This window comes from Salvia miltiorrhiza, chromosome 4 (genome assembly GCF_028751815.1).
Source record: "Salvia miltiorrhiza cultivar Shanhuang (shh) chromosome 4, IMPLAD_Smil_shh, whole genome shotgun sequence".
In the NCBI taxonomy this organism is placed as follows: Eukaryota; Viridiplantae; Streptophyta; class Magnoliopsida; order Lamiales; family Lamiaceae; genus Salvia; species Salvia miltiorrhiza.
Window position 1 is genome coordinate 20,832,183 of NC_080390.1, and position 72,089 is coordinate 20,904,271.

Genomic DNA, 72,089 nt, shown 5'->3' on the forward strand with positions numbered 1-72,089 from the left:
GGGATAATCTCTTCAACTAGAACGCGTAGCAACATTTAGCTTCTTTATAGAATTTCTCTAAGTCTTATTTCAATTTGACTTAGATTTCAGCTTAATGCATTTTAGCTAGGAACTTCCTGATCTTTCAGTTAGTTTGGTCATCATTGGGGGTTTTGTATCATTGGGTTTTGCATCTTCGAAATCGAGAATTTTCCCAACACTTATATTTTATTAGCTGGTACACATTTATGCCATTGTTAAGCATACATACTCTTCATTGTCTTCATCAGACTTAGTAAGTTTAGTTTATAACTCTTGATTAAATAGAACTCAAATTAAGTTGATAGGATAGTCCAAGAAATTTTTATAAAGTGAGTATTAACCACCACATTCCGCACATATGTTGTCATCAGTCAAACTGATTACCCAATGAGTAATTGGTTAGATTGATAATTGAGCAATCTGTGTGAACAAACTTATTTGAAAACTGGTCAATCTACTTAGAATCGTTATCAGCTGACTCATTTATCAGCAGAATCAGTTCGTTAGACATATCTCTAAGAAGCGAAAAAAAAATTACAATTGGTGTATCCCCCCATATAGGGCTGTAACTGAACCAAGCCGCTCGCGAACTATTCGGGGCGCAGCTCGAAAAAAGCTCGCGGTGGATAGTAGTTGATAATAATTGATATTGTTATGAGTGGAGTTTGGGTGTCAATATTGTTGTAAATAGAGTTTGCGGACTCTACTACTATAAATAGAAGTGACAATGATATTATGGACGGACCAAAATGACAAAAGTGACAATAATATTGTGGACAGATGAAGTACATTATATATTTATAAGAATATATTAACTCATTAGATATTACACTAAATATATATATATATATATATATATATATATATATAGGGGAGGGCTAGAATAAAAACACTCTTAAGTGTATAAAATATAAATGATTTTCAGCCATTAGATCATCAAGATCTACGGTTGATTCGTAACCCTTTTGGATGAATTCGTGGTCCTGGGTTCGAATCTCAAAGGTAGCAAAAATTTATTTTTCACAATTCGTAACCATGTTGGATGAATTCGTAACCCTGTTGGATAAAATTCGTACATTAAAAAACGTTTATATTTATATTTTAAGAAGTGTTTTTACTGTAGCCCTTAAGTTCTATTGAGAAGCTGGAAATGAGACTAATGAATATATCAATAAATTAATTGAATATACCAATATAACTGATGAACATATGAATCTATTTAATTTGTTAAAAAAACACGCCACCGCTAGCTTTCGAACCCCAAACCAAACGAGCGTTCATAAAAATTAATTGACAAGTTCATCAAAATGTACTAACTTGTTCACATCTATTTAGATTGCTTCTCACTTCTCAACACACTTATGTTTCTCAATTGAACCTCATATATATATGTAGATCTCATGCTACCTTTGTCTTAATTTTTCATTCTTAAAATCAAATCTATTTATAATCATTCAATAAAAAACGTGAAAAATCATTTTTTAGTAATTAAATTAATCTTTCATCATTACATTAAAAAAATATACTCCCTCCGTCCCTAAAATAACTTCCTCTTTTTTTATTTTGGGACGTCCCCCAAATAACTTTCTCTTTCTTTCTTTCCATTTTTGGAAACCTACCCCACCACTAATAATACTTTATTTATTCTTACTTTTCACTTTTCACCACTCTCAATACTAATTATAACACTTTTCACAACTTCCAATAATAATTATATCATTTTTTCTCCACTATCAATACACTTTACAACTTTTTATTAAAACTTGTGCCGTCCCCAAAGAAGAAGGCATTTCAGGGACGGGGGGAGTATTTGTGGTTTCGCTTCACTTTTCTCCTAAAAGAAGAAGAATTAGATCCCAAAAATACTGCTCCCTTCATCCACGATAAGTGTGGTCTTTTTGCTATTTTCGTTTGTCCACAATAAGTGTGATATTTCCATTTTACGACATGTACCCTTATATTTTTCTCTATTAACACACGATATTTACAAAAAATCATCTCATAAATCATTTATTAATTACCTAACAAATCAACTCGAGGCCATTTCTCAAGTTTATACACATCTTCCAGTATTTTCTTAAACATGTGCCCTCTCATCCGCACCACACTTATCGTGGACGGAGGGAGTATAACAATATATTAATTCATTATATAAATTAAAAACCTATCTTCGATTTTATATTAACAATGAAAATAATAAATTTTAATTTTTTATATTAATTAACAACTACTACTCTCATTCCATTATAAGTGACACAAAACTTTTGGTCATGCAAATTAAAGAAAATATGTAAATTTGTTAGAGGTGGTAGATCCTACATTTTTTCAAGGATTAATATTTTATCATTTATGGAACATGTCACTTATGATTTATGAAACATCTCACTTATAGTAGAACAGTCTAAAATGGAATAAATGTCACTTTTTGATTTTTAGTGGGACAAAGAGAGTATATTGTAAAATTTAATACAATCATTCAGTTTTAATATATATATATATATATATATATATATATATATATGGAAAGAATTGCTTTTTTCAATAATTTATTAATATGAAATTTATAGATTGCATGCAATATTCACACACTCTCTGCTAAAGAAAATAGATTGCGTGCAATATGACTTACTAATGTATTTAATTAGACCGACCATCAATAACACGTAAAATATATGATATTAAAATAATGTATATTATACAATCTGATGGGTGATGACCCCTACGTCCCTAACAAATAAGGCCCAAGACTAGCCTCAATGAAGATAATAAATTACAACCCAATCGCTACAAAAAGTATTATACCTTTCAACCAAACAAAGCTGATACACAGTCGAGAAGAGAGAGGCTAAGAATGAACAAAATGAGTAGGAGACGTAGAAGTTACATTCTTCTTTTACGTAAATACTCACGAGTGAGTGAATAATTAACAAATCATAAACAAATTAATCAGGAATTACAAAGTAAATTACATGAAGCAAGTTTTTCATCCATATTCCTGAGCTATCCTATAATAGTATCTTACAACTCATGAATTAATGGATCATGGAATAGCAAATGTGCATGCAAATGTTAAAAAGTTACAGCTAAGCATTTCCTACCCGTGAACTATAACTTTTTTTATGTTGCCAATTTCAGGCAAAGGTAACTATCTCATCCCTTGATTCACCTCTCTATTCCTTCTCCTCCTCCCGGAACGCCCCAAAAGGACTCTACCTTGACGACGTAGGCGGCCAACCAAAGACGTACCGCCGTTCCCGTCGTTTTCATTTCCGACATCATCATCATTTTCACTATCTTGATCAGAAAACTCTAAATCATCTATTGGGTTATCACGATGCAATCTCATAGAACCTCTATCAAGTGCACCACCGTTGGTGGAGTCTCTCTCTTGTCGTCTAGCACCTCTGTTCGATCCCACATTGCCTGCAGAACCAAAGGCCTGCAGAAAGAGAAACATAGACATCAAATTCCGATTAACGCCAACTTCCATGCCCTCATTCCGTTCCATAGCATTTATATCAAAACCCTCCTCTTCATCTGAATCAAACTCATAATGACCTCCTTCTATCACATAATCACCAAAAAACACTGCCCCCGGCATTGATGATCTTATGGTACTCATCACATCTTCCCTCTCTCGCTCACGCTCCATCCTCCTCCACTTCTGCTCTAGAGTCGGATCCACTTCTCTTGGCTTCGCAGAAGGGTGGTCCGCCCTCACATGTTTCCGCAACTCTTTGAATGTTCCCATAAATGTACAATTTTCCTGCATGCAACTTCGTTTCTTGGCATTGAGTTGCTCTCGTGCAGGCTCCACAACAGTCCATCCCTTCACCTGGCCCCTGCAAAGTGGACATGCAAGCTCTGCAGTATCACCATTGTCTGCAGACTGACCCGAAAACGGACCAATAACTTGACTATCAAGTGAATCGTGAACCGGATGGCTGTCAGGTGGAGTTGCTTTTGCATAGGCCTTCTTGTATTGGTCAAGGCAGTTTGAATAGCGAAAACTGGTCCCGCACATGTAAGGACGGCATCCTTTGTCATGGGAGGAACACAAGAGAAGAACAGCATTGTGAGGACACTCCATGCACACTGAGCATGTAGCATCTTCCCAGTCTTTCTTGATTGCCTTGGAGCAAGTGTCCTCCTTTTCTTTGTAAGATGGTAGGGGGTATGGTGTTGGCCTGCACTGCCGTGAAGCGATCCGGCGCCGACCTCTTGTACCTTTTGCCATGTCCTAAACAACACCCACATAACATAGAACTCTTAACAAACAAGACAAAATTCTCAAAAGCAGCCATTATTAAGACAAAGACAGCTGAGCATAAAACATTGGAAATACAGCAGGTCATGTATAAACATAATCAATTCAACTCAAAATACATGGATATCGTTAAAGCTATCACTGAATAATAGTTTATTCTTTTTTCTTTTCTTTTTTTGATAAATTAACAGTATCAAATAAAGAAATTTAAAGGTCGCGCCACAGGGGACTCGAACCCAAGACCTTTGGCCTTAGGCATTAACCCCTTACTGCTTGGCCAACACACGCACACAAAATAATACTACTAGAATTTTAACATGCAGAAGAAGATGACCAGGCCACCAATCAGAGTCCAGGATAATTGAAGCTAAACGTAAATTATGAGATAAGAGAAAATGAAATTCTAGTACTACCATGCTCAATACATCTTAAAAGTGCCATTACCTTGGCTCACTCACAACAAGAATAAGCACACAAATGAAAAAATTGTAGGTGAAGCAATTGCAAATCAAAACTGTATAAAGAAAAGAGCAAAATGTAAACTATGAAAATATCCAACCAACATAACATGTCAATTATGGAAAGGCAAATCAATCACAAAAGTATCACTTCTCCCATAATCAAAACAAGCAAAAGACAATTCCCTATAACTTCCAACTCAACATCAGTTAGCAAAATAAATTAAAGTATCACTTCTTCCAAAATCAAAACAACCAAAAGACAGTTTCCTATAACTTCAAACTCAACATCAGTGTGCAAAATAAAGTATAGAAAATGCATGCATGTCAAAGAAGTCTTGAAATAAAATATCCTTCATAACCAACTCTAACTTGATCAGCCTTCACATGACTAATGGACCAAAATTTGAAGATCACAAAAGTATAACTTGTAAATGCATTAGTTGAAGGAAGGAATGATATCACCACCAACGGCCATTGCTGTAATAAGTTAAAACTATGAAATCGAAACTTTTCAAACACTAGAACCATTTTCCCAACAGCATAAGCACAAAATTCAGGACTCAATTTCATCCGACCAGATCTCACACTATTGAAATTCCCATTTCTTTAAGAACAACATCAGAGCCCAATACTTGCTAAACAGAATTACCAGTTCAACTGATAAAACAGTAAATAGAGGAGCAACCCGAACATTGCACAAAATTCTAAACCAGAATTCAGCCACAAAAGAGGAGAACAAACCCACCTCGTTATCCACAAAGCAAATCTGGATCCTAGTTGAAGAATTATTGGCGGAGACCAAAATGCACACATCCACTATATTTATATACGCTCAGAAACAAAATTCGATATTTAGAAAATAAAGTATCACTATATCAATCAAGATTCAGATGCACATATACATACACATACACACACACATACACACACACATACACACACGCTGACGTTATTCTATGTAAGAGAGATTCGGATAACATGCCAAGTATACCCCAAAAACACGAAACAACGTGCCACAAGCGCGGAATCACGCGAGGCGACAGATAAGGCTATTGAATTTTTTTAAAAAATCCTTAATTTCACAGAAGCTCAGCTCAATCGACCGAAAAATCGATCGCCCATCAATAAATTATTAGAAAAACCAGCAAAAAGGAATATTATATCAGTTAATGATAAAGGCACCAAAGCACATGCGCCTCGCCGATTTAACCATTAATTAACATCTCAGATTCCCCAATTAATCATGCCTACAGGGAAAATTACGCTGCGAAAAAGAAAATTGATAAATTATGAAGAAATGCTTACCGTATAATTTGGTGGGTTTCTTCGAATTTTAGGAGAAAAAGAAATGTCGATAGAAAAAGTGATTAGGGCTTAAAGAGAGAGAAAGTGGAGTAGATGAAAATGGAAATCGGAGAGATCGAGGGGAAATCAGAGAGCGGGCATTTTCTCAAAATTTCCAATTACTGCTAAAAAATGTGAAGCACCGAAACAAGTAATTACAGAAATGGGCTGAAAACATCTGAAGTCTTCAAATGTAATAAGGCTCTGTTTGGCTAACTTCAAACACAAATGGGTGGTTGTGTCTCTCACTAAACTAGTAACTGATTCCCAACTTCTACTTTTTTTTAGGGGATTCCCAAATTCTACTTTATTCAAATCAATTTTATTAATAGTTTTGTAATTTTTGCCTGCAAAAATAATTACTGATTTTAAATTTTATTTTTAACTTCAGACGTAGAAAATCATATTAATATGACTTAATAGCGGAAATATGAATCATATGATCATATTATATTTTCTTTTTCCTTTTTTTAAAGATGAGCAATAATAATTGCACATTTTTCCCTGTGATTATTGTTAGGGATGTCAATCAGGCCAACCCACTCGGTTTCGGGTCAGCCCATTCGATTTCGGGTTATTTTCGATTCGGGCTAGTCGGTTTTTTTATTTTTCGGGCTAAATTTTTTTGACCCTAACCCTAACCCACTCGGTTTCAGGCTAGCCCGTTCGGGCCCGCAAGTATTACGATTTTTTTATATGTTTAATTTTTGTATAAATAATCATATTATTGTAATAAAAATATATCATATTTTTTAAATCAAGACATTTCACTTTATTTTAGATACAAAAAATAGTGTTATTTTAACATAAGTTTACATAATATCTAACATTAATTTCGTTTCTGATAAAAATTGTATATAGATTTAACATAAATGACTATCTTTCTTTGACTTTTATATCATAGATGTTTGTTATTAACCGTTGGAAAAAATCAAAACATATTCTACAACCTTCAAAATGTTATTATCGAATTAAAAAGTAAAGTATTAAAGTTTAAAAATCAATTATTAAGAATATGTTCAGTTAATCGGGCCAACCCACTCGGTTTTCGGGCCAACCCTATCGGGCTCGGGCTATTTTCGGTTCGGGCCATTCGGGCTAATTTTTTTTCGGACTAAAAATTTTCAGCCCTAACCCACCTTTTTTATCTGTCTATTCGGGTCGACCCGTCGGTTTCGAGCTTTTTTGACATCCCTAATTATTGTTATCATTATAAGCCAATAAAAAAACTAATAAAAATCTTAGGAGATCAAAATTCAATCACTATTAGAGAAAATGGAGAATATTATTAATTTTATTTAAAATCAAAAGATTTTTTTTTTTTTTTGAGTATTTTGAACAACTGGAGAAATCCAAAAGAGCGCTAGAAGGTCTGATTTCATCTTGGGCGTATGCGTCTTGGACAAAAAATTACTCCATAAGAATACTTTTAATTTCATATATAACAGTACCTAGTATACAAGAAAATAATAAAAAGAATTATTTTTTACAAAGAATGAAAAAAAGAGAAACAATACATTAATAAATTACGCATTCTAAGTTTTCGCGAAAATAAAACCATTCAAATTATAAAATAATCATATTAAAATAAGAGTGTGTTCCATTTGATCGTAAATTTATCATGAAAATTGAGATATAACTATTTTTATCTATTTAAATCACTTTTTTTTTTTTTTTCATTTTCTACATAAGAGAATTTCCGCCGGATAAACCAATCAAAATTAAGGTACGATCCCACGCCTTAAACTTTTATGCCATTTTGATTCTTTGAAGGCCCCACTTTTTTTTCTTATTAACTTTAAAGATTACAAAATATTAAAATATTATCATATTAGTACAATAAATATTTATAATAATATTATTAGGAATTAAAGTGAAAATTAGAAATCAGCAGTCTGTAAAAAAAATTCATAGGAGTAACATTTTGAGAAAATTAATATATACTATATACTCCTTTAGTCAATAAAAATAAGTTTCATTTTCTTTTGTTTATAAAAAAAAAATGCCTGAACATTTTTTTTCCAGAAATATTTCACTAATAATTACCCCATTTGTTCCTAAAAAATTTGCCTCATTTGTTTTGTAGTGTGTCTCAAAAAAATTTGTCCCAATCTATTTCTTTTACATGACTACACCATCAACTTTACAATTACAATTCTTTAAACATTATTTTAGTATATGATTTCACCATCAAATAACATTTTATCAACTTTTATTAAAATTCGTATCGTTCTTCTTGCGACGAATTTTTGAGCAATGGAGTGAATATCTTTTTCATGAGATCTTTTCTTCATTTATTAAATAAATAATTTTTTTTAATTTGTGGGGGACTCCTATTTTTGATAAATTAATCATTAAATAAATAAAATTTAAAAATTACTACATCACAGTAAACTTAAATCCAAAATCTTTAACTTATATATTAACTAAAATCCAAAATCTTTAACTTACATATTAACTATTTTACTGTTAAACATTAACCTTCTTGAGAACTTGTTATGGTGGAAAGAGGGAATATATGATTTTTCATTTTCCACAAAGAAGAGCGCAGCTAGGAGAAAAAGGCTTTGCTTGGAAGTTGGAAACGCTTCGCTGAAGCAAGAGACACACAGAGAGATTCGTGAAGTCATTTGTACGCTACTCTCTCTCCACTACTGTCCACGAAACTTTAATTTGATGTGGCGGTTCACGCGCAGAGAGAGAAGACTCATAAACGCACGCGCCTCTTATTGTGCTGAACACTCCCTAATTTGATGAGAAAATGTTGAGCACGCTCCTAGCTTGAGCGTGGAATTTTGATTTATTTGATATATTTCAATTATATCTATATATATATATATATATATATATAGGGTTGGGTTCAATGAAAAAGGCCTAAATGTAAGAAAGAAGAGAGAAGTAATCTCATCCGTTGATCTTATCTAATCTAACGGACATGGTTTATTCACGCCATGTTCAACAGATTTTTTCGTTGAACATTCGTGAACATATACAATATTTTTGGGGGTTCTGGGTTTCGACCCCCCATATGTTCAACGAAAAAATCTGTTGAACATGGCGTGAATAAATCATGTCCGTTAGATTAGATAAGATCAACGAATTAGATTACTTCTCTCTTCTTTCTTACATTTAGGCCTTCTTCATTGAACTTTAGCCTATATATATATATATATATATATATATATATATACATATATTTACTTTTACTCTGAGACCCATAAAAAATACTCCCTCCGTCCACGAAAAAGAGTCCCATTTCGGACTCGGCACGGGTTTTAAGAAAGTTGTTAAAGTAGGTGTAAGTGGAGAGAGAATAAATTTATAGGGGTAATGTTAATAATAATTTTTAAATGCTTAATCTATCCTAATTTCGCACGCCTCTCTCTCTCTTTTTCCTAATACCTTACGCCTCTCACTCTTTTTCTTCTTTCACAAAATTTCGCACACAGAAGCACACCTCTCTTTCTCTCCCTCTCTAATCTGGCACCGTCGTCCTGCTCCCCCCTTCCCTTCAACTCTCTCTTCTTCTTCCTCCCTGAGACGCACACACCCATCCCACCTCTCTCTCGCACACACAAAAAAAAATAGACAGCCGATTCCTCTTCTTCAATCTCCGTCGCGGCCTCGCTGAAAATCCGGCGAGCTGGAGCGGCACCGTGACTCTGGCGCTGATCCGCTTCATCGGCTCAATTGTCCATCCTTCTTCCCCTTTGCAAAGAAAATAAACTCTAAAAGGCGAGCCCTAACTTTCTTCTTCCCTTCTCTGTTCTCGCTGAACCCGTACCAGATCGAGCCCTAGCTTTCTCCATTATAAATCGCTTCCGCCGCTGAAGGATCGGCGAGTGATCGCCGCCTCTCTCTCTACCTTTCTTATTGACGCTCAACTCAAACACAAATCACATAACAGATAAGATCCCCAATCTGCCTTCCTAAATTTCTCTTAGAAATCACTGCCTCCTCCCTCTCACTTTCCGGCGACGTCGCTTAGCCACGAAGGCCACCCCTCTTCAGCCGGAACTCTAGGAGGGCGCTGCCGCCGTTGCTGCAGCTGGAATTTTTGTGGAAGATGTTGTTGGTGGTTGAAACTGATTTTCTTTTTTGGCTTTGTGATTTTCGATTGAAGGTTTTCGGCCATGGTTTTTGGCTTTGTGATTTTCGATTTGAGAATGTATAGAGGATTTTCGATTATTTGTTGTGAGTGGAGCGGTGGCCGGCGACCGGCGTTTCGCACAGAGTGAAGGTGGTGATGATGAGGCAGGGTCTCGCTCAAGAAGGGTTGCTCGAAAATAGGGGAGAGATTTAACAAATTAGGATTATTAGTTAATTAAGGAATTAAGTGAGTTATTTTTAATTATTAAGAAATAAATTAGGATGTCTAAAATTTATTGTGGTGGGTCCATCAATTGCAAATAAACTAAATATAGGAGTAAAGTAAGGGTAAAGTTGTCAAAAAAGTGAAACAGGACTTTTTTTTGTGGACAAAAAAAAGAGGGGAAACATGACTCTTTTTCGTGGACGGATGGAGTATATAGTATCGGACGACATAGATTTTAAAAAATATTATTACAAAGTGTAATTTAAGTGGACTTACATTTCTACATTGTTTGTAATATTTAGTGAGACAATTAATATTATAAATAAAGTATGCATAATTTTTTGGGGCGGACGAAAAAAGAAAACCATGCATATTTTTATGGGACGAATGTAGTACAATTTACAATTGATGTATTTAAAACTTTTCACGTTTCCTCTATTTCACTTTTCCTTTTTTGCTCTACTAATTTTTTAATAAATATATGTAACAGCCCGACTAGGGGTGAGCATAAACCGAACTGGACCGAAAAAATCGACCGAACTGATCATTTTTGGTTCGGTTCCATTCTTGGATTTTTGGGTCGGTTTAAGGTTCGGTTTGCCAATGTATAAACCGATCAAATATCGGTTCGATTTTGATTTTTCGTCCATAGTTCGGTCGAGAACCGAATCGAACCGATATATATATATATATATATATATTATTTAAATTATTATTTACTCCATATTTAATATATTTAGTATACTAAAATTTGAAAACCCTAGATCTAGGGGGTGTATTCGTTGTGGATTTCCACAGACTTTAAAAAGTCCATGGAATTTAAATTCTATGAAATTCACATAGATTCCAGACGACTTTCAAAGAATTCGTGGTTGGATTTCACCTCGATTTTCACTGATTTTGAAGACTTTACTGGATAATTTTGGAATTGAATTCCATGAAACCAGCGCCCGCGGAGAACCAGCGCCCGCTAGAAAAGACCCAGCGACCGTTGAGTTACTGCGAGCGCTGGAAACCCAGCGACCGCTGGGTTCCAGCGAGCGCTCGAACTTTCGCCAGCAGAGACTCCTCAGACAAGTGTTTCCACAACGGCTTCGACACCGGATGCTCGACAAACTCGTAGGTTCCGAACCCTTCCATCCCACCCCTCCCTGCTCCGATTGTTGCCTTTCGCCGGAAGCTGCGCCGCGAGCGTCGCCGATCGCACCTCTTGCCGGAAGCTCCAGACGCGCAGAATCCACTCCATTTCAGAGTCTAGAGGATCCAGTCTCCAGACGCCGCCGCAGCAGCAGCGCCGGCTCCGGCCTCTTCTCCAGTCGTAGCCTACATCTGTTTGCTGCAAAGAAAAGAGAAAGGGACCTGCATGCGTCAATTTCCAGCCCAACTTCCCAATTATTACAAAACCCGGCCCGCGGCGCCTTCTCAAATTATACTGAAGGAGGTAAAATAATTGTTCATTCAAGAAGCCAATTTTTCTTATTGCCAATTTTTTAATTAGGGTTTATCCAACGACCTCTTTCTGCTGGTTCCTTTCTGGGTTCTTGTAGTGCTAATTTCTTTGTTCGGTATGCATTTCTTTCTGATTTTATCCAGTTCTTGGCTTTCTTTGTTGTTTTGTTATTTTTTTTAATTGACTCATGTTTAAACTTGGTGAAATGGAATTCAATTGCGAGTGCAGTAGTGATTATGTGCTTCTGTATCTGAAGCACTGTGATTATTTACGTGATAGAAGGGTATTCTGCTTAGAAGAACTTTTCTTGGTTTGAACGATTGCTGAGTTCCAACGCTCGCTGGCTTCTTGGCCGCGGGCGCTGGAACTCAGCGCTCGCTTAAAACTTCATGGATTTCAATTCTCGTGGTTCTTGGCCGGATTTCGTCGTGTGTTTTTTTTGGATGAAATCCATGAAAGTCATTCCAGATTTTAAGTCAATGGAATAACGAATACACCTAGATTTGTATGGATTTTAAAAAGTCTTGAACGAATACACCCAAATTTATATGGACTTTTAAAAGTCTTGAACGAATACACCCAGACTTTTAAAATCCATAGAAATCCATCAAATTCCACAACGAATACACTCCCCCTAAAGAATTCTTCTAAACCTGATTTCTGCACACCCGTCTTCAAATTCCAATCCACAGATCCACACACCAATTGTGCGTCTGCGGCGCCACGCTGGTGCCACCTCCCTCTCCTCGGCTTCTCCTTGGCCGTTGCGTCACCGACGACGCCGCCCTCCTCGCAGCAGCAGCAGATCGGCGACACCGCGTGCTGTAAAGGCAGCATCCCCAACTCGGCGACTCCTCCCCTGCTCCCCCCACGGACGCAGCCAATAGATCGGCGTCCAGCACCAGCAACATTTCTAATTCCTTTATGCGATTAATTCCTCTATGGATCTGAATCTTTTTTGTTTCTTGAACTTTGTTTGTATTCTATAATCTCCCGTAACTTCTTGCTACGCTTTCCTTCTTTGATTAATTCCTCTATGGATCTGCTTTGGTTAATTCTTTCTTGCTGGAACTAATGTATAATGTATTCAATTTATTAAAATTTAAAATCAACAATTATTTCACGATATGATTTTTGTTCCACTGGGAATGAGCAATTGATTGTTTGTTTATGTAATTAGCAAAGATTAGTGACATTTACGGTCTTCATTTTATGTAAATGAGATTTGCAGTCTTCATATTGATAATTTAGGGATTTCAAGCGGTTCGGTTCGGAAACCGAATGAAACCGATCGATTTTCATTGGTTCAGTTTTAGTCGGTTTTACAGGTTTAGGTTGGTAGGTTCGGTTCCGAAGATAACACTTTCGGTTCGATTTCGATTTAGATAAATTGGGTCGGTTCGGTTTTGAACCGATGCACAGCCCTAAGCCCGACTCCAAACTTAACGGTTGTCCCCACAGACCAACACTTGTCATTTCTAGCGTGCTTTATCCTCGCTCACACGCTCCCCAAGAAACTTTCCAGGGGATCACCCATCTCGAAATTGCTCCAAGCCAAGCACGCTTAACCTTGGAGTTTCTTCCACATGGGCACCAAAAAAGGAGATGCATTTTGTTGATATGAGTAGCTCATTCAAATCCGCTAAACTCTCCTTGAATATGTGGTCCCATTCCAACATATTCTTGGAATTCCTATCGTTCGGGTGTGTTTCGGTTCATCTCATTCCAACATATTCTTGGAATTCCTATCGTTCGGGTGTGTCTGGACAAAATGTGACTTTATGCCCCGGCTTGCGGCAAAAATAACAAATTCCTCTTCGATACAATCATTCTCCGGTGTGATACTTGTTAGGGTGCATTCTCTTTGTCTGCAAATTTATCGTACGAAGATGAGGGATAGGAAAGATGGAGATTTTCACCAACATTTTAATGATCCCCGCTGGTGAAACAAGAAACCAACACCTAGACTAAAGAGCAGTAAACGTAGACTATACCTAGTATGATTGAACGGAGGAGACAAAGAAAACAGTCGGAATGCAGGAACTCAAGAGAAAAACTAATGTTGTCTTTTAGAATGAGAGATAACGTAAGTTACAATGCACGAGCTCAGGGCTTATTTATAGATTACATGGGAGGGCAAAATAGTAAAATCAATGCCCACGCATGCGCCTTGCGTGGTCGAGGGTATGATGGTAAATTCGCCTTTACGCGGGAGATTTCACCGCGCTTTTGTTGATTCCTTCTGGCGAAAGTGACTTCTCTGGTGATCGAGACTCCTCTGGTGAAAGTGATTCTTCTGGCGAGAACGATTCCTCTGACGAAAGTGGCTCCTCTGGCGAAGGTAGTTCCTCTGGCAAAGGTGGCTCCTCTGGCGGGTATGATTCCTCTGGCGAGGACGGTTCCTCTGTGATCACTATTTTATTAGCAACAAAAATACCGCAACTAACACGGTGTAATCGTAGTATAAACAGCAATCGGATATCGTATCCACAGGGACTGTAAAACGAAATCACTCTATCTATTTCCTACACAAACTCTCACAGTATGCAAGTGAAACGATTATGAAGGTGAATTAAGAACTAAGATTAATTAAATAAAACTAAAGAGCATGTAAACTATGATAATTAACTCAAATAAAAGGAAAGCTCTGACCCTAGGGATGTATTTTCACCAATCAACTACATGCATTCAACTTATTGATTCAATTACCAATTTTAATCCAACCCTGATGAAAGATCACTATATTATTCACAAGCGTCTCTAACGACCACCTATGAACGTAGATTAATTAATCCCTTTTCGCATTCAAGACTCCAAGGAATAAATTAACTCCAAATAGCACATAAAGAATAGCTTCCTATAGCTTCACCTGTCGCATTCAAGACTCAAGGCTAACACTATATCATGCATTCCTGAATCGGCTGAACAATTATCGCATTCAAGACTCAAACTGAACAGCTAGACATGTAAATTATTGATCAGATAATTCACAAGAGATTAAGCACCAGGAATCATGAATCATAAGTTAGAGGGCAAATTGATATCAATAAATCAAAAACACATAATCAATCAGCTATATACAAACCCTAGGTTCAGATAAAAGAACTAGCCAGACATAATAAAAGAAAGCAAAAATATAATTAATGAGAACGCAATTGAAAGAACTGAATTAAATAAAACTCTGAATAAAACAATTGTAGCGGTTTGAATCTTCAATCTTGTGGAAATCCAATCCAAGCTGTAAAAACTGGAAAGCAATAATAATCTAAAGCTATGAAACTGAGAAAATAAAAGTTTTGGACTGAAAAAGGAACCCAAAATAGGTCAAAAGAAGACCTATTTATAGTGTCAGGGTAAAATACAGTGTTTGAAACCCAGAAGAACTCTAAAAATCGAAAAATCTCGCAAAACCGCCTATATCGGCGACCAAACTCGGCGATCGCCGAATTGGTCGCCGTTTTTGGTCTGAAAATCGGCCAAATTCGGCGCCCGCCGAATTTAACGCTCGTAGTGCAAATTTGAAACAGGAATTTCGGCGACCAACTCGGCGGTCGCCGTTTAGGTCGCCGAATGTTGACTGCTGCGCGCGACGTTTTTGTTTCGGCCATAACTTTCTCGTCCGATCTCCGATTTATGATCCGTTTGCGCTCACGAACTCGTATCGAGACGATCTACAACTTCTATTTCAGCATAGGTTTCCAAATTCGAACTCAATAAACCTGTAAATTCCTTCAAAGTTCGAGTAAGAATCATGTTTCACAAGATAAAGCAATTTAAGCACAAAACAATCATCCAACACTCAATTTCCTATAAAATTAACATCATATGAACATTAAAAACCATGGAAATATGAGTGTTATCAACTCCCCCAAACTTAAGCCATTGTTCGTCCTCGAATAATGGGAAGAATAAAATCAATAACACGAATGGGTAAGAAATCTAGCTCATCAATGCCTCCGAAAGATAACGAATGATAGAATTCTCAAATCCTCAATAATTAAGCACAAAATTCACCAATAAACACAACCTATAGCAAAATCAACCTTGACATTCCAAACAATTGAATCTCACAAGGTATGTGTATCACTCAACTCTCAATTTGATGGAACGGGACGTGTATACTCTCATCGAATTCAATGCAATATAGATCACTTACCATTAGCTTGCCAATCGTCTACAATCTCCATCGCTAAAAGTGTGCCAGGACTAAGATCAAAAAGGTCTTTTTCTTTGGGTTATAATGTAGGGACATTGGTTAAGGTAGGGAAATATAGGCTAAGTGACTCAAATAAATCAAGAACACCATATGACTTCACTAATCAAGTATGGAATAAATTCCATCTTCCACCCAACTATATCACCATAATCAACACTACTCAAGGGATTTAATCATCACCATACAAAACTAAACACTCTTTTATGCTCTCCATTTATTTCCAACAAACAAAGTCGATTTTCTAACAAATTTCTCAATAAACACTCGACTTTACACTTTTTTTTTTCTTTTTTTTCTTTTTTTTTTCTTTTTCTTGAACAATTTTTTTTTTCTTTTCTTTCCACAACTTTTCTAGAGCTCATAAGAGTAAATAGTATCATAATATCATCCCTTCTTTTTCATGAACCACTATGATATTCACCACACAAAGATTCCCATATACTTCATCACCCCCTATCATCCGGCTAAAGAATAAAAGCTAAATAGGCTCAAAGTGGATAACAAAGGATAAATTTTTTTCGTTAAGGACAGTGTTTGGGAAAATAATGAGGCTAACAAAAGATGGCCTAAAATCATCTCCTAATCTTGGGCACAACAGCAACCTCGACACAGAAACCATGGCAAGTTCTAGAAGATCACCACATGCATGACAAAACTCACAACAAAGAATAAACTGTGTATTATAAACAGTTATGGCTCAAAATCTCACAGGTTTATTCAACGTCTAAAAGTCAAGGTCAAAATCACTCTAGAATTATGCAAATTAGTTCCAATTATGCTTAAATCATCAAAGAAAATCAAATTCAATTTTTTTTTTCACAGAAATCATCATTGGCATCTCACCAGAAATCTAATGGAGTAATAACTAACTCAAAAATAAAACAAACACACACCACCAACCAAGCAGGATAAAACAATAAAGCCAACAAAAAGATAAAAGTGATACACATATCTATTCTCACCCCCCTCCCCCAAACTTATTACAGAACATAAGTTCGAAAATAAGTTTGGAGGGATGATGATATGTGTGTCACTACTCACAGAAAAATACATGCTCCATGGTGGTGGTATGAACAAGGCGCGAGTTCCCGCATCTTCCAAGCTCAACACTGCACTAAACAAAGAAAACAAAGAAACAAAAAGAAACTAAACGAAAGGAAAACAAAACAAAGAAAAAGGTTGGGTTACCTCCCAACAAGTGCTTAATTTAACGTCTAGAGCTCGACGATACCTCAAAAACTCATGGAGGTCGGAAACAACATTCTAACCATTGGAAGGTTTTTCTACTCTTGGGTGCCCTCTCCACCAAAACACTTCTCTTGGCTCGGACATCCTCCACAAGCATTGCCCCTTTTTCATTCTTATTCCGAAAAATCCGGAATTTCACTTTCTTCTTCTTGGGGGTATGGGTTTTCAAAGACCCCCCATCATGCTCCAAAAACAAACACATCTCAAAAGTTAGAACTTCTTTTGGTTTTGGAGTTTTTTTCTTGGCTTCATACTTGGGCAGCTCATTCTTCTCAACCTCTTCATCCTCCGAATTTGCTAGAAAACTGTCAGCCAAATTAATCACTTCATTCTGGGGAACTTTCTTTGGTGGAGGTTTCTTGAAAATCACAGTTTCCCCATAGGCTCCCAATGTCATCGTCCCCCTTTGCATATCTAGCTTTGCTCCACATGTGGCAAGGAAAGGTCTTCCTAACAGCAAAGGCATCTTTGGATCCTCCGGAATATCCAACACTACAAAGTCGACTGGGAAGAAAAAATCACTCACTTTCACAAGCACATCTTCCGCTACTCCTAGAGGTTTAGAGCAAGACTTATCAATAAGCTGAATTGTCTTGTTAGTTGGCTTCAAATCCCCCAGTTGCAACTTCCTATACACTTTGAGAGGCATGACATTTATGCTTGCTCCGGTGTCACACATCACTTCCTCAAACAGTGACTTTCCAATCTTCACAGGAATATTGAAGCTGCCTGGATCTTCTCTCTTTGGAGCCAACTGATACTCCTTCACTGCGAGCACCTCCTCAAATTCATTGAATGCTCTCTTCTTTTCCATCACAGCCTTCACAATTTGCACCTCATTTGGCTTGTTTCTCAAGATCTCCACGGAAGGAATATTCACAGCCAACTTCTTAAATGTCTCCAAAAACTTCTCATCCATCTTCGGCTTTGCCAGTCTATTCGGGAAGGGTGCTACAGGCTTGTACTCTGGCCTGGGAAACGTAGGAGTAGGAATTGGCTTCTTAACAGCAGAGGTATTCGACGATACCTTAGAAGTATGCGGCGAATCGCACACAATCGTCTCCAGGTCATCCTCCTCCATAATCTCTACATTTTTTTCCTTTCCATTCTTGCCGTCCCGCTGCTCTGTATGATCCCGCTGCTCTTCATCCTCAACTGAATTATCAACCACCCGTATGGAATGACATTGCTGATTTTGCTGAGGCTGTTGATGTTGGCTCTTCGGATTGAACTGAGTGTTGCTAGGAAACTTTCCTGGTGTGTGCTGCGCAGCTGCTTGGTTGGCCATCTGACCAACTTGAGTCTCCAACATCTGCACTTGTTTAGACAATGATGAAACATGATTTCCTATTTGACTCACTTGGGTCTCCATGTTGGTCTTCCACGCACCTACATTCGTTTCCAAACCACCTATCTTTCCCAACACCTGCTTCATCATGTCTTCCATCGAATCTTTCTTTGGCTCATTGATAACTCCTCCGCTAGACACAGAAAATCCAGGTGGAGGCTGCAAAGCATTGTTCGGATTGCCGTAAGAAAGGTTAGGATGCGGGCGTGCTCCTGGCTGGAACTGCTGCTGACCCTGTTGAAATTGTTGATTTCTGCCATACATTCCTGGTTGTCCTTGCTGGAAATTCCCATAATTTCTGCCATTCACAAAATTGACATCTTCCATGCTTGACGGGTCTATCACAGCTTGCTCATGACGTCCAACATTCAACGCACCAATTTTTGTAGTCAGCTCTGCCAGCTGTGTAGCCATCGCTGCCTGTTGAGTAACCATTGCTGCCATAGGATCAGAACTGGAAGCAGCTGCCACCCTCTTCAATTGTACTCTTTCTACTGGCCATTGGTAGCTTGTAGCAGCCATACTCTCTATGATGTTCCAAGCCTCTGAACTGCCTTTCTGAAGCAGAGAACCTCCTGCAGCTGTGTCCAAATGCATTCTTGTACGCTCTCCACAAGCATTGTAGAACATGATAATGAGCGTGCCTTCATCAAATCCGTGGCTTGGGCACTTTCTGAGCTTCTCCTGATACCGCTCCCAAGTCTCCGCTAGCTTTTCTCCATCGTACTGTTGAAACTGCACGATGTCCATCTTCAACTTCAACGTAAGGCCAGGTGGATGAAACTTGCGTAGGAATGCATGAGCCAAATCCTCCCACACGATATTCTCTCCCAGCTGCAGCGTATGATACCACGACTTCGCCTTATCTCGCAGTGAGAAGGGAAAAAGACGAAGACGGATAATGTCATCAGGGACACCATTCATCTTCACCGTGCTACACAGCTCCAGGAAATGCGCCAGGTGCGCATTAGGGTCTTCAATCGCTTGTCCACCATATTGGCTCTGTTGGACCATCGTGATCAAACTCATTTTCAGCTCAAAGTTGTTAACGTTCACTCGTGGGGGCTCCTGGTACACATACTGTGGTATGAACGCTTCATTGATGGCTGGTTGTTTCTGAGCCTCTCTTGTCTCCTGTGCATCAAGCAGCTTCTTCAACTGCTCTTGCAAAGCTCGAATTTGGATTTGCTCTGGAGTAGCCATCGTTTCTGTCTCAACTTGATCGTTCTGCTTGTTTAGGTTGCGCAAGGTTTTATTGATTTCAGGGTCAAACTCAAATAGAAGATTTCCGTGAGATCGTGTGTTCATATGCAACCTACAGAAACATCAAAAAGATCAGAAAAGAAAAATAAAAACAAAAAAAAACTTGCAGTACTATAAAGTCCTATTGGAAATATTAAAGCAAAATCTAAACAGTCCCCGGCAACGGCGCCAAAAAGTTGATATCTATTTTATTAGCAACAAAAATACCGCAACTAACACGGTGTAATCGTAGTATAAACAGCAATCGGATATCGTATCCACAGGGACTGTAAAACGAAATCACTCTATCTATTTCCTACACAAACTCTCACAGTATGCAAGTGAAACGATTATGAAGGTGAATTAAGAACTAAGATTAATTAAATAAAACTAAAGAGCATGTAAACTATGATAATTAACTCAAATAAAAGGAAAGCTCTGACCCTAGGGATGTATTTTCACCAATCAACTACATGCATTCAACTTATTGATTCAAATACCAATTTTAATCCAACCCTGATGAAAGATCACTATATTATTCACAAGCGTCTCTAACGACCACCTATGAACGTAGATTAATTAATCCCTTTTCGCATTCAAGACTCCAAGGAATAAATTAACTCCAAATAGCACATAAAGAATAGCTTCCTATAGCTTCACCTGTCGCATTCAAGACTCAAGGCTAACACTATATCATGCATTCCTGAATCGGCTGAACAATTATCGCATTCAAGACTCAAACTGAACAGCTAGACATGTAAATTATTGATCAGATAATTCACAAGAGATTAAGCACCAGGAATCATGAATCATAAGTTAGAGGGCAAATTGATATCAATAAATCAAAAACACATAATCAATCAGCTATATACAAACCCTAGGTTCAGATAAAAGAACTAGCCAGACATAATAAAAGAAAGCAAAAATATAATTAATGAGAACGCAATTGAAAGAACTGAATTAAATAAAACTCTGAATAAAACAATTGTAGCGGTTTGAATCTTCAATCTTGTGGAAATCCAATCCAAGCTGTAAAAACTGGAAAGCAATAATAATCTAAAGCTATGAAACTGAGAAAATAAAAGTTTTGGACTGAAAAAGGAACCCAAAATAGGTCAAAAGAAGACCTATTTATAGTGTCAGGGTAAAATACAGTGTTTGAAACCCAGAAGAACTCTAAAAATCGAAAAATCTCGCAAAACCGCCTATATCGGCGACCAAACTCGGCGATCGCCGAATTGGTCGCCGTTTTTGGTCTGAAAATCGGCCAAATTCGGCGCCCGCCGAATTTAACGCTCGTAGTGCAAATTTGAAACAGGAATTTCGGCGACCAACTCGGCGGTCGCCGTTTAGGTCGCCGAATTTTGACTGCTGCGCGCGACGTTTTTGTTTCGGCCATAACTTTCTCGTCCGATCTCCGATTTATGATCCGTTTGCGCTCACGAACTCGTATCGAGACGATCTACAACTTCTATTTCAGCATAGGTTTCCAAATTCGAACTCAATAAACCTGTAAATTCCTTCAAAGTTCGAGTAAGAATCATGTTTCACAAGATAAAGCAATTTAAGCACAAAACAATCATCCAACACTCAATTTCCTATAAAATTAACATCATATGAACATTAAAAACCATGGAAATATGAGTGTTATCACTCTGGCGAGGACGGTTCCTCTGGCGGGTATGCTTCCTCTGGCGAGGATGATTCCTCTGAAGGGTACGATTCCTCTGGTCGAGGATGATTCTTCTGGCGAAAGCTACCTCGCTGCTTCCCGTGATTCCATTGGTGAAAGCATTCCTCTGCTCTACATATATTACTCCTCATCAACTACTCCCCCCTCTAGTCTGGTTGAACCGGGTATTCTTCGTGTTCAACCAGCGAAGTAATGTTAAAACCAGCGCTGTGCTGTTTTCCTTGATCCCTGCAAATCATGAAGACATAAAACTTCTTAATATTGTAAGAAAGCAAAGGTAAGCCCTGTAAACTTTTTCTTTGGAATTTTTGCTACTCCCCCCTCTGGTCTGACTAGTTCATTCTGGAATGGTGCAACTAGTCAGAGGATTCGCCCGCGTAGATGACGTCACCAGCATTAAATGCCTGCTCTTTCTACAGTGCTTTTTCCGTATCCCAAGGTTACTTTTTCAGCCTTCGCGTCCTTTCGCCTCCCCGTAGAAATTCTCGATCGTCGATTGCTTTTTTAGGGCCATGTGTCGTTCATCCCGTATAGTGGTAGTTGCCCGCGTACGTTACTTAGTCAGTTTTGAATTTTTATCCCTTCATCTTCTTCATTTTGTTTCTGCACTTACTCGTTTTTTCTCTCGATTCCGGCGATTTTCTTCTTACTGTTCCGGCGATTTTCCTGCGACCCCACCGTTCCAGCCCTTTCCGTCGACCTTAAGGAACTCCTGACTGTAGGTAAATCGTGCGCTTCCTTTGCTGGTATCTGTAATTAGTTGTAGTGTAGTTGTGTAATTGTTGGTGCTCTGATTGAGCGTGTTAGAAACCCTAGGCTTTAAAAATTCCGACAATGGCCTCCACTTCCGTTCCCCAACCCTCGCAGTCGCCTTCTCCTTCTCCCCAAGGTTCTTCGTCTTCCTCTCCCCAGCCCCAAGATCCTGTAGACCTTCCTTCCCCTTCCGCCTCACACGATTCTCAGGCTACCCCCAGTCCTTCCCAGCCTAAAAAGAGGACTAAGAAAACACCCCAACCTCCTAAGCCTGTTCCCAACTCTCGCCTTGGTGTCGCGGAGATGGAAAGGATGAGGAACAAGTGTCGTCGTCCCGAAAGCCTAAAATTCCTAGCCTTCTCTAAAGCCTCAACTCCCCCTGAGAGATTGCGCGATCCTAAAACAGCGGCTATTTGGAAAGCCCAGATAGATGCTGGCCTAAGGCTTCCTCCCCCTGCTCTCTTGGTTGAGGTTTGCAACCATTATTGCATCCCTTTCTATCAAATCACCCCCTCTGCCATCTGGAGGTTATATGCCTTCCACATTCTATGCCGAGCCCACGGTGTTGGGGATACCGCCAAATTGTTCTTTCAGACCCAGTCTCTCCGTATGCAAGGCAGTCCCATGTATAGCTTTGCTGGTCTTCAGAAATATCCTACTACCTTCCTTTCTTCTCTAAATTCTTTTGACAAATGTTTTTTAAACCAATATTGTTATGTGCGCACCCTTATTGGCTCCTGGCGCGACCACGGCGCCCTGGAGCTGGAATGGCATAGCCCACGGACCACCTACAAACCAGCCTCTCTGGATGCCCCTTCCGCATTTGACCTGGGGGTTATAGCCCGACTTAATGCCATAAACAACGCCCGCCCCTTAGAATGTAGATCTCTTGCCGAGAATAATTCGGCTTTGGCAACCAATGGTCTGTTTCCCCTGTATCCACAGGCATCAATAGGTAAAAAATATGTGTTAGAAAATATATTGACTTTTGTTACCCTGATTCTAACAGCGTAGAATTTTTTATTTGCAGACATGGCTTGGAGGGCCAAGTGCGGGCTCGATCTGGCTGCCGCCGCTTCTCCCACTCGCAGCGGGGGACGTGGTTCGGGAGGCTCTGACTCCCATACAGGCTTTTTAGAACAACCAACCAGGCCTGAGGTAGACACCTCTCACCCGGTGATAGAGACTCCTGGGATGGATACCCCTTCCCAAGGCTCTCGCCCTGGTAAGGGGAAGAAAAAGGAGGTCCTGCGCACATTCAGCTCGGAGGATTCGGAGGTTGATGTCGGTGGCCTTATTCATAGACGCAGACGTTCCGGTACTGGTGGAGTATCCGGTACTGGTGAAGAAGATGTCCTTGTTGTGGACATTACTGATGACGTCCCTTCTCCCGGCTCGGTCCCAGAGATCGCCACTTCCGGGCTCACAAAGAAGAGAAAAAGGGGCTCTCTGATTTCTGTGGGCGAGAAGGAAAAACAAGAGGGCCTAAAGAAGGCCGGCAAGTCCATGGAACCCACGAAGAAGTCTGCTGGTGGCTCGGGGGCTCTCTCTTCTGCCGCCAAAAAGGGGAAAGGCAAGGTTGCAGACCCTCCCGCTGAGGAGTCAGAGGTGATCATTCCCGGTCCGATTTTGAGTTTATCGGGGCAGGAGTTTGTCGATGCCGTGTCTTCCCGTGTTCACCCGAAGGATAAGGAGATAGCGGGGAAATTGAAACCAGGGGCTCTGGCCAGCCAGCTTGGCCAGTTGGCTCTTCAGGTACCCTGCATTTTGTACTTTAATTAAAGATTAAATTACTAACCTCTTGATTTCTCTGCCGAAATCGATTCTTCTTGGCAAAAGTTATTTCTCCACTCTGACATTACCCCATTTATTTCTCTGCAGGTGGAGTCCCGGATGTGGGCGGCTATCCAGTGCGTCAATAGTTATGATGCACTGGAGAAAGAGAGAGAAAAAGAGCAGGCGGAAGTAGCCAAGCGCGATGACGATGTTGCCGGAGTGGTGGAGCGTCTTAGCAAGGCTGAGGCGGAAGTTGCTACCCTGCAAGCTCGCAATGCTGAGCTAGAGGTGGAGAAGTCGTCCCTAGTCTCTGAGCTGGCCAGGGCTAAAAAGGAAGGTTATGATAACCTTACCCGATTCCGGGAGACGTACCAGCGGGAGCATAAGGACACTTGCCGCCAGTGGAAAAAGGCGTGTGAAGATGCCCAGGTGCGGGGTTATGTATTGGGGGCCAGGGACCAGCGCCTGGAGTTTTTTGTCTCTCCCCAAGGCCAGCGGTTTCTGGATTTCATGTTGGAGGGCACTCTGGCAGCTTTCCAGAAGCATCCCGACTACCTGGAGGGGTTTGCACCCATTTTCGCCCACATTATACAAGAGATATCCACGAAAACGGCGGAGACGGTAGGAGCGACAGAGGAGCAGATCGCGACTCTGGACATGAGGGCCTTGATGGATCATATCAAGGACGAGGACCTCAACAGGATATTGGGGATTGATGCTAAGGCCCCAGCAAAGCCCGCGTGGTGGTACCCGGTCTTGAATAAAGCCATCCCCCAATTCGCCTTTGGGGTTTATCCTGGTCCGGCGTTCTCCTCCCCGAAGTATCAGCCCTCCTTTTGCGCAACTCTGGCCAAATTTGTGGAAAAACTGAGGGGTGGATCTGGTGCTGGCCCCCACAGCCTTGCTCAGTTCCGCATGGAGCCCCCGCTGCCCTCTGGCTTGAAGACCTCCGTCTTCGAGGACACTGCCTCCTCAGCAGACGCTGTGGGACAACTTTATGCCTTGTACCAGAACAAGGATGCGTATATTTCTGAGGCAATAAAGTTGTTGAACATGGAGCAACGTCTGCCCCCGGTGCAATTCTCCGAGATATTGCCGGTGCTTGAGGTAGGTGGTTCCTCTGGTGGAGCTTCCACCGCTCCCAAATCTTCTGTTGTCCCTGCCCTTGTCCTGGATCCCTCTGCTGCTGCTGCCTCCAAGCCCTCTGATACTGCTGCAGACTCCTCTGTTCCTCCTCCCTGATGGCCCTAATCTCCCTTTTTGACTTGATGGATATTTTTGTAACTTTTTGATTTGTAAAAACTTAGTACCTATCTGTGGCTTTTGATGTATAGTCTGCTTCTTTGGCATTTGTAAATGAAATTTCTTCACCGCTTGTTTCGCCTTTAGATCTCTGTGTTGGTCCTGCTTTCTTTCGTGCTTTATGTTATTTTTGTTGCTTGTTGATGTTGAGCTTGCCTTCCCGGATCTCCAACTATGATGTATGTTTTTGTAAAATAGGGTATGATCTCTGTTTTTGTTGAAGTCTTTGTGATTCTTCTGCTGGGAGCATCCTTGGTTTGGCCCGTTGTGCTTGTTCCAAGCATTTCTCTGATCTTCCTCCCTGGGATTTCTCTGACTCCTGTTTTGGGGATTTCGCTGACTTCTCTGGCGAGGATTTCGCTGAATCCTCTGGTGAGGATTTCGCTGACTCCTCTGGTGAGGATTTCGCTGAATCCCTTGGCGAGGATTTCGCTAACTCCTCTGGCGAGGATTTCGCTGAATCCTTTGGTGGGTATTTCGTTGACTCCTCTGGCGCGGATTTCGCTGACTCCTTTGGCGAGGATTTTTGCTGAATCCTTTGGTGGGTATTTCGTTGACTCCTCTGGCGAGGATTTCGCTGACTCCTTTGGCGAGGATTTTCGCTGACTCCTCTGGCGAGGATTTCGCTGCTGCTTCCCATCCAAGCATTCCTTTGCTGCTTCTCATCCAAGCATTCCTTCGCTGCTTCCCATCCAAGCTTGAACACTCTGCGCGGAGCATGGAGGATCCGGGGGGTGCAACCAACTTTCGCGGCTTACGATTAGATAGTAACCCTCTGCGCGGAGCATGGAGGACCCGGGGGGGTGCAACCAACTTTCGCGGCTTACGATTAAACAGAAATAATACCCTGCACGGAGCATGGAAGACCCGGGGGGTGCAACCAACTTTCGTGGCTTACGGTTGAACAGAAATAATACCCTGCACGGAGCATGGAAGACCCGGGGGGTGCAACCAACTTTCGTGGCTTACGGTTGAACAGAAATAATACCCTGCACGGAGTATGGAAGACCCGGGGGGTGCAACCAACTTTCGTGGCTTACGGTTGAACAGAAATAATACCCTGCACGGAGCATGGAAGACCCGGGGGGTGCAACCAACTTTCGTGGCTTACGGTTGAACGGAAATAATACCCTGCACGGAGCATGGAAGACCCGGGGGGTGCAACCAACTTTCGTGGCTTACGGTTGAACAGGAATAATACCCTGCACGGAGCATGGAAGACCCGGGGGGTGCAACCAACTTTCGTGGCTTACGGTTGAACAGGAATAATACCCTGCACGGAGCATGGAAGACCCCGGGGGTGCAACCAACTTTCGTGGCTTACGGTTGAACGGAAATAATACCCTGCACGGAGCATGGAAGACCCGGGGGGTGCAACCAACTTTCGTGGCTTATGGTTGAACGGAAATAATACCCTGCACGGAGCATGGAAGACCCGGGGGGTGCAACCAACTTTCGTGGCTTACGGTTGAACAGAAATAATACCCTGCACGGAGCATAGAAGACTCGGGGGGTGCAACCAGCTTTCGTGGCTTACGGTTGAACAGAAATAATACCCTGCACGGAGCATGGAAGACCCGGGGGGTGCAACCAACTTTCGTGGCTTACGGTTGAACAAAAATAGTACCCTGCACGGAGCATGGAGGACCCGGGGGGTACAACCAACTTTCGTGGCTTACGGTTAGATAGTAACCCTCTGCGCTGGTGGCAGCATGATCCCTCTACTCTGGTGGGAGCATGATTCCTCTGCTCTGGTGGCAGTCTGATTCCTCTGCTCTTCCCTTTGTTCGAGCGGTGCCCCTGGTTGTTTATTTTTCCTTTGACTTGCTAAGAAGCAATTCCGCGTTCCATTTCTCTGCGCGGAGCATGGAAGACCCTGGGGGTGCAACCAACTTTCGCGGCTTACGATAGCAATGATTCCTCTGCTTTTCCCTTAACTTGCTAAGAAACAATTTTGAATTTGTAAATTGGGGACTACGGGTATACACCCTACTCCCCCCTCTAGTGACATGTGCAATGCCTCTGCATGAACATGTTAAGTAAAATATGCAATTTGAAAAAACGATAATAAAAAATGAACTAGACAACACCAGGGAAATCCCTAGAACCATGTATCCAATTTTATTGATATCATGGCCCCGAACCTCGTTAAAACCCCTGTGGGGAAAAAGAGTATTCGGTCTACAAATTGTCGTGTCATCTAAGTAACATGCCTCTGTTCTGGCCTCTGTGCCTGGGTTTCGTTCCTTCGGACTATAAATTGATCCAGGTTACCTGTCCGCACCAAAAGCTCCAACTGATGCTTCAGATGCCCCAAATGTTTGGTAAAATGCCCATAGGCATTGTGATACTCGCATAGTTTGTTGTTAGGTCCCTGTTGGGGCTGCCCATCTCGGTAAGTCCCAGACGCCTTGAAAAATGGTTGATTCTTGATCAGATGGAAGATCTCCTCCGATGTCTTGTTCAAAGGGGTGTACTCGTCGAAACGAGTAACTTCATTCACAGTGCGTTGTTGGCGGTGTGGTCCCTCTGCCTGGGTGGGAGGTACTCTCGGGGGTAATCCTCTGAAAGGGGCCCTATCCTGGTGTTGCTGCCTCTCTGGTGTTTCCTCGACTTTTTTAGCCTTGTGTTTGTCGTTTTCAGCTTTCCTTGCCATCCTGGCATCTTCCAACTGTAAGTATCCCGGTAGTCTAGACATGATATCGTCGAAGTCCCTAGCCGGTCTGATTTGCAGCTCATCAAAGAAGAGCCCTGGCTTTAGCCCTCTGACATAGGCACAATTCTTGATTTGGGATTCCGCCTCTGGCACTTCCAGAGCAGCGAGATTGAACCTGGCAGTATATTCCCGCAAAGTTTCATTCTGATCTTGTTTAATGTCCATCAGCGAGATGGCTGATTTCCCAACCCTTCGCGAGCTCGCGAACTGTCTCAGAAAATGCACTCGTAAGTCCTCAAACAAATGGATGGAATTTGGGGCAAGCGTCCCAAACCACAGCTGAGCGGGGCCGGTCAACGTGGTGGAGAATATGCGGCATTTGATGCCCTCTGTATACATGTGTAGAGTAACCAGTCCCTCGAATCGGTTGAGGTGTATCTCTGGATCAGTGGTACCATCATAGTCCAGCGAAATAGGTTTGTAGCTTCTGGGCAAAGTATCCGCCAGAATGTCGTCGGAGAACGGACTGCGGTTATTGATGGGGTGGAACCTTGATGGCTTGGCCCTTTTATCCTCCTTGTACCTCCCATGTTCCCGCCTTTCCTTCGGGGAGTCGTGAGCATGGTGGCGCTTGTGACCCTTATGCACTGGTCTGCCAGAGGAGTACTCCAGCTCCCGTCCTTCTGACCTTTCTATGTAACGTGATTTCTCTGAACGATGGGATCTCTCTGACCGATACGACTTCTCTGCTCTGTCTGATTTCTCTGACCTCTGCCCTCTATCGTCCCTCTGGGATTTCTCCCTCAGTGATTCTTCCAGATCCTGGATCTGGTGTTTCAGTTGCGACACTTGGTCTTTCAGCCGCGCTTTCTCCCTCGGCCTCTCCTCCTCGAACACGGGAGAAATGGATTGACTATCAAACTCGCCGATCCCCTCCTTCTCCAGAATACGGCGAGTTTCAGAGGAACCCATAGTACCTACACATAAACAAAGTGAGAAGAAATCCAGACGACAAATGAGTAGATCCTCATTTACTGATTGAAATTGCTGAAATAGGAAATCCCGAACACCGGCGCGGAGGCCGTTAAAAATTCCCCCTCAAGATATCCCTGTGCACTGGGAAATAAACCCAGTGCACTGATTGAAATAACAGAGCACGAATGGCAGAGCAACAACTAGGAAATTCCTCTTTGAACTCGCAAGAAAACCCAAAGACGGATATAAACAAAACATCAACCACGAAATTCGTTAGCGAAGTGCGTCAGAAATGATAGAGAAAGAGAATTATGCAGGGAAAACAAACATCACGGCCCAAAATTATCACGATCGTGCAGTAAAATAACCATAACACCCAAAAACGGCAAAATCATCACAGCAATCAGCCGGATTATTAACAGAACGTGTTAAACAAGGTACGAAACGAAGATTTAGCCGTAAAAACATGGAAAACACCGATAATTATCACCCTTAAACGAAAAACAGCCGTAAATCAACAGCACAAACCCAGCATAACAAAAACAGAGTGCTAATCAACATATTACCGATGCAAAACCCGTAAATCAACAGCAAAAACCCAGGATAACAGGAACAAGGTATTAATCAACATATCATCGGTGCAAAACCCGTAAATCAACAGCAAAAACTCAACACAACCAAAAACAGAGTACTATCCCACAATCCACCGGTACAAATATCAGGTTTGTAAGAAAAACCCCAGTTCTACGAAGAAAACCCTTCGTTCACATACAATTAAACCGATCAATCGGTAAATAAACAAAAATCCTCCTAATTCACGATCTACGACTTTCACCACCTTTCCCCATGCACCAAAAATCATAAATAAACACAGATCGCAGAAGCTTAAAAGCAAATCAGCCCGAAAAACGTAATTAACGGATCGAATTCATCTTGGTGCCCGAATTATCGGCTCAAACGGTGCCGACACACGCAAACCCGATTGGAATTTCATATCTGCATGCGCCGGCGACCCCAAACTCACATCCTAACTCAGTTATTTTCCCACAGACGGCGCCAGTTGGTGAAACAAGAAACCAACACCTAGACTAAAGAGCAGTAAACGTAGACTATACCTAGTATGATTGAACGGAGGAGACAAAGAAAACAGTCGGAATGCAGGAACTCAAGATAAAAACTAATGATGTCTTTTAGAATGAGAGATAACGTAAGTTACAATGCACGAGCTTAGGGCTTATTTATAGATTACATGGGAGGGCAAAATAGTAAAATCAATGCCCACGCATGCGCCTTGCGTGGTCGAGGGTATGATGGGAAATTCGCCTTTACGCGGGAGATTTCACCGTGCTTTTGTTGATTCCTTCTGGCGAAAGTGACTTCTCTAGTGATTGAGACTCCTCTGGTGAAAGTGATTCTTCTGGCGAGAACGATTCCTCTGACGAAAGTGGCTCCTCTGGCGAAGGTAGTTCCTCTGGCAAAGGTGGCTCCTCTGGCGGGTATGATTCCTCTGGCGAGGACGGTTCCTCTGGCGGGTATGCTTCCTCTGGCGAGGATGATTCCTCTGAAGGGTACGATTCCTCTGGTCGAGGATGATTCTTCTGGCGAAAGCTACCTCGCTGCTTCCCGTGATTCCATTGGTGAAAGCATTCCTCTGCTCTACATATATTACTCCTCATCACCCGCCTTTTTTCATCCCATGCTCTTTAGGGTGGAAAAATATGAGAAAATATTATCACATCAATACCCCACTAGAAAGGAAAAGGGGCTGCTTGAAAAAAAAAAACACATCTATCCTATCCAGAGAAAATTATCCATCCCATAGGACATGTGGAAAGAGTGGAAAAATTTCACACTTTTCCATCGAAGAGAACACGCACTCAAAGCTGCCAAAGCAAATAGTTAGCACAAAATAGAGCAGGCATTTGAACCCCGTTAAGCAATGGTGTTATGGTGGTTGGGGCTGAAAAGGTAAATGATATTCACGATAGATTTAAGCTACTTAGTCGGAGATCTTGAAACCAAAAAGGTCGTGGGACATCATGAAGCAAAGGAAGTTCAACCAACTTTCACGCTATGCCACACGCTTTGGACATGATAAACTGAACATGTATCTCTACATGACTGAATTTCTGATCATGTATCTGGACATGATAAAAAATTTAGCCATGCAAAGATACATGTTCAGTATATCATGATAAAAAAATTAAACCATGTAGAGTTGTCCATCACCAACTACGAAAGAAAGTTCAACCAACTTTCATGCTATGCCACACGCTTTGGACATGATAAACTGAACATGTATCTCTACAAGGCTGAATTTCTGATCATGTCCTCATGTATCTGGACATGATAAAAAATCCAGCCATGTAGAGATACATGTTCAGTATATCATGTCTAGATACATGATCAGTTTCAGGGTCTTTCAGTTCGCTCATCAGATTATCAGTATATGTGTATGACAATGTGAATTATTTGCATGTTAGAGCGTATGTGAATATGTGCATGTTTCCTCACTGAATATATTTTCAATATGTTCACCCCTACTATCCTTTCAGTTTTGCAGTTCTGGAGTCGAGGTGGCCATGGAAGTCGAGAATGAATAAAGATTATGTATTTTCATAGAAATTTACGTTGAACTTATACATTTTAGTTTATCGTTTTATTTCATGTTATAACTTAGTTTTGGCAAGATGATTTTTTTTTAATTAGTTTAAACTTTTGGAAATTCGAGAAATTTTATTTTTCTATCTTTGTTTCTCTAAATTTTTAAATAGTAAAGTTTATGAAAATTAGAGTGTTACAATATAATCACAAAATTCTCATGTATATATGTGTGTGATGAAACAAATATCAACACTTTTACTTAAATAATTTTTAAATTCTGTAAAATTAAACCTGAGTGTGATAAATTGCTTGAATAAGGAAGAACATTTGAAGAACTCCTCGAAGAACTCAAAAAATTACTTTTTGTATTAATAGATAGCGTAAACTTACAAAGATGAGAGTTCTCCTATTTATAGAGGAAATATACAGGGGCTAAAAGGTAAAATTCATCTACTTCACGTATACAACATGCAACGTCTGTGTCTCTATCTTTTTCACTGAGCACACTATTAATAACTAGCTAACAATTTTTATCGGATGTGTTGTTAGAATCTTCACCAGTGCTGACTTCATGTTCTTGACCTCCGACGTTTTATTTCTGATTTCTTATATTCGCTAATAACCTTTTGAATAATTACACTTTTTTCTCCAAAAATGCCACTTCAGCTTTGTCATCATCATCGGTCCTCTCCGAGGCAGTTCTGACATCTTGTTTATTCAAGGGTTAAGTAGCAATTACAACCCTAACATAAACACCCCTATGGCGCGCGTTTATCGCTCTATACCCAACATTGGATCAATCAAGCCCCGATGTCCCAAATTTAGTGCAATTAAACCCTCACCAAAAATGGTCGTGTAACACCGTTATATATATATATATATATATATATATATATATATATATATATATGGCTCCCACCACATTTGGTGCAATTAAACCATCCACCTTCAACCACTATCTCACGGTGGCGAGATCAATCGCCGCCGCACCATCACCATCTACGTCGTCGACAACGGCGCCATGAACAACCTTCTCGCCAAGAACTACTCCCTTCCCACCATCAAGAACATCCCATCCCTACACATCTTCACCAATTACTTCGGCGCCAAGGTCGGCTAACTTTTTTCTGGTACTTTACCATTTTTCTGTAAGTTTTCTTTTTTCCACTGTAATTTTTCTTTTCTCCCGCATTGCAGTGAGCTATCTTTCTTTTGTAATTTTTTTTTCTCCACTAGCTATGTAGAAAAATTTTCTGGTACTTGACCATTTTTGCTCCGACAAAGGTCGTTTGAATATCGAGGAAGAAGAGAGAGAGAGAGAGAGAAATGAGAGGGTCTCTGCCTGAAGAGCTGTAAAAGAGGTAGCTCTATATTATGGAAAGAGAGAAAATGAATATGTAATATGTGTCTGTCTGCTTTGCTTGTGGGATAGGAGGTGCTCGGTTCCTTCTAGGGTGGCTGGCTCTCTATATATTCTTGGAGAGAGAGTGAGAGATTTGAGATGCGTAATGAAACTTTGAAATCCTTCTTGTTCTTGGGTGCGCATTTTGAGAAAGAATTGGGGTTTGGGATCGGGGGTTTGAATCCATGAGAATTGAGAGATGAAAACTAATTATGAATTTGAAGATCAAGGTCTGGTTTCAATGCTTTGTGGTTTGGTTTCGTCTTGGCGGCATCCAATGGGAGAAGCAAGTCTGTGCCTCCGCCAAGATCCGCTGCCACAACGGCCACTCTGTCCTCGTCACGGGCGCCGCCAGATCTCCGAGAATCTGTCGGCTCGAGAAGGTCTGCTGGGATAGGAGGGAGGATCTGTCGGGCTGGGCTGGGAAGTGTGTGAGAGAGAGTGGAGCGTGTGTGTGATTTGACGATTTCGATTGCCACATTGGCATTCCTATTGTCAAATCAGATTTAACTTGGGTGAACTTGCAATTCGTGGGACAATTGTGAATAATTTATAAATTGATGTATTTTAGGATCAAATTAAAATGTGGTGATATAAACAAGAAAATGAAAAAAAACATGTGTATTTCTGTCTACTACTCCTTTACTTTTTTATAATTTATTAATTGAGTATTTTTATTTTTTAATTATATTTTTTAATAGGATATAAATCAAATAATTTAGAATATCTCAAAATTTCAATCCATTTTAATAAACAATGAATTAATCCGTAATAATGTTAACTATGCTAAGTTGAATATATTTAGACTTATTCTCAAAAGTAAATGCATCACTTAAAGTAGAATTTGTTTTTGTAAATAATCATTTAATGAATTATATTTTAAAATAAAAGCTATTATTAAGTTAAATAGTTTATATAGTTATAAATATTTCATCCATCCAAATGGAAGTGATTTTTAGATTCATTGTGTAACATGGGAGCCTTAAAAACTCAGAAAATAAGACTAATTATATGGTACTATAATTCCTCAAAAAAAAAAAAAGTTGCAAGAATAAATTTTATGGAATTTAAACATTTGATTTACATGTCAACTTAGTAACGTGTAAACTAGTAAGGACAAGGAATAAATTTTATTGTGCAAGTATGTGTTTAATTTTTATTTAGAGAACGTGTCAATTTAGTAACGTGTAAGCTAGTGAGGGATATGGAATAAATTTTATTGCGCAAGCTGCAAGCATGTGAAAATTTTATTCCTCTTAATAGGAAGATAATATAATGAGAGACAAATTTATGGTTAATATAATGGGGGAGGAATATAATAAAAATATATTTTATTGTATAAAATATAAACCATTTTCAGTCTTTAGATCATTAAGATCTACGGTTGATTCATTATCTTATTGGATGAATTTATGGTCCTGAGTTCGAATTCCATAGGTAGCAATATTTTTCGCAATTCATACCTTTATACAATGAATTCATACGTGTTCTACATAAAATTCATACATTTTTGTTGGTTTGTAGTTTTTATTTTAAGAGCTGTTTTCACTATAGCCCTTCCCAATATAATGAATGGTTAAGTATCAAATACGTCCCTAACATAGAGGTCCTTATCACGTATAAATTCCTATAGTCAAGGTCGGTTCAACTAAACCCCGAAGTCCTTAATTCCGTGCAATTAGCCCCTCCGTTTCCTTGGTGGTGGAAACACGTCGGAAAGTGAAGAGCAGCAGCTTCGACCCCATCTGCAATCTCATTAGCAGATGCCCTCACCTCTATTCATCTCTCTACTGATATTTGTGGTTAACTAGCGTGTTTCCGGCGAGCTTGGCGAAGAAGAAGGCGTGGGTCCCACCACCAACGAAAAAAAAATTAATACTTAACGGTGTTAAACGGCCATTATGGCGGAGGGTATAATTGCACCAAATTAAGGACTTCGGGGGTTTAGTTGAACCCAAATCGAGTATAGGGCGCTATACGTGATATGGGCCTCTATGTGAGGGGCGTATTTGATACTTAACCCTATAATGAAATACAAATTTATCGTTTCAAAATGAAGATTTTTTTTAAGAATTATCAAAAGTATTTATTATTTAATCAAATAAGTGACCCATAGGTAAGCAAAACTTCTACATTACACAAAGGTGAAAAAATAATCGCACGCAGTCGGGTCCACTACCTACACAAAGATGAAAAAATTATCCATACAAAAGTGAAAAAACTACATTACACGCAGACGAGATTGAATCCAAAATCTCTTACAACAGAGAAGTTTTGAGTGACTCAATTTTGCCATTTGAGTTAGGCCTCATTGGCGAAGATCATATTTTTTATATGTGATTTATTTTGAATAATAATAAATTTATTCAACTTTTTGTAAGATGTTATAAAATTATGACATCATTCATTAGGTATAAATTATGGAGTACCTTTTTAAGGGAAAATGTACTACTTGAAATATATCTATTCGATCTTTTTTATTACATCAAAATCAATGAAGTATAAAATGATAAAAATGAAACTATACCTCTTATTTATACCTTAAAACTAACGCACGTCAAGTATTTTTTTTCTTTTTTTTAATAAATTATATAAAAAAATAAAAAAATTTAAAGAGCGTGTGACGAATGACTCGAACCCAAAACTTCAAGTCTTGACCAAGTATTCTTCTTCTTGTGCTAAAGAATGCGGGTTTGCCTTCGAAGACAGCGAGATTATTGACTTGATGTATAGAAAATATGTAGACAACGGGATTATTAACTACTTGCACGCATGTTTGATTTGATGTATGGAAAATATGAGAGCGAGATCCTCACCAATTTGAACTCTATAACCTGAGTTTTAGAGCATTAAAACAAAGACAATATTCTAGAATGACAGTTAATTAATATATAGGAATGATTATTTTCCATACACAATAGATAACACATCGGGGATGTTTCATAACAAAACTTCAAAATAATTTACGAGTTGAACCACTTAATCACGAGTATACCTTGATTTTATTTTATTTTCTCAAATTGATTACTTAAAATTGAATTTCAAATATTGTTTGTCATATCATATCATTTAACTACTTGACTAGAATGATGGCTAACGCGACAAAATTAAAAAAAATATACTCCGTACTATATAAAAAAAGGAGCCATGACAAAAAAATAAATGAATTTTTTAAAAATTTGCAATTTTCACCTGAACTTTCAATTAAGCAAAAAAATGCGTGAGTTATATTTTTGTTGTAATTTTTACCGAAGCTTGACTTTCAACAAAATTAAAGCTTAATTGATAATTGAAAGTTCACCTGATGTTGATTTAACTTCTGATGATGATGAGTATTTAGAAGCTCGGACAAAAATTAATATATTTGACTTAATTCTAACTGTCAATTAATATCTAATTTTGTTGAAAGTCAAACTTAGATGAAAAATATAACAAAAATATAAATCAATGTATTTTTCAGCTTAATTGAAAGTTCGGGTGAAAATTACATTTTCTTAAAAAATTCATGTATTTTTTTTTTTAATTTTGTCGTGTTAGCCAATAGTCATCATTCTAGTCAAGTAATTAAATGATATGATATGACAAACAGTATCTGAAATTCAATTTTAAGTCATCAATTTGTGAAAATAAAATAAAATCAAAAGGTATACTCGTGGTTAAGTGGTTCAACTCGTTATTTTTTTTGAAGTTTTGTTATGAAACATCACCGATGTGTTATCTATTGTGTATGGAAAATATATATGATATATAAAAGAGGAGTTTTTCCCTCCAATTTTTCCTCTTTTTCTTCCCTCTCTTCTTTCATCAATTTTTATTTATAATTTTTTATATTCCCTCCGTCCCATGAAGCAAGATCAAATTTCTTTTTTGGTCTGTCCCACGAAGCAAGACCAATTTCTAAAAGTAGCAAAAAATTTACTCTTTATTCACCTTTTTACTTTTTCACCTACCACACTTAACACACAAAATACCAATTTCTTAATTCTCGTGCTTGCTAAAAAGAACTTGGTCTTGCTTCATGGGACGGATGGAGTATAATTTAATTATTTTTTTAAAAAATCATCAAATTTAATTGATGAATAAATATTTAATATGCATCTTAAATTTAAGTTCATGAGAAAAATATTTAATATCTATATAATATATAAAAGAGGAGTTTTTCCCTCCAATTTTTCCTCTTTTTCTTCCCTCTCTTCTTCCATCAATTTTTATTTATAATTTTTTATACTCCCTCCGTCCCATGAAGCAAGACCAAGTTTCTTTTTTGATCTGTCCCACGAAGCAAGACCAATTTCTAAAAGTAACAAAAAATTTACTCTTTATTCACCTTTTTACCTTTTCACCTACCACACTTAACACACAAAATACCAATTTCTTAATTCCCGTGCTTGCTGAAAAGAACTTGGTCTTGCTTCATGGGACGGATGGAGTATAATTTAATTATTTTTTAAAAAAAAATCATCAAATTTAATTGATGAATAAATATTTAATATGCATCTTAAATTTAAGTTCATGAGAAAAATATTTAATATGGTATAAAAATCATCAAAAATGAATTTAGAATGAATAAGTTATGAAAACTTTAAAATATTTCATTTTCTCTCTCTTTGTTAATATTTTACTACAACTTTTTATTTATGTTTGTGTATTATGATGCGTAATACTCTATAATCATAATGTGTACGGTTAATTTTCATCAAATAATTTAAAATTATTTAATAACTATAATTATTATTACACTTTGTACATAGTTAAAAATTTATGTTTTTAAATTCAGAATTTCATTGAGTAACTGATAAGGATTATTTTATTTAAAAAAAATATTTTATAGTACTTATTTATATTTTAATTCTATTTAATATTTATATTTATTTATTTAAATATATCGTTTAATTTTGATATTCGCCGTGCATCACACGGATGGTCGTACTAGTATGTAATTTGAAAGTTGTATCTTCTATCTCATTTTTAGTGTCTCACTCATATTTTACTTTCAATGTGTTAGTAATATGTTTTTAAACTTCATTTATGTGTATTAGTATAATTAAAAAATAATTAACCAAATTTTACTAATCCACATTAAGATTTATAAGTATACTAGTAAACAGTCCCTGTCGTATAATTACAGTCCGTATCATATAATTCTTAATATATTTACTTCCCCATCTTTTGTTTTTAGGCTGTTAGCCCCTCAACATCTCTCATAAAGAATGCAAAATTCCCAATATTTTTTGACGGACACTTAACTCCATCTAATATATATATATATATATATATATATATATATATATATATATATATATATATATATATAGGGAATGGATCATATGTAAATAGGAGATAATTGTGAGAATGGGGAACCAATATAAACCGTAGATTATCGGAGATCAAACGGCTGAGCATGATGCGTTTGTTTAATTCATTTTATTAAGAAAGGGTTTATTTGACTTTTGACAATCACACATAACCGAAATGAGATATATCATCCCTATAATCATGCGTTCATGATTGCATGAGATCTCCTATTTTTGGTTACAACTTAGATATTACATTTTAGGTTTTTATTTTCTCCACTACAGTCTTTACAGTCGTTTCACACGTTCTATTTTCTATTGTGTTCATCATGGCATTTTCTCCATCAATGGCGGACCAGCGTGAGTTTTTTTTTTTTTTTTTGAAGTGTTAGTTGCATCGTAATCTATTATGTTCATATTAATAATTTCTTCAAATAGTATTGATTTAGTATAAATTCTACAATACGTGCGTAGAATGTTGCATCTTAATAGTTTGTTCACAGATAATGATGTGTGAAATTTTCGTGAATGTATATTAGTGATTTCACCTTTGATTTGCAGACGGTAACGTGCGTAGAATGTTGCATCTTAATAGTTTGTTCACAGATAATGATGTGTGAATTCTATAAATGTATATTAGTGATTTCATCTTTGATTTGCAGACGGTAAATCCATATTCAATTGGTGTGATATCGTAGAATGCATTCTTAATATCGTTATATACATGTATATAGTATATAGGTATTGTTTGGTAGTGAAGCTCAATTATTTTTTATAATGTTGTTCACAGATATTTATACATCGTGCGTTAGTTGTTATACTCTGGATTTAACAGGGACCATTTGACGTTTCTTTTGCAGACGATGTAAACACGTGGACGAAAGATCATATACCATATTTCTCTTTGTAGGTACAAGCTCATTTTTACACCATTCACCGGGAAAGATAACCATGGGAGGTGTGTAACCTTTGGAGCAGCTTTGATATCGAACGAGGATGTGGATTCATATACATGGGTTCTCAACAAGTTTGTTGAGTGCATGGGATCTCACCCTTTAGTATTTATCACAGACCAAGATCCGGCGATGAAGATAGCTATAGAAAATGTGCTACCTAACACGTCTCACAGATTGTGCATGTGGCATATACTAATGAAAGTTGTTGAAAAGTTGCCAAGGCATTTAAGGGACAACACTGAGCTGAAGGAAAGGTTCAATAATATAGTGTGGTCGGATCTTGTTGAGCCGCATGAATTCGAGCAGAATTGGCATCGTTTTATGGAGGAGTATGATCTATTTGAGAGTAGGTGGTTCACTGATATGTTTCACAGGCGTGCTAACTGGGTATCTTCATATTTTCGTGATGTCAAGATGAGTGGTCTTTTTAGGACAACATCTATGTCAGAGAGCGAGAACAGTTTCTTTAGGCGCCATTTTAATAAAGATGCAAATGTGATTCAGTTGTTCATGCATTATGAAAGTGCTATGGATGCACAATGCACTTCATACGACACTATCACTATGGCTGATGAAACCAGCTCATTTGATATGTGCACAGACTTACGTATAGAAGTTCATGCTTCAAATATCTACATGAACAAAATGTTCAAGGATGAGATACAGCCTGAAATTGTGGCTGCTGCTGTATCTTGTCTGATGGCACGCATGTACGATGAGGGTAATCTCAGTTACTATGAGGTTGACGACACAGTTCATGGAGTATTTAAAGTGTGCTACAGTTCTATTGATGATCACTTCTCTTGCTCTTGCAAGCTGTTCATCAGAAAGGGTTGGTTGTGCAAACACATTTTCTTTGTCATGCGAACAAGAAAATTGAACAAGATTCCTGAAAAATATATTATCGCACGCTGGACCAAACTTTCACAGATGAGCCAAACCCCGCACGAACAGAATGTGCCGGAGCCCGTGGTTGTGAAGGATGACCTCCCAATACAGAAATTCTTTCTTGAAGTTTGTAAGAGTTTCGGCCACGTACGAGGGGATTCTTCGCTGAGTCAGCAGCTATACAACGATTTGAAGGGTATCACTGAGAAATATTCGAAGTTGGGAGTACCATTTGATTCAATGTCGAAGCATGCAATGTTTGAAGAATTTTATGGTGTACCCAAACCTACTGAGGTTGATGTATTATCGCCTCCTGTAGTGCACACTAAGGGCAGTGGCTGTGGTGGGAGGAGGAAATCCACAAGCGAGAAAATGATTGAACAAGCACTCAAGCCTAAGAGGAGATGCAGGAAATGCAATCAGATGGTAAACCACGATTCACGTAATTGTCCTGGGAAGGATGTTGCAGATGATTCAGTGGATGTTTGAATTGTTTTATTCAGCAACTTTGTCATTTTACAGTTAGTTTATTACGTTTGTTTTTTGTCATTATGACTGGTACAATTTCGTCAATTGTCATGGGGACGATGTTTCAGATTTTTCATGTGGTTTTTTCTTGATTTTCAATTTTACATTTTGCTTATTATGTTTGGTTTTTGTCACTATGTCTCGTACAATTATCTTGGTTAGATTGACAATGTTCAGTTATACACGACCTTGTTCGACGTTCATTGTGTAATGTTCACACAAAAATTAGGGATGCTTTTGGTCAGCGTGATTTATGTTTTGTTCAAAATTACTTCCTTTGTTCAATATTTAATATCACTGTTCATTCATATTGTTAATTGGCCTAATACTCACCGTCTATACACCGTTCTCTGAAATAACCATTACATTGCGACCTAGTCATAATAAAAATACTCCTATTCAATTGTGTGAGCTATGAAAATTTCATATTTAAGTATCAATGGTACAAATGTTTGGTTTTAAATTAGTATGTTCGAGTTACGACTTCTTTTAATTGTGTACTGTTCACACAAATTAAGGGATGCATTTGGTCATCTGGATTTATGGTTTGTTCAAAACTACGACACCAATGTTCAAGATAGGACATCCTTTGTTCAACGTACTTATGTATTGTTCAACGTCAACTATATATTGTTCAAATTGCATGATAAATGTTCAAGTCATGCCATGCTTTGTTCAATGTCTATTATGCTGCCGTTTCTGGTGTGTTATATATTGTTCAACATTGTTTTGTCATGCATCATGTTTGCTTGTATTAATTTCATCAAAAAACAATGATATAACATTTCATAATAACACCATTATTCAAAATTTCCAATGTGAACGCCTGCGAACAAACCAACATAATTCGCAAAAATCATGCATTTGGCAATAAAAAAACCAACACTCATAATGTAACCAGTTTCGTCGAACTTTATGTTCAAAATCAAAGATGTATTCGACAATCTAATAAAAAAAAACTTAAAGGCCATGAATATCACGTAAATAGTACTCAACCAAGCAAAACTAAATTAGCTTTGAAATTTGGATTAGCGATTAGTTCACGATAATGTTCAGTTGCGGACTTGATGACATCTTCTTTCACACCGTTGCAATCACTCTGCATGATCGTTGCACAGTACCTCACACGCATCCGACTTATTTGACGTGGTGATGTTGATGCCATTCCACATTTCCAACCAGATGATCCATCGCCCATAAAGGTTTCCAAATGTCGCATTAAATATACCCCTGTGTCTATCGTGTTTCTGTTGTCAGCCCATTTCAACTTTAGGGGCAGCAATTCAGACTTCGATACATTGTTCGCCTTAGTTGTCTCATTTTGCAAGGAAGTTCGAGAACAGTACACGCTGCGTAATATAAATATTAGATTTAACCAATTATATGAATATCAATTGAATGGGGCTTACACTCACCAAAACCGAGCATACACTATCATATTTCCTTATATTCTGGTCTGCGACTGAATCTATTGTGCTATCCAGTATGAATAGTTTGCACTTTCGCACATCAATGCATACATCGTAATATTTTTTCTGCTCGTACACTGGAAAGAAAAACTACAAGGAACAATTTGTCATGACAACACATATGTATTGACATATTATACAATAAGATGTACATAAAATTTATGTAAGATACTTACTAGATCCATGAATTTCAGTGGACTATTATGGTATTCACTGAGCTCCGCATCCAAAGTCTCAAAAAATAATTTTTGACGCGTCTCGTAAAACATGTTCTTGGGGGCTATAATGTCTAGCTAGTGTTAAAGCCACAAACAAAACAAAAAAAGTTTAAATAAATTAACAACACATTTTTTTTTGTGCAAAACTATAAATCTATCGAACATATGTAAATATACTTACATAGATATTCATCGATGCAAAAAAACGAACGGGTGATGTGTTTGCCCTGATTTCCTCTCTACTGTTTAGTAGCAAAATCCATGCGTTCACTACATGATTTCCAATAATTGTACCCCTCCTCAAAGTATACATGTCAATTCTATGTAGATCTATATCCTTATATGAGAACATGACTTCATTCCTGTATGAATATTAAGTACGACTAACTTCATATGAAAATTCACGTTAAAAAATAAAATTAATTGATCATGAACATACTCTGCCTCATCATCTTTGTACATCGCATACAACCCCAATTCTTTCTCAGATTGGTTCAATTTTTTTGATGTACAAATTTCCCGCTGGATATATGGTGACCTCAATTTCATCGTTTTCAACAACCGTCCTTTCATGAGTGTGTTCTCATTTGCACATAAATCACCAACAATCTTCAAAACAAAAGATGCATCAACCAAAAAACATCCATAGTTAATTTATTATTGCAAATTAAGAGTTAGGGATGTTGTTTCCTACATTCAACGATCTGCTTCTCAAAACCAAATGTTTACGTCCACTTGGAATACCATTCTTACCCTTGCACACCTGATAAGTTTTATATGTTAATGTTTACAACCATATCGAACTAAAGTTTCCTATGTTTCCTAACATAGGTCTTTTTTACCGGCGCCAGAGCTCATCCGCCTTCATTCTCCTTGTTGTCCGGGTGCTTTTCAGGCTGTGGTGTCTGCTACCAAAAAATTATAATTAATAGTAATTAAAGTAACGTGATTAAAACACTAAAATATTTGACCAAAGTATTTGCAACCTTGTTCATCGCCGGCGTAGCATCAATGCCGTCACCCAAAGTAACTAAACCGATATCCACCTATAATCGTGAGCAAGAGCATATAATTATATAAAATCCAAAATCTATTCAAAGGTGAAAAACACTTATTCAATTCACAATTTGTTATTTGAACAATTACCTGATCTGGCTGAACATGTCCACCGCGGTCGAGCAGATTGCCGGTATGAATGTCCCCTTGATGTGCAAGTACTTGGACCACCACCTTGAATTGACAAATTTACAATATAATAAATATTTACATATTCACCTTACAGTTGTATATGTTCGTGCATCAACGGTTGATGTTCAAAGGAATAAAATGATGTTCATACTAAGTTACTTACATTCAAAGCATCAGCTGCAGCATCTGCATTATGTTCCGCTCCAGTAATAACGCCTCTGATCGGGGAATCCCTTGAGGGATTATCTGCTACTGGTCCAGCTTTTGCCACCTTAATCAATAGTAAATATATTGTCACCCCTTAGTACAATTAAAAACTTAATTCAAAAATCATTTAACTATTCAAAATAAGACACCTTACCTGGCCCTCATCAACGTCTTCTTGTGTCATACCCAGGCTGAAACTTGGAATGTCACCCACTTTGAAAATACGGCTAGTGCTCTTGTTAATAGCCTTCAATGTTGCATCGTCAATAGACTTCAGTACTTCGTCTTGACCAAAAAAAGTATCATCCTCATTGTCAATACAATCTCCATCATTGCTTGATCCAACAATCGGCAAACTAAAACTAATCCCGAGTTTCTGTTCGCCTGACTGAATACAACTCAAAAACCGTTTGTCGGTTCTCACCTCGATTGGTGCAGTTGCGACTGTACTTCTTAACTCGCTAATTATCTTTGCAATACCATCAACAGCCTTCGTTACTCGACGGCTCCATCGGTTAGTCAAACGATTCCTAGAGTTTTCAGCCTCCGTTGGTGTTGGTATCGGATCAAGCAACAACCAACCACCTTTATACTTATCTTGTTCCTCACGACCCTGTCTAGATTTCAATGTTTTGGTAGTCCAACAACTAATCAATGGGAATTGCCTAGGTGCTGGTTCATCAGCGTGCTGAAATCGATCAACGAAGAATAACTGCACAAAAAAATTTATCATATGGTAAACGTATGTACTTTAATAAAAAATATTCTAGAATTGATATAGTAAAGAAACTATACTTACCACCAGAAACAATGTTGGCCCCGAAAATGTCTTCGTTTTGTTGCCTACCCATGACTCACAATGCTTGTCCGAACTCTTCAAAACATAGGCTGCCCAATTCCACTCCCGCAACTTATCAACATTCACCAGACAGTTCATGACAAAAGGATGCACAGTTCCATTTGTGCAGCTCTCAAACAAAGAGAAAGCAACGGCAATCACAAAATGTCTCTTGAACCATGTACCTCCATCTATACAATCCAACATCTTATCTACCACAGCCCCAATCTTAATAGAGTCTTTACCCCGTATCCCAAAGAACCTATCCCACTCTACGAACAGGTCGGTCGAACCTGTCCTCTCCAACTCATCAATCTCTCTATCGCCCCTGGGAACACCAAAAACACGGTACACATCGTCCGCTGTAATCTTAACCTTAGTTCCAGCACTTATCTCCAACTCTCCGTTGCTTGGGTTGTAGTGGTCCAATACCCAGTATGCCAACCTCCCCGGGATTTCCTTAACACTCAGCTCCAATATATGCCCAAATCCAATCTGCTTAACAGCAGCCTTTTGAGCATCATTCATCGTCTTCAAACTGTCGAACAATGAGGATGGGGTTGTTCGGGTATGGAGCTTAGGCAATTTGTTCTGTTCTATCGTCTTAGTCGACCAACCACCTCTGCGTTTGCACTTGACGTCTTTCGGTTTTTTGGGATTTTCCTCCACAGGTATATCTGCATCATCTTCAATGTTGTCTTCCTCGACCTCCGTCCTTATTCGTTCGAAGAACGAAACATGTTGTGTTGGCTCTTCAGCGACATCTTATATGCAGCAAAAAGTTAAAAAAATCAAAAACAAGAAACTTAAAATAGGTGAACAAGATCCACATTTGATTAACGTACCATGTGTTGGATTTGTATACTGAAAGCAAGAACTTTATGCTTGTATACAATGATTCCTGTTATTCACTATTCTTATCTCCTATCTGATTGTGTTCATGATTGCATATGTATGTTCTTTATCTCTGTATAAGTAGATTATATGGTGTGTTGTAGATCACAGAAGACCATATAATTGGAATAACCTTAAGAGATATAATATGATCACAGCCGAAATAACTCAAGGACAAGTTATTGGTTTAGGCTGCAGTATAGATGGAAGTAGTTTGTCTTGGCTACTTGTCTATACTGGTACGTCATTACGTATTGATAGGACCAACAGTTGAGATGTATTCTTCTATCTGACTTAAGTGAAGAATCAAGATCTCGGTGACTCATAAATCTTAATACTAATAAGTATTCAGATATATATGTTAATTCGTATATCACTTTGACTTACTATGGGCGAGAGTTAAATACTAACTCGAGTACTCTGTATCTTGGGTGATAGCGGTTAATATATGATATTTGATTATCTGTATTAGTACCCGTATCCGGTATAGGATAATGACATCCCCTTAAGGAGCTCAATAAGGTTTATTACGCTAAACCCTGCAGGTTGATTAAGTTCAGGCGTAATAATAAAGATTGAGTGGTACTGCTTAAGGAATTATTAAGAGATTAATTAATTTAAGCTGTCAGAGCTCTAATTAATTAATGGATGTCGGATATTTTAAATACGGAGATTTAATAAGTCTAAATACAAGCCCCGACTCATCACCGGCAATAAAGGGGTAAGTCAGTATCGGTTCTCTAGTGGAATGAACTGATATTTATAAATTAATTATGGTCTGGGCTGACCATAGATAAATTAATTTATTTGAGGCCCATCTTTATTCCTTGTATCTGGTCCCTGGGCTGGCCCAATGTCTCCTAGCCCAAGTAGGGCAGAAGTCGCCTATCACAAAGAATGAAGCGCCCCCTACGTATTTTATTATTATAAAATACAGCTGTCAGCTCTCAGGAAAAAAACACTGATAAAAATTAGGGTTTTTGAGAGCAGAAGAAGGCGCAGAAAACGTGAGAGGCTTTTCTGTCTTGGGAATTTCCATAGCTCGTTGTCCATCCAACGTTGGGAATTGAGCGGGATACAGTCGAGAAGATCAGAGCTGGAGTCTGAATCATTCGACACGATCATCAATCATCTGTGCATCCGATTCTCAAGTAAGTTTTCCTAACACCTGTGTGCAGCTGTTAAATTCATAGGAGCATGTTAGGAATTAATCGTTGTATGATGAATTAATAATAATCCAAGAAACGATCATCGGGCAATCGAGTATTAATTCAAATTAATATTCCTTCAATTGGTATCAGAGCCCAGGATTAATTTCTTGGCTCTATTATTAATTTATGTACGATTAATAATGTGCGTTGTTTTTAACTGCTGTTGTTCTTCGTGATTCGTTGATTCGTGGAATACGTCGGTTTGACGTTGTAATTGTTTTTCCACCACGAGAAAATCCGTGGTTAGATTAGATTTTCGAATTGTATTCGTTTTTCTGTTGTAATCTGTAATTATGGAGAACAAACGAAGAACACGAAGAACGGGGATGAAGCTGTTTGCCAATTCAAACTTTCCGGGCGACCAGCGGGAGCCCGGCACCGGAATCAGGTTGCAGGCGGCCGCGCGAGGCGTGGCGAGGCTGGGCGAGGGCTGGAAGCAGCGGGCAGGGGCGGTGCGCGCCCGGGGCTGCGCCTGCGCGCTCTGCGCGCTGCGCGCCCGGCGGGCGGCACGCTGCCGCTGCTGCCGCTGCTGCTGCCGCTGCTGTTGCCGCACGCTGGAGCCGCTGCTGTCGCCATTCGTTGCTGCTGCCGGGGACGCCAAGCCGAGTCAAGCGAGAGCTGCTGCCGACCGTTGACGCTGCTGGAGGTGCCGGACCGTGCAGACGGAGGGTGCGGCGATAGGCGGAAATCGCGGCGCTGCGACGCTGGTGTCGGGTGGAAGCTCACCGGAGCAGCAGCAATGGCTGACGATGTCGCCAGCAGGAGAGCAGTTGGTAGGCGACGACGCCTGAGATCGACCGGATTGTATGCAGCGCCGCTCTGGCGGCGCGAAACCCTAGCGATGGAAGGGTGCAGGTCGCGGGTCAGAAGGGTGAGGAACCGGATCCGAGGCGCGGATCCGGGTACTGTTCGCGGGTAGGGTCTGTTTGACTCCGGGTTCTGGGCCTTTGACCGCGATTTTGGGCCCAAACAAGGGCTGGGCCGCGGCTTTTGAGCCCAATTGCTGGACTGGAGCTTTTTTGGGCCGTTTTTGGGCTGTTTTTGCCCATTTTTAATTTCTTTTCTATTGTTTTATTGTAATAGATTAGAAATGGGATTCCACGAATGGGTCACGAAGAATTTTAATTCTTTAATTATGTTTCTTTGCATGTCGTGGTTGTTAATCCCTTATGCTCTTTACCTGCTTTTGCACGTCTTTGCTTGTTAATATTTGTTTATTAATTGCGTTTAGACAAGCATGATAGTAGGTTTGCCGTTTTCTTAAGCATGTTTTAGAATTCTGCGAGCATGATTTACATGTTGCGTTCTAGAGAAGCATGTTTAGGTTTATGTGCTTGAGCATGAACAAACCTTTTGAAAGAAAAAGACTAAGCTGTTTAATAATTTTTATAGTATTTAAAAATTATTTTAGACCTCCACATGCGGTCTCAAGACGAAGTGATTGAGAATGTGAGTAAATGACCACCCTAACGTGGCTTACTTTATATTTGATTTCACGAGTTTGTCAAGTTGAGATTTCTATTAAAATATTTAGATCCGTTTAAGTAGTGGGAGTTATGCGGTAAACGACCACCCTAACGTGGCTTACTCGTATGATTTTCATAAGTACTTTAGAGGATGGATTTTAAATAAGATAACCAAGAGTTTAAATTGAAAGCGGTATGGTCCTAGTGAGTATGCCAATTTCAAGAATTTAATACTCAAGGTTAAATTGTGGTCGCTGCTTAGATATCATTTCAAGTACAATGTACAACTCCCCAACGGAGTCCCTTCTTGAATATGATATGGTCTAGTTAAAGTCCAACAATTAATTTCCTTTGTCAAAAGGTCAAGTTGACATGGATGGAAATTAAATGACTAGGTAAATAGTCTGGTTGAGGAAATCATGTGTAAACGACCACCCTAACGTGGCTTACTCGTGAGTTTTCTTGGGCTGTTGGAGGTTTCACTAATATTGTTTTATCAAAAGGTTACAATATTATTGTTACGAATTATATGCGTTTCATGTTCTTACATGTTTATTTGTTTACTTTCAGATATGTCTATGTCTCCGATTATTAACATTCTAGCAAACAATCCTCTCATCGGTCCTAATTATACCGAATGGAAACGCCATATTATGTACATACTTGACGCTGATGAGCACAGTTTTGTGCTTACCACTCCACGTCCCGCGGCCTTAACTGATGAGTCGACTGATGCGGAACGTGAGGCGCATAAAAGGTGGCACAAGTCGAATAATATGGCCAAGTGCTATATTATGATGACTATGTCGCAAACTTTGCAACTCCAGCATCAGGTCATGGATGACGCAGCGACCATCATGTTAAACCTCAAGGAGGTTTATGGGGAGTCCGAGAGGTCTGCTCGCTTTAACTTGATGAGAGAAATCTTATCTTGTAGGATGAGCGAGGGCAGTCCTGTGCACGATCATGTCATGCATATGACAAATTTGTTTGACAGGCTTGATCTGCTAGGAGGGGGTATCGAAGGCGAAGCCAAGGTCGATATCATCCTCAATACTCTCCCCAAAACTTTTGAGCACTTCCGTCTCAATGTCGTTATGAGCAAAGTCAACTACACTCTTAATGAGTTGTTGAATGCTCTAGTTGCGGCAGAGGGAGTGATGGGCCGTGGGAAAGAGGTCCTTGTTGCTGCCAAGGGATCTACTTCTTCGTCGAAAGGCGGGAAAAAGAAGTGGAAAGGTCCAAAGGGCAAGCATGACAATGAGGCTAGTGGGAGCGGTAAAGCCAAAGTTGATGGCCCTACCGGCGGCGTGAACAAGCCAACGGCCAAGGGAAAGTGCTTCAAGTGCGGCAAGGTTGGGCATTGGAAGAAAGATTGTCCAGTGCTCAAGGCAAAGGGACAAGGTACGTCACAAGTTTTGGTAACAGAAACATGTTTAGCTTCGTTTTCTACTCATTCGTGGGTAGTGGATACGGGGGCAACTGACCATGTTTGTTACACCTTGCAGGGCTTCAAGCCAACAAGGGAACTGGCAAGTGATGAGATCACCATCTCCATGGGTAATGCGTCGAAGGTCGCAGCTGTTGCTATTGGAGATTTATCTTTATGTTTTGGTGATGACATTTTAGTTTTGAGAGATATTTTATATGTGCCGGAGTTTCGGCGGAACATAATTTCTGTTTCAAAGTTGTTTTTGAATGGATATTCTGTTACTTTTGATGGGGGTGTCTCTATCATGAGAGATAACAAGATTATTTGTTCTGGAATTTTGAACAACTCTCTCTATACTATTACATGTCCAATGAATAATTCTGTCCATGTTGCATCTACATCACAAATCTGTCCTAATCCGAATAAGAGGAAGTATTATTCTCATGAACAATATACGCATGCGTGGCACCTAAGGTTAGGCCACATCAATCTAAACAGGATCCAAAGGCTCGTTTCAAGTGGAATCTTGAAAGACTTTCAAGCTGTTCCATTTAGAACCTGTGAATCCTGTATAGAAGGAAAGATGACGGCAAGGCCTTTTAAGGCCAAGGGGAATAGGGCATCGCATGTGTTAGAATTGATTCATTCTGACTTGTGTGGACCGATGTCCACAAAGGCTCGTGGAGGGTATGAGTATTTCGTCACTTTCATTGACGATTATTCAAGATATGGGTATGTTTACCTACTTCGCTACAAGTCTGAATGCTTTGAGAAATTCAAAGAATTCAAGGCGGAAGTGGAGAAGAAGTTGGGTAAATCTATCAAGTCATTGCGGTCTGATCGCGGTGGCGAATACCTCGGAAACGAATTCTTGCAATACTTGTCAGATTCTGGGATTACATCCCAATTGACTGCACCTGGTACTCCCCAACAGAATGGTGTAGCGGAGAGAAGAAATAGAACTCTTTTGGAAATGGTGCGATCTATGATGAGTTATGCATCGTTGCCTATTTCGTTTTGGGGATATGCCTTGGAAACAGCGGCTTACATGCTGAATCTAGTGCCGTCCAAATCTGTGCCTAAGACTCCCATTGAACTATGGTCAGGTCGAATACCTAGCCTGAGCCATGTGAGGATATGGGGTTGTCCTGCATACGTGCTTGACAAAGAGGCAAGAAAGTTGGATCCTAGATGCGAGGTAATGCTGTTTGTAGGATATCCAAAAGAAACGAAAGGTGGTTATTTTTATAATCCTAAGGATCAGAAAGTGGTTGTTAGCACCAACGCACGATACTTGGAACAGGATTTTATAAATAATCACAAGTCTAAGTCCGAGATTGTCCTTCAAGAAATCGAAGGCAATGGACAGGCGAATCCATCACCCCAGCCAAGTGTGCAAGTGAATGCACCACAGGACACTGCACAAACCATTGTCACAACTGTACCACCACCGCTTCGTCGTAGTGGGAGGGTTGTAGTTCAACCCGATCGATTTATGTTCTTGGGAGAATCTTCGGATCTACTCCCTGTTGATGAACAAAAGGATGTCGACCCTGATAACTATAGACAAGCGATGAAAGATCAAGATGCAGATTCTTGGTACGAGGCCATGGTTTCTGAGATAGAATCCATGGGTGCTATGGATGTATACGAGAAGACCGAACTACCAGATGGCTTTTTAGCTATAGGTAGTAGGTGGGTATACAAGAGAAAGAGAGATTCGGATGGTGAAGTCGCAGCTTTTAAAGCTAGACTGGTGGCGAAAGGTTGTACCCAGGAACAGGGTATAGATTATGATGAGACCTTCTCGCCGGTTGCCATGCTCAAGTCTATCCGAATACTCCTTGCCATAGCAGCCCACATGAACCTTGAGATTTGGCAAATGGATGTCAAGACCGCTTTTCTAAACGGTTTCCTTGAAGAAGGAAGGGACATCTATATGCAGCAACCTGAAGGGTTTGTGAAGAAGGGCGAAGAGCATCTTGTGTGGAAGCTTAAGAAGTCCATTTATGGACTTAAGCAAGCTTCGAGGTCATGGAACAAACGTTTTGACGAGGTCATTAAATCCTATGGATTTACTCGTTGTGAGAACGAAAGTTGCGTGTACCGTTTAGATGCCAATGGTGACGTGGTTTTCCTTGCACTTTATGTAGATGATATCCTCCTCATTGGCAACAATGTTGAGCTATTATCGGACATAAAGAAGTGGTTATCCGAACAGTTTCAAATGAAAGACTTAGGAGATGCAGCGTACATCCTGGGGATCAAGGTCGTTCGTGATCGCCAGAAAAGGATGTTGAGCTTATCTCAAGCGTCTTACATTGATACTGTGATTGCTCGTTTTAGCATGCAAAATGCCAAGAAAGGCTTGCTACCTTTTAGACATGGCATTCCTCTGTCTAAGGACATGTGTCCTAAGACGCCTAGTGAGGTTGAGGAGATGAGGAAGATACCCTATGCTTCCGCTGTAGGTAGCCTCATGTATGCGATGCTATGCACGAGACCTGATATTTGCTATGTCGTTGGCATGGTTGCAAGATATCAGTCGAACCCTGGACCAGGACACTGGACTGCGGTAAAGCATATTCTCAAGTACCTGAAACGGACTCGAGATTATAGGCTAGTTTACCAGTCAGACAGTCTATTTCCTTTGGGTTACACCGATTCGGATTTCCAGGCTGACCGGGATGAGAAGAGATCTACCTCTGGTTATGTGTTTACCTTGGGAGGTGGAGCCGTATCATGGCGGAGTGCAAAGCAGAAGTGCATTGCAGACTCCACCATGGAAGCCGAGTATGTAGCTGCTTCGGAAGCTGCTAAGGAGGCTGTATGGTTTCGGAACTACCTCTTGGATCTAGGAGTGGTCCCTAATTTGCCTAAGAGTATCATAATTTATTGTGATAACTCGGGTGCAGTGGCAAATTCTAAGGAACCCAGGAGCCACAAGGCGTCAAAACACATAGAGAGAAAGTACCACATCATACGAGAAATCGTAAACAGAGGAGATGTGCTAGTAGAAAAGATTGATACATTGGAGAACCTAGCTGATCCTTTCACGAAAAGCTTACCGCAAAAGACCTATGAGAAGCATGCTCGAGGGATGGGATTGCGGTTGATGCCACCCACTTAGAGAAAAACTTTCAGTATAAGTGGGAGAGATGAAGTGAAGTTTTGTAATAGCTAGTATTTAGACACATTGTATACTAAAAGTTTTGCTTTAGTATAAGTGGGAGATTGTTGGATTTGTATACTGAAAGCAAGAACTTTATGCTTGTATACAATGATTCCTGTTATTCACTATTCTTATCTCCTATCTGATTGTGTTCATGATTGCATATGTATGTTCTTTATCTCTGTATAAGTAGATTATATGGTGTGTTGTAGATCACAGAAGACCATATAATTGGAATAACCTTAAGAGATATAATATGATCACAGCCGAAATAACTCAAGGACAAGTTATTGGTTTAGGCTGCAGTATAGATGGAAGTAGTTTGTCTTGGCTACTTGTCTATACTGGTACGTCATTACGTATTGATAGGACCAACAGTTGAGATGTATTCTTCTATCTGACTTAAGTGAAGAATCAAGATCTCGGTGACTCATAAATCTTAATACTAATAAGTATTCAGATATATATGTTAATTCGTATATCACTTTGACTTACTATGGGCGAGAGTTAAATACTAACTCGAGTACTCTGTATCTTGGGTGATAGCGGTTAATATATGATATTTGATTATCTGTATTAGTACCCGTATCCGGTATAGGATAATGACATCCCCTTAAGGAGCTCAATAAGGTTTATTACGCTAAACCCTGCAGGTTGATTAAGTTCAGGCGTAATAATAAAGATTGAGTGGTACTGCTTAAGGAATTATTAAGAGATTAATTAATTTAAGCTGTCAGAGCTCTAATTAATTAATGGATGTCGGATATTTTAAATACGGAGATTTAATAAGTCTAAATACAAGCCCCGACTCATCACCGGCAATAAAGGGGTAAGTCAGTATCGGTTCTCTAGTGGAATGAACTGATATTTATAAATTAATTATGGTCTGGGCTGACCATAGATAAATTAATTTATTTGAGGCCCATCTTTATTCCTTGTATCTGGTCCCTGGGCTGGCCCAATGTCTCCTAGCCCAAGTAGGGCAGAAGTCGCCTATCACAAAGAATGAAGCGCCCCCTACGTATTTTATTATTATAAAATACAGCTGTCAGCTCTCAGGAAAAAAACACTGATAAAAATTAGGGTTTTTGAGAGCAGAAGAAGGCGCAGAAAACGTGAGAGGCTTTTCTGTCTTGGGAATTTCCATAGCTCGTTGTCCATCCAACGTTGGGAATTGAGCGGGATACAGTCGAGAAGATCAGAGCTGGAGTCTGAATCATTCGACACGATCATCAATCATCTGTGCATCCGATTCTCAAGTAAGTTTTCCTAACACCTGTGTGCAGCTGTTAAATTCATAGGAGCATGTTAGGAATTAATCGTTGTATGATGAATTAATAATAATCCAAGAAACGATCATCGGGCAATCGAGTATTAATTCAAATTAATATTCCTTCACCATGATCCTTAACACTCTTTCCTTTTTCGTCCCTTGTGTAGCGCCTTCGTTTTTTTTCATCTGTTGTCCCTGTATTCATTTAAACATGGTTAACGATTTTGAGTTTGAAAAAATGTGGATAAGTATATAAACATTTTTAAAATTACCTTGAACCGGAGGACCAACCTTAGCCTCATTACCTGGTTTCTCTGCTCCAACTACTGTTCGGACAAATCCACGGTGAACATACTATTAAACAAATGAACAATGTACAAATATGACGAACAAATATATAAAATCAATGAACAAGCTCCTTCTTTATTGAATAAGTATACAATGCTCCTCATACGAACATTAGATTATGGAGTATGCACATAATAGACATTTGAATGGACAGTCTCACCATTTGAACTTTAAATGAACAAAACCCATTTTAAATGAACAAATCCATATTTTGATGAAACAAACGAACATTTAAAAAAATGTACCTTTTTTTGTTATCCCTGACGTGCTTCTCGTTCTTTTCCTATGCGGTGTCGCCGTATCAGCAATATTCTCATGAACAAGAGCTTGCTCAGTAGAAGGTTGCTCCGATGTCACGTGGATTGGTGCAGTTTTCTCCCCACATGCATCTATTTATCCAATAAAATACATATACTAATTATTTCGTCATAACGGAAACTTAATATATAAAATGTATATTTCATAAAGAAATGATTACCTTTTAAATGAACAAAATCCATTTTAAATGGACAAACTCAATGAACAAAACCCATTTTAAATGAACAAATCCATATTTTGATGAAAAAAAATTAAATTTAAAAAAAATGTACCTTTTATTGTTATCCCTGACGTGCTCCTTGTTCTTTTCCTATGCGGTGTCGTCGTATCAGCAATATTCTCATGAACAGTAGCTTGCTCAGTAGAAGGTTGCTCCGATGCCACGTGGACATCACCAGTTTTCTCCCCACAAGCATCTATTTATCCAATAAAATACATATACTAATTATTTCGTCAAGAAACTTAATCTATAAAATGTATATTTCATAAACAAATGATTACCTGTTTGCTTAGGACCTGAATTTTGCTTTGATAGTCGCATTAGCCTTGCTCTATGAAGAACTTTGTTTCTCCAGCGTGTGGCTGTTATTTTGGGAATGCAAACATACAATCAATTAGCTTGTTCTAGGAACCAACACATCAGACATTGAATTAAAACAGGTGAAACCTTTTTCCCTTGCAGCAAGTAGCTTGTTCTCCATTAGTATATCTGGATCAATAGGCCTCGCTAATTGCCACAAAATAAAGTAATGTCAAAATATTATCAGGTATACAGAAAATATAGTAATGTCATTCCTTAAAATACACATCATTTTATGAAAACATACGGCTTAGCCCCATAGCGTTTTTCCCAGTGAAGCCCGACACCGTCCGCATCTTTCTGCAAATATGATTGGTGGTTATATAATAATAACATTTCACTTGATGAATTTTATTTCTAATTTATGACTCACGAACAATATCATTCATTTGGTATATTTCAACATTCAATGAACATTTACACATTTTAATGAACAACACTACGAGTATAATGAACAAAGACTAAAAACCACGAACAGTAACTACGAACATCGACTTGCGAAAAAGGGACCAGTGGTCCAAAAAAATAATCCAACCCAAAATAAACGAAAATGAACAAATTCATCGATCAATGTAATCCCAATAAACTATCATCGGTGGGCTCCAATCCAAAAAAAAATCCGTACGTAGAATGTTCTTCAAGCACTTTTCTCGTTTGTTCGCTTTCAATTCATTTGTTTTAGGAAAAAGGTCCACTGGTACCAAAAGAAGGAAAAAGGAAGAAAAATATATTGTACACCAACGGGGGACCACCGAGTTCGCAATGAAACAAATAGTACCAAAGTGTAAAACGATGATTGTCCTAACATATATTTTTTTCTACAAATGAACAAAGTCCTACCTTAAAATATTTTCCAAATAATATGCAGATCAGGTAAAGTTCGCACAAAAAAAGTTCGAAATAACTTCACTTGTGTTCAGGAAGAACATTATTGGTGACAACGTCTCATCATGGAAGTGAAAAACAGATGAACAACAAAAAAAAAACTTGAGAACATACCAGTTCAGAGCAGCCGACGCAGCAGATATAGATTATTGTATCAAATGGAGAATATGATGGATTATTATCGAGTTTCATGTGATGGATGAACAACGAAACGCAAAAAAAAACAAAAAACCTGTTCAATGGTTGAAGACGTCGGAAATCGCATACACTAGGGTTGAAAGTGACGAAGACGACAGTGGGTGAAATAGAAATTGACTGGTAGGTGAAAAGGTATTCAGTAATTAAATGATTGAACGGTAATTCAGGGATTTGATGTATCTGCCAAAATTAAAAGAATCTTTTGTTCCTAAATTACCACTATCTACTACTATGCGAATTTTTATTCAGTTTGCAGCAATTAGATATATGTTTAGATATGAACCGTTGATCTTCATTAATCTATGGACTAGATTAGTTCCTAAGTTTCACAATTAGATTAAATACACACTATTATATAGGGTTGGTATATGGTGTGTATTTAATCTAATTGTGAAACTTAGGAACTAATCTAGTCCATAGATTAATGAAGATCAACGGTTCATATCTAAACATATATCTAATTGCTGCAAACTGAATAAAAATTCGCATAGTAATAGATAGGGGTAATTTAGTGAACAAAAGATTCTTTTAATTTTGGCAGATACATCAAATCCCTGAATTACCGTTCAATCACTTAATTACTGAATACCTTTTCACCTACCAGTCAATTTCTACTTCACCCACCGCCGTCTTCGTCACTTTCAACCCTAGTGTATGCGATTTCCGGCGTCTTCAACCATTGAACAGGTTTTTTGTTTTTTTGTTTTTTTTGCGTTTCGTTGTTCATCCATCACATGAAACTCGATAATAATCCATCATATTCTCCATTTGATACAATAATCTATATCTGCTGCGTCGGCTGCTTTGAACTGGTATGTTCTCAAGTTTTTTTTTTGTTGTTCATCTGTTTTTCACTTCCATGATGAGACGTTGTCACCAATAATGTTCTTCCTGAACACAAGTGAAGTTATTTCGAACTTTTTTTGTGCGAACTTTACCTGATCTGCATATTATTTGGAAAATATTTTAAGGTAGGACTTTGTTCATTTGTAGAAAAAAATATATGTTAGGACAATCATCGTTTTACACTTTGGTACTATTTGTTTCATTGCGAACTCGTTGGTCCCCCGTTGGTGTACAATATATTTTTCTTCCTTTTTCCTCCTTCTGGTACCAGTGGACCTTTTTCCTAAAACAAATGAATTGAAAGCGAACAAACGAGAAAAGTGCTTGAAGAACATTCTACGTACGATTTTTTTTTTTTGGATTGGAGCCCACCGATGATAGTTTATTGGGATTACATTGATCGATGAATTTGTTAATTTTCGTTTATTTTGGGTTGGATTGTTTTTTTGGACCACTGGTCCCTTTTTCGCAAGTCGATGTTCGTAGTTACTGTTCGTGGTTTTTAGTCTTTGTTCATTATACTCGTAGTGTTGTTCATTAAAATGTGTAAATGTTCATTGAATGTTGAAATATACCAAATGAATGATATTGTTCGTGAGTCATAAATTAGAAATAAAATTCATCAAGTGAAATGTTATTATTATATAACCACCAATCATATTTGCAGAAAGATGCGGACGGTGTCGGGCTTCACTGGGAAAAACGCTATGGGGCTAAGCCGTATGTTTTCATAAAATGATGTGTATTTTAAGGAATGACATTACTATATTTTCTGTATACCTGATAATATTTTGACATTACTTTATTTTGTGGCAATTAGCGAGGCCTATTGATCCAGATATACTAATGGAGAACAAGCTACTTGCTGCAAGGGAAAAAGGTTTCACCTGTTTTAATTCAATGTCTGATGTGTTGGTTCCTAGAACAAGCTAATTGATTGTATGTTTGCATTCCCAAAATAACAGCCACACGCTGGAGAAACAAAGTTCTTCATAGAGCAAGGCTAATGCGACTATCAAAGCAAAATTCAGGTCCTAAGCAAACAGGTAATCATTTGTTTATGAAATATACATTTTATAGATTAAGTTTCTTGACGAAATAATTAGTATATGTATTTTATTGGATAAATAGATGCTTGTGGGGAGAAAACTGGTGATGTCCACGTGGCATCGGAGCAACCTTCTACTGAGCAAGCTACTGTTCATGAGAATATTGCTGATACGACGACACCGCATAGGAAAAGAACAAGGAGCACGTCAGGGATAACAATAAAAGGTACATTTTTTTTAAATTTAATTTTTTTTTCATCAAAATATGGATTTGTTCATTTAAATTGGGTTTTGTTCATTGAGTTTGTCCATTTAAAATGGATTTTGTTCATTTAAAAGGTAATCATTTCTTTATGAAATATACATTTTATATATTAAGTTTCCGTTATGACGAAATAATTAGTATATGTATTTTATTGGATAAATAGATGCATGTGGGGAGAAAACTGCACGAAATAATTAAACAAACGCATCATGCTCAGCCGTTTGATCTCCGATAATCTACGGTTTATATTGGTTCCACATTCTCACAATTATCTCCTATTTACATATGATCCATTCCCTATATATATATATATATATATATATATATATATATATTAATCTGTTAAATTTCGTATATGATCACTGAACCTCTCGGAAAGGTCCCATATAGCATCGGTTGCAGAGCGGGTTAACTTCAAGTGCATATATGGATATTCGACAAGTTCCTACCGAGAGACAAGAAGGCAGTGGTCGCTAGAAGGCCGGTGTATGAACGTAAAACCTGCTGCCGGTTACTCTAGCGGAGACTTATAAAGTAAAAGAAATCTCCAAGCTGACAACGACCGACCGACCGACGTTGGCTCCATACTGGGAGGTACCTTGCCTAGTTGTTATATATATATATATATATATATATATATATATATATATATAAGCAGGTCGCACTCTATTTATCAATGTATTAAAAAGAACGAACTTTCTTTATTTGGTATATTTACTGAACTTTCATTTTATTTGATATAATCTCAAAATTATTGTCTCCAACTTTGTAGAAGACAAGTTTCGTGCTTTCGTTTTTTATTGCTTCATTTAGTTCTATTTTTTTTCCATCGGGTTTCATTGAATTTTGCTATGTCAAAGAAGAAAATCTTTATTTTTATTTTCTTTAATTTATTTCTACATGCATTTGATAAATATGAATGCTAATAATTTGACCAGTTGATATTTCAAGATTCAAGTGTGTTATTTCGTATATTCAATCATGAGTTATAAAATATTTGCTTACATAATGGCTACCAGTAAAAATATAATCTTTCAATTGAAACTTTAAAAACCGAGATCTTATACGTATTTTGCTCTTCTTATCCCTCAATTGATAGTTTATATCCGTAGAGTGGAACCCACTTGGAAATAAAATATAAAAAATAAAAAATATTGGACGAAGTGAAGTATTAGTTAGAAATAGGGGGATTTTGCACTCCTTATGAGATATTGAGGGACTAACAGCCAAAAATCAAAATATAAGGAGGTAAATATGTTAGAAGGTTATATGATAGGGGACTATTTGGTACTTCTCCAATTATATATTTATATTCATTTTTTCAAATTTTGAATCAATAATTAATTATTAGAGTTAATTAATTCAGAACTAGAATATATAATATGTTTAAACTCTATTTTTTAATGACAGATTAATGTGGATTCATTATACAATATTATTATTATTTTTTTGGGTAGTAAATAGTTATAAAATAATGAAATTATTAGTGAGACACAATAAAAGGTAGGAGAAAGATCGCATCTGATTTATAAATAATTCCATTACTGAATACAAATAAACAATCAGCATGATCGAAATTAGTTTAATATGGAGTAGTAAGTTAAATATTCAAAGTTAATGATACATGAGAAAAGAAGAGAGAGAGAGAGAGAGAGGCCGAATGAATTACCAGAAGATAGTAGTACATGCATGGGTTATTTGTGAACTAGGAAGGCTTGGTAGAATCTTCTCCAGGCAGATCATCTTCGTCGTGGTAGATGTTCTCTGCCATCTGCCAAATTTGTAGTATGTTATCTTCGGCCACACTCGCTACTACCCAATCCTCACAAGGGTTCCATGAAAAGTCCGATATCTTGCTCGTATGGCCGCCGTGAATGAACAATAGCTCTGGCGGCCCATCCTCCGCATCCTCTGTTGTTTGTTCTTCGTCAATCCTGTCACCACTCACACAGTTAAAGAAGGTATGAATACTTGTAACTCTCCATTTTGTTTGGGTGCATTCTCTTTGTCTGCAAATTTATCGTAAGAAGAGGAGGGATAGGAAAGATGGAGATTTTCACCAACATTTTAATGATCCCCGCCTTTTTTTATCCCATGCTCTTTAGGGTGGAAAAACATGAGGAAAAAAAAAACATCTATCCTGTCCGGAGAAAATTATCCATCCCATAGGACATGTGGAGAGGGTGGAAAAATTTCACACTTTCCATCGAAGAGAACACGCACTCAAAGCCGCCAAAGCAAATAGTTAGCACAAAATAGAGCAGGCATTTGAACCCCGTTAAGCAATGGTGTTATGGTGGTTGGGGCTGAAAAGGTAAATGATATTCACGATAGATTTAAGCTACTTAGTCGGAGATCTTGAAACCAAAAAGGTCGTGGGACATCATGAAGCAACGGACCACAATATAACGACAAGCTTTAGTTGGCACTTATTGTGATGAAAAATTTAAATGAGTTGAACTGTAACAAATCAATCTTGAAGCAAAATTACCATTTCAAGATATGGAATAGTATGAATTGATGATCATGAAATCATGAGTTACCTGCTAAGATCCCAGACCATTAATCTCCTACCAAGACAACACGAAGCTAAGATGGTCTCATTTTTTGGATTCCATCCGACCTGGAAAACCTCCTCCCTGTTACAGTTGAGAAGATTCAATTAAATGAGATAGGTTCACCAAATCCCTTGAAGAAATCTCTGCAAGCACAGCGATAAACGAGGGTGTACAAAAAGTAAGAACAACTGCTTACTTGTGGCAATCAAAGGTGTGGAGGGCAGTAGAAAGCTTTCGCATATCAAATAATTTAACAGTCTTGTCAGTAGATCCGGTTGCTAAAACCCACTCGTTAAATGGATTGAAGGCTAAACAGTTTACCTACAAAGTGCACACAATTATGGGAGAATCTGAAGCGAAGGGCACTACATGTGTGCATCCCCATTAATGAATATATAATGCAAGCAAGATAAATAGTATATTTAAATTCCATGCAAAATAATCCAAAAGCACTTTCAAGTTAGTCTCACAATGCACCATAAGCATGTAGAATTGTATTCTAGGCAGAAGTAATATTAGGATAATCAATTGCTAGTAGTGCAGGTTCTACTTCGGGGAAAAAGGATTAATTACCAAAAAATTCACCAACTTTGACTCGATTTCAGTTTTAGACACAATAATGAGACCACTTTCCGATTTGTATAAAAATAGGCAATGTCCTAAATTTTCCCAACAACTGAAAAAATGACTTAGCTTGATTTTTTCCAGCACTACGGTAGTTTCTTAGTCAAATTTCCTACCAACATGAAATAAAAAATGCCTAAGCCTTTTTTCAGTTACAGAATTTTTTTGGGAGTGTCTATTTTGCTACAATTGAAAATAATGTCATTATTGAAACAATTTATAAAGCATGCATAAAACCCAAATAAGGTCAAAGTTAGTGATTGTTTTAGCAATTAACCCGAAAAAATAACATATCTTTTTCTCACAATAAAAATTAGATTCCTGAATCGGGTAAATTTGCAGAGTGCATCCTAAATATGTAGATGAATTTTTAGTTGGAGAATAATCTAGACCAGGAAAGAAAATGAAATAAAGATTCTTCTGGTTAATTATATCTGCGAACTAAATCATAGATCACAATCTTAAACTTGCAAATTGTGACAAAGGTTTCCCTCTCAACTAAACAACCCTTTAAATAGTTCAAAACTTCAAATTCACATAAACCCTATCTCTTTAAGAAAAAGAATATGATGTCTGTTACGAGTGAGCATCTAAAAGATCAACATTTTAATGTTAAAAATGGTAATTTTCTTTGCCCAGTTAAAGAGTACCAAAGATGGCACCTACCTCACTCTGATGAGCAACTACAGATTGTACAGGCTTGCTCATTGATGGATTACGGAGATCCCATACATGCAAATACTGATCGTCTCCAACAGATCCAAACAAGTATTCATGCCTCAGATGCCATGCTACATCTTCAACAACACCTTCATGAATCTGATCTCATTACATATAGTAGCTTCGTGTTAATGAAGTCATGCCATGCAGGAAAACAAAACTTTTGAACAACAAAATAATGAAGCAATCCTTCCCTGATATTTTTTATTTACCTTAAAAATTTGCATGGCATCTAAAGCCTTATTCTTTGGAGTCGCATTTATATCCCATAAACATATTTGGGCATCATCTGAACCACTCAACAAATGACCCTGCTTGAACTGGCTCCATGATAAACCATATCCTTCTGTACTATGGCCCCTGAGCCTCAAATCAGGGTTGCACGCACCATCCAAGGGAGGTTTAGATGGATGCTTGCTATAATCGAAGACATAAACTTCTGCACTGACAGTCTTAGTGGCAATAATAAACGGGTTTTGAGGCATATAGCGAGCACGATTCACCTCCCCATCATGATTAATTTGCTGGATAATTTGCACCTGCAAGCAATTACATGTCGTGTACCACAATCAACAAAAGGCTTAACTTCACAAGTAAAAAAGGCATAACAAAAGCATGTAGCCAAAATGTCAAACACACAGTAAATTAGTTTCCAAAATGCTGTAGATTATCGCATATCTAATGTATCCTGCTTCAGCATTCAATCTCTATCATTAACCATGAAAAACCATTAAGGGTTTGGAGTTCAATTTAGTAACTTTCATGTATGCCATATATACGAGCAGCGGCGGACCCATGAGGAGCAGGGGGGGGGGGCTTAAGCCCCCACCAAAAAACAGAATTTTTTTTTTATTAAAAAAAATCACCAAATTATCAGTATTTTGTGTGAATTATTATACAATAACCCCATCACCAAATCAAAAAAGAAAAATGTCTTTTTCGAAATCTCAAACTCAAAATGTAGAAAATATAGCCCCCACCAGGAATTTCTTAGAAGCTTGTTGCGGAAAGATTTGCTAATAAATGCAGAATTTATATAAACATCTAAGATTACAATCTAATTCTATTCTCTCGAGTAATTGCAGTGATAAAGTTGAGATCTTCAGACTTATGAACAACATGGAAACAGAGAAATCAGGTTATTAACAAGAAACAAATTCTTAAATTGGACTTAAAACAAAAATCTGTGCAGTTACACAGTCCTCAAAAGAGGTAACTTACAGCTCCCGGAGCAGAAAGTACAAGATGACACCGAGTGCAGAAAAACAATTAAGGTAGAGAAAAGAGAAAACCGAAGGCACCTTGCCATTAGCGCAGCCGAAGCCGCCGAATTCGGAGCGCTCGTCGTCGTACTGGCGAGCATCATTCTCGGCGTCCTCGAGGGGGAGCTGAGCCTGCGCGAGCATCAAGTAATTGGGCTCATTCTCGGAGGTGTGGGTGCCGAGGATCATCTTCTGGACGGAGTAATCCTTACCGGGAGGCTCGAGGCGGTCGGGCAGCCACTCGACGGTGAGGGAGGGCCACTCGAGGGCGTGGGTGATTACCAGATCGTAGAGAAAGGGGGTGTTCTTCTTCCAAATCTTGTACTCCTCGTTGATGAGGCGCTCCTCGATTTCGCCCCGCATTTCGTCCTCGTCTTTCCCCATTGTGATGATTTTGGTTTTGGGAGGGTTTGGAAGGAGAATTGGAGGGAAGGGAAGAGACGAGAGAGGGATCTTTTATGTTTCTGGTTTTGTAAAGGGTTTATATATATAATCTGACGCTGCCGAGTTGGGTTCATGGGCTCGCAGCCCAACTTCTTACTTGGGACTGGGATTCAACTTTACTGCTCTCACAATCAAATCAAAACAAGCTTGTGTTTTATTGCTACTAGTAAATTTATCATACCATTCATCTTTTCTTTTCTTCATTTTTTATCACACCTTATTATTACTTGTGACTTTATCATAAGTAAAAAAGAAGAATGAGAAATGCTAAAAATTCATTTTTGTAAAAAATAAAGGCAAAGAAGGGAAAGATTGATTTTATCTCTTATTTTCTCATCAAAATTTTACAACAAAAAAACACACCCTAAAATAATAATAATAATAATAATAATAATAATAATAATAATAATAATAATAATAATAATAATATGTATAAGCACATATATAAATTAATTTAAAAGTGCAAAAAATGCATGAACTCAAAAACACAATAATATATGTATATAGAGGTGGTCTTGAGTACACCCAGGTGTACCGTACACCTGAATTGACCTGTATCCAGTTCCTGACCCGCATCCTGACTCAAATCGTGTAAATGACATTATTCGGTTATACAAATGACAGTGTCTGTGATTGACATTATTCTTTTATACAAATGACACTGTGCATAATTGACACTATTCAGAAATATAAATAACACTTCTTCTAATTGACACTATAATATTTTAAATAACACTATAAGATTGAAAATGACACTATAACATTTTAAAATGTTACAATGTCATTTATATAATTGAATATTGTCAATTATAAGCAGTGTCATTTACACGATTTGGATCATGATACGGGTTTGAATTAGCATGCGAGTTGGGATTTGGCCGTATAGATCAACCCGGGTGTACAGAAGATTTTGTGATGTATATATGAGGCATTATAAAAAAACATGCATAATTACATTACTAAGATCTACTTGATCTCAACAATATATATATATATATATATATATATAGAGAGAGAGAGCTAGGGGGCCCATGGGCCTCTCTGAAATTTTAAAAAAATCGATGGATATTTTTAATAATTTTATAATTATAATTATAATTATAAATAAATAAAGGGTAATTGCCTGTAAATTCATAACGTTTCATCCGAATTGGTTTTTGCTCTTAATTAAGAAACTCTACTTTTAAATACATAACCTTTTGCTTTTGTCTCAAATTTATTCGGTGACCGATTTTTTCTTACGCCGGCACTGAAAATGACACGGCGGCAGCCAAAATTGACACGGTGGCAGCCGGAATTGACACTTAAGCATATTTATGACATGTGAAATAAAATTAAAAACAAAAAACAAAATACCCCCCCACCCCATCGTCTTCTTCCCCCCTTCCCCCCCACCCGCCGCGGGCACCGCCCCATGCCTTCACCACCGCCGACACCTCTCCTCCAGCGTGGGTTTCCGTCTCGCGCCGGAGATCCTCTCTGCTATCTTTGTCTTCCACCGAACCCCCACACCAAAACGAGCCCTAAAAGTTTTCTCCTTTTCAAATCTGCCGCAACAGCCTCCGACTTCCGGCGAGGACGTGCCCAGCCGAGGGCGCTACCCCTTTCGTTCGTTCTCACCTCTCTTGATTTGTATGAAGGTATTCTAGAAGCGTTGCCTGCAATTCATGGATGACTTTGGACCTGATTTTCGTGGTATTTTAGCGAAAAGTGAGTTTTTGGTGGTGGTGCGGTGGAATACGACGACGGCAGCTGCAGTGGTTCGGCCGAGTATCATAGCAGGCGGGCTCTGTTCGCGAGCAGACGAGCTCTATTGCGAACCAGAATTTGGCGATTTTGAATCAGCTCAGTTTCGCTGTTGAATCTGGCGATTTTTGAGGTCCCAGAAGACGTCCTCAGTTTGACCCGAGAGGGGGGAGGGCAGACAAGGGCCGGCGGTGGCAGGGGGCGGTGGGCGCGGATGTGTGGTGGCGGCAAGGGGTGGGGGGATGGAAAATTAGGGTTTGGGAGTGGGGGAGGTTTGGGAAGATGATGATATGGATTTTTTTTCCACATGTCATAAATGTGCCAAGTGGAGAATTTCGACTGCCACCGTGTCAATTTCGGCTGCCACTGTGTCATTTTCAGCGCCGGCGTAAGAAAAAATCGGTCACCAGATAAATTTGAGGCAAAAACAAAAGGTTGTGTATTTAAAAGTAGACTTTTTAAATTAGGAGCTAAAACCATTCGGGGGAAACGTTATGGATTTACAGGTAATTACCCTAATAAATAAGTATACTAATTAGATAGATTGGATCATATTTGTGATTTGTTCGTATATAAACCAAAAAATTCATATTTTTTTCTCTATATTTTAGCGCAAAAATTAACTTTTCTTCTACCACAACAAATGTCTCCACCATTTTTGCGTAAACTCCTCCATTGTTGCGTCAACTCCGCCATTGCTTGCACTAGACTGTACCTGCTTAGCCGCTCTCAAGGTAGCTCTTAACTTCACCACGTCTGCTCCGCTGCGACATCGTGGTTAGAGTTTATTACTCTGTTTGTATTCTCTCAACTTTGTAAGATAAATGAGTGGACTGGAGTTAAATTATAAGTGAAATTAGATTTGTTGTTGAATCATGTTGAGAGATATTATTCTATTGTTGTACATTGTGGCTTATTTATGTTAATGAGCTTTTGGATTAGATGTTTAGATCTCCCTTGATAATGTGGTATTGTTATTGTTGAATAGATTATAGAGGAAGTTACTTGAGGAAATGCATATAAGTTACTGTTGGAAAATAAAGCTTGCGGGCATATAACAATGCGACAAAAATGTAGAGGATCAAAAATTACAATGAACTAAACAATATTGAGAATACAAGAATGAAACCCGTAGAAAAATGGAGTCGAGTCGAGGAGAATCCTCTATCCGCAAGACGAGATACGCCCTGATAGTGCTCACGGTTTGTCGTGTCGTCTCCAAAGATAAAACGGCTTCGTCTCGTGGGTAGCAGCACCGTAGATCAACGAGCTCCGGCGAACTGGAACGAGGCGAGAACAAAGCTTTAGACTATATGAGTATAGAGAGAATGCTTATATGCAGAATTTCTAGAGAATTTTCGTGGTATTCTGGTCTATGTTATGGATGGTGTGACAATCCTGTTTATAAACACAGTCCACCCATGGGGAGCATGACACGAATAAATTCCCATTAAGAGATATTCAAAACTGCTGGCAGTGAAAAATTGACAAGTCCATTTTTCGTGCAATTTTTGTATGTCGTTTAGGTCTAGATCGAGTCTTGTTTTTGTGTGTTTTGTGTTTAGGAGGACACATTTTGGGCAATAGGGCAAGTGGACAGGATCTTGGGCAAAGCAGGCTGCATTCCGTAAAAGAGGTAAGAATTTGAGATCATTCATGGGCACAACAGTCGTACTCCTTTTGTCCAGACCAAGTACTGTGCGGAATCCAGTTGTGTTCAACGGCAAAGTGGCGGGCATGAGCAAAATCTGGCATTCAAGGGCAAAGCGGAAAAAATTGGTGTTCAAGGGCAAAGCCGCAAGTCAGAGGTCAAGCAAAAACTGGAGCAAAAATATGATGTTCACTTTGGGGCAAAACCTGGCGTACAATAGCAAAGCGCGTACCCATCAATATAAGGAAAGAATAATGCGGATATTGATTTACCTTTTATAGGGAGATCAGTGTGATTTACTTGCCAAAGTATGGGATGTATATCTGAATGGGCTAAGCACATAAGGAAATAAATCTCAACAATTTGGCTACGCCCAGAAACCCTAGCCGCCGTGCCCAAAAACCCTAGCTACTGCGCCCAAAAGCCCTAATCTGCATGGACCTGGCCCAAGGCCCACTACCATTCTCTATATAAGGATGCACACTTCTACGCCCAAAAAAAGAGCTGCAACATCTCCATTATCTTTATCATTTTGTACACTTTACAATCATCACAATGTAGTCATTAGAGTAGTTTGGGTAGCCATGGCTTAGTTTAGTTTGTATTTTTCTTGTTTTTATTTGCTCTGCCCAAAGTTAGTTTTGGGTAGAGATTGGTTTTTGTATTGACCTTCAATGTTAAATCAAAATATTTTATTTTCTATTAGTTCCTTTGCTTTTGTTTATTTATTTATGTCTAGTTAAGGTTTCCTTCCTGGTTTGGGCAAAATCGAGTTATATATTGGGCATGTGAAATTGTGAGGTCGTATCTGGGCAAAGTAGTTGTGCATGTGTGTTCCCGAAGCATTAGGCCCGAATCCAAACAACTTGGGCAAACCCGAAGCTTTATTTGGCCGATGACGTTCTAGACAAAGTCAAGTTACAAGAAGTACATGGACAAAAGCTTGGAGAAATCCTGGTCCATATAGTGCGGCTGATGGGGGCGGTTAGGGGTGTAAAATCGGGTACCCGCGGGACAAAATGACAAAATACCCTATCCTCACCCGTCCTGCCAGCACTGCTGCTGCGGGTATGAGGGTACCCTCATTTCCCATAATTTTTTGGTGAATTTTAATTTTGCGTGTATTTTGTCCCGCTGGAGGGTATTTTTGTCCCGCAATTTGCTGGTACCCTCTTTACACGCGGGTATTTTGTCCCTCATTTCACAATTTTTTTTTGAAAATATCCTTTCTACTTCATCGATTATCCATAAAACCTATGACAAATAAATAATAATAAAACAGCTGACAAACAAGTACAACAATCAAAATTTAAGTTCAGACGCTCAATCGAAGATCAATCAACAATCTAACACCAACAAAGTCACTAATAAAGTAATAGTAGAGGTAGTTTCAAAATAAAATTTAATACTATCCAAATGGCAAAATCCATTCCACTTGCTAGATGATCGTTTCAAAATCATAATCCGCTAATCCTAATCGGGTAAATACCTAAATTCGACCGGCAACGGAAAGAGTCGGGCAGTGGCGACAGCGCGACGCGTTAGTTGAACAGTAGAGGCAAGCGTCGAGCGTCGACGGAAGAAATCGTCAAATCGGATAGGGGGACGTCAATTTCTGATAGAGGTGGCGACAAGCGACGGGAGAGGCGTATGGCGGACGGCCGAAGTCCGAAGTGGCAGTGGTAAGGCGAAGAGAAGTGAGAAGTGGGAGTTGAGAGTTCTGTGTCTGAGAAGTGAGAGTCGAGAGATAGACGAGTTAGGACTAGGGTGTTAACTCAATTCCTATTTCCTAAAAATAATTTAATTGAAAATTACTTGCAGGTATGCGGGTACCCTCGGGGTACCCGCTACTCGAAATTTTTGGGAATACAATACCCGTACCTGACCCTCCTCTTTAATTATGCAGGTATCAGGGCAGGTGAGTGTATACCCAATACCCGCAACCCGATTTTACACCCCTACGGGCGGTGGTAGTATGTCTCTGGGCATGCCTATGACTAATTTGGTCTGTTGTTCGGTAATGCGTTCTGGGAAAACTCGCACAACTACAGTTTTATGCGGGGAATCTACCAAGGTAGATGGAGGAAGGGTGTACACTTCCACCTAACATGAAGGGCGTGGATGAGGGCTGGGTGAGTTCGTGAACGTTACACCAATGGGGGCACAACTCACTGATCAAACGGCCCATAACTATGATACATGGGCACAACGAATTTCCTTGAACCTATGAGCGATGTCTTTGCCCAAGCCAAACGAGATTGTGCTGAGACCATGTTATCTTTGTTTTTAATATTTTCTTTATTTTATTTCAGTTTTCCATCTCTGGGCGAAGTCTTTTGTCCCCAACGCTCTGACTAAAGTAATTGATTGTGACATTGTGACAAGAGATAAGAATACACCAACTCCTCGTGGGACCGACCATGTACTTACCACTGGCGGAACTTAGCTGTGGGCATAGGAAATTATAAATTTATTTGCGCGGAGAGACTTTGACAACGAGAAGGCTTAATCTGCGTCAAATCGGCGTCGTTGTCGGGAGTTGTGATTCTAGTGGTTTTATCTTGTTTTGTTTTTATTTTTTTTCTAGGCTAACTTGGACTAGTTAAGACGTGAGAAGGTTACCACCATTGGAAGCGTAAGTCCCGACAAGGCTCCGTCAAATTGGTGCTGTTGTCGGAGTGTTGAGTTTCTAGTAATTATTTTCTCATTTTGACTATAGTCTTTTCTTTTCTCTTTGTTGGAGCCTAACATGACAAGTAATGTCGAGAGAAGGGTGAGACTTGTGACCCGAGGGCAAAGCCTGAGACCAGAGGGTAATATGAGGACGGTGGAGTCAGCCTAGAAGCCTCCGGTCAAAGCAACATCGCAGCGCTCTCTACCCAGAACCCGCTCAGCCAAATCCATCAGACCAGAAGCCTCTGGTCAAAGCAACACTGCAACGCTCTCTGCCCAAAACCCGCTCAGCAAAATCCATCAGGCCAGAATGATGACATCTTAAAGATCTTAGGCAAAAGCCAAGGGACAACGATGGAAGTTCATGCTGCCCAGAACGCCTGCTTTGCCCACATAAGATTCATGTGTCCCGTCTTAGTGTCCCTTTTTGTTTCATCCCTTATTTTTTTGTGTGTGTCTTGAGTCTTTTTCTTTTTTTGTTTTTGCTTTGTGTCTTTGGTCCTCTTTGCCCTAACACTTTGCCTAAGGCAAAGTGTGTGAGTGGAGAAGGCCAATTATTGTTTGTATGCATGTATGTGTTTTTTTTTGTTTTCTTTTCGTTTTGGTTTGCATCCTTTTTGACTCACTTTGCCCAAAGAAAAATGTATGAGTGGGGAGGCATTTTTTGTTGTTTTTTGTGTGTCAAGTCTGACGTAGCATGATGCGTGATTTGAACTCTGGGCATGATAATTATGTGTTATGAATATGAATATTTGATTTGAGCATGCCTAGAGATAGTAAGTGGAATTACTAATGTTGAACATATATCCTGTGAGGTTTGAGCTTATCATGCAATATCTGTTTAAACTAAACATGATTTTATTTTTGTGTGCATTTTATCCTCTGACTTTGAGTAGAACTAGAACTTGCCTGCATTCTAGTCAAAGCTTTATTGAGTTGGTCTATGGAACTTAGATGATGTTTAGCCCTATTTTGTGATGAATTTGTGGGTGTTTACGACTTATTTTGACTTTTATTTTGGTCTCTTTCACTCAAGAGTTGATTGATTTGAGCTTTTGTGCTAATTTTGTTGTCTCAGGATTTTATGCTCAAATTGATTGATATGTGGACAAAAAATAAAGTCAGAATTTAGTTGATTGGTCTCAAGAAGAATTGAAGTTTGTCTCGATACAAGTTCGTAGGCGAAAACGGATCCAAAATCCGACTTGAAACGAGGGAGAACGGACCAAAATAAAAATGCTGCGCATTGTAGTCTGCGAAAGGCATAGACGGCGGCGCCGTATCACGGCGGGCGCCGTCCACGGCGCCGCCGTCCGTACGGCGGCCGCCGTCACTGGGCGGCAGTTACGTTTTTCCATTTTAAAGTCGATTTTTAGGGTTTTTGGAGGTATTCTCGACCCCAGCAGTCTCCTAGGCGATTTTCCCTTGTTTTCCCTTAGTTTTAGAGTAGTTAGAAACATCATAAACATCTTTTGATTCATTGGATTAAAGTTAATGTTATTTTGCATTCCGTTGGATTGGATTTCCGGATCGTACGCTTATGTAAGAACTCAATTTATGTTTTCTATATGAATGAATGCTAGTTTATTTCCATTGCTTAGATTATTGATGCTTAGTATTCAATTGATTAAATGTTTATTCTTTTATCTTGCCTAGATAATCGTTGTTTATGATTGTTGAATTAGCTATTGCTTTCTAGATTGCTAGTTAGAACCCTAGGTTTATTAGTTCCCTGCGTTCTTAATCTGCTTCCTATTTTTCGCCTAGATAGATTTATATGCTTTCTGTTGATTCTGCATTAGATAATTTTACAAG

The 72,089-nt window shown here is 38.8% G+C and overlaps 4 protein-coding genes across 6 annotated transcripts; 1 reads left to right on the forward strand and 3 right to left on the reverse strand.

Annotated features, from left to right (window-relative positions):
• Nucleotides 1-2,933: 2,933 nt before the first annotated feature.
• Nucleotides 2,934-6,390, reverse strand: LOC131019362 (uncharacterized). Of its 2 annotated transcripts, none has more exons than XM_057947892.1 (2): nt 6,055-6,390; nt 2,934-4,261 (listed from the first exon to the last, which is right to left on the reverse strand). In XM_057947892.1, exon 2 carries the CDS (start codon nt 4,256-4,258, stop codon nt 3,167-3,169), a length of 1,092 nt encoding a protein of 363 aa, XP_057803875.1. In that variant the 5' UTR covers nt 4,259-4,261; nt 6,055-6,390; the 3' UTR covers nt 2,934-3,166. The 2 variants fall into 2 exon arrangements, with proteins under 2 accessions (XP_057803875.1, XP_057803876.1); XM_057947893.1 differs by lacking the exon at nt 6,055-6,390 and adding an exon at nt 5,495-6,007.
• Nucleotides 6,391-27,636: 21,246 nt separating this feature from the next.
• Nucleotides 27,637-29,064, reverse strand: LOC131023132 (uncharacterized). The gene has a single exon (XM_057952677.1). It carries the CDS (start codon nt 29,062-29,064, stop codon nt 27,637-27,639), a length of 1,428 nt encoding a protein of 475 aa, XP_057808660.1.
• A 10,454-nt stretch (nt 29,065-39,518) lies between these two features.
• LOC131023133 (protein FAR-RED ELONGATED HYPOCOTYL 3-like) lies at nt 39,519-40,700 on the forward strand. The gene has a single exon (XM_057952678.1). The coding sequence runs from the start codon at nt 39,519-39,521 to the stop codon at nt 40,698-40,700; it is 1,182 nt and encodes a 393-aa protein (XP_057808661.1).
• Nucleotides 40,701-60,100: 19,400 nt separating this feature from the next.
• Nucleotides 60,101-64,328, reverse strand: LOC131019363 (WD-40 repeat-containing protein MSI1-like). Of its 2 annotated transcripts, XM_057947896.1 has the most exons (7): nt 63,800-64,328; nt 62,711-63,037; nt 62,445-62,597; nt 61,351-61,475; nt 61,140-61,235; nt 60,274-60,530; nt 60,101-60,225 (listed from the first exon to the last, which is right to left on the reverse strand). In XM_057947896.1, exons 1-6 carry the CDS (start codon nt 64,142-64,144, stop codon nt 60,302-60,304), a joined length of 1,275 nt encoding a protein of 424 aa, XP_057803879.1. In that variant the 5' UTR covers nt 64,145-64,328; the 3' UTR covers nt 60,101-60,225; nt 60,274-60,301. The 2 variants fall into 2 exon arrangements, with proteins under 2 accessions (XP_057803879.1, XP_057803878.1); XM_057947895.1 differs by having other exon boundaries at nt 60,101-60,530.
• Between the last annotated feature and the right edge of the window lie 7,761 nt (nt 64,329-72,089).

Excerpts from the sequence above, each read along its gene's own strand:
- LOC131019363 (XM_057947896.1), bottom strand. The coding sequence starts at position 64,144 with ATGGGGAAAGACGAGGACGAAATGCGGGGCGAAATCGAGGAGCGCCTC. Across the intron at positions 63,038-63,799 it reads TCGGCTGCGCTAATGGCAAG|GTGCAAATTATCCAGCAAAT; the intron begins GTGCCTTCGGTT and ends AATTGCTTGCAG. Across the intron at positions 62,598-62,710 it reads ATGCCATGCAAATTTTTAAG|ATTCATGAAGGTGTTGTTGA; the intron begins GTAAATAAAAAA and ends TAATGAGATCAG.
- LOC131019362 (XM_057947892.1), bottom strand. The coding sequence starts at position 4,258 with ATGGCAAAAGGTACAAGAGGTCGGCGCCGGATCGCTTCACGGCAGTGC.
- LOC131023132 (XM_057952677.1), bottom strand. The coding sequence starts at position 29,064 with ATGGGTTCCTCTGAAACTCGCCGTATTCTGGAGAAGGAGGGGATCGGC.
- LOC131023133 (XM_057952678.1), top strand. The coding sequence starts at position 39,519 with ATGAAAGTTGTTGAAAAGTTGCCAAGGCATTTAAGGGACAACACTGAG.